The following is a 72,089-nucleotide window of genomic DNA, read 5'->3' as shown; positions in this document are numbered from 1 at the left end:
AAGCATTGCAAATCCTATTGACCAAGTCATAGTTGTCCAATATAGTAGTGGAGAGTGTTTGGGAGGATTTAGCCTATGGACAATCGATAAACACTTCCATTGAATATGAATCTGAACAATTTTACACACACCTCATTGCATCAAATATTTATTGGGTATTCTTTTCTTGAATGAATATGGCTTTGAACCCAATCTTTACCATAAAGGACCTCTTGATTTGTGTTTTTAAAAATTGAAATCGATTGAGAATGTTTTGAAACATGAGTTGAAGAAATTAGAAGTTAGGAAAATTAACCGATTGCATGTTTTATTCGGATGAAAAAGTGGTTGGATTGATTTGACTTGTGAATGCATGAAGAGTTGTTAATTTATCTTAGGCCAAGTTCTTTAAAATATTTCATGACTTGTTTATTTGTGTTGTTTTATTTTGCTCGGGACTAGAAAAATATTAAGTTTGGGGGAGTTTGACAGCCGGTATCCAATACCCAAGAAGTAGAGTTAATTAAAATGTTTACTTCAATATAGAACATACCGTTTCCAGAACTCTTCTGGGCAAGATATTCCCTGCAGTTACGCCTCCAATGTCCAGGCTTCTTGCAGTGATGACAGATGTCAACAGTCTTGTCAGCCTTCACTGGTGTGGCTGCCACAACGAGACCCGGAGTCTGCCTCTTCAAGGGCACATTCTTCTTGGGACGTTGGAAAGAACGCTTCTTTCCCTTCCCAGGTGGACCAGTCTTCGTACCAGATGAAGACCCCACAAAAAGAACCGGCTTCTCTTTCTTGATAGTGGACTCAAAAGTCACAAGCATATTCACCAACTCCTCAATGGTCGGCTCCATCTTGTTCATGTTGAAGTTCACCACAAAAGGATCAAATGAGCTAGGCAATGACAACAGCAACACGTCGGTGGTCATCTCCAAAGGCAATATCAAATCCATGCCAACGAGCTTGTCCACGAGCCCAATCATCTTCAAGCCATGCTCATGGACCGAGGCCCCATCTCGCATGCGCATAGTGATCAGCTCCTTGACGGTAGCATGCCTAAGAGGCCGAGTCTGCTCACCAAAGAGCTCCTTGAGGTGCATATGAATGTCAGCAGCATTCTTTGCATCCTCAAAACGCCTCTGCAGCTCATCGATCATAGAAGCCTGGATATAACACTTGGCCTTCAAGTCATGGTCACACCAATCCTTGTAGGTCTGCAATTCCACAGGAGTGGAGTCAGTCGGAGCCTTATCAGGGGGCGACTCAGTCAGTGTATATGCAATATTTTCCGAGTTCAAGACGATTTTCAGATTTCTTAGCCAAGTGATGTAATTAGGTCCGGTTAATACGTGTTTTTCGAGTATGGCAGAAAGCGGATTGCGAATTGAAGAAATTGTCAAATTTTGTACTGAAAAGTAAAACAGATAAATGTTAATGACTATTTTAAAATATTTAGTAAGATATAAAGTATGGACTTTTACTTTATAAATTTTCGCTCCCACTGTTTTGACATTTTCACTACCCTCTAGTGAAAACGGGAAACTCCTTTCCTCAGTAGGTACGTAAGGTCCAATTAGCAAATTATGATCCCGAATAATATCAATCAATCATAATCCCTAAAAGGTAGTTTCCAATTGCATCACAATGCAACCCTCTACGTAAACTTTTGTCTCACGTTTGATTAGGACCCAATAATATGACGTCGTTCATCTTCACGTGTCAAGCCTTACCCATCGATGTTGAACCTTAATGGACGGTCGTCATGAGTTCCCCCAATAATATGAGCCGAAATCATGGGAGTTCCACGTAGTTCACATCACCATGTCAATGGATGTCACAGCTTTCCGGCACCCAGGGCCCCCCAATAAAATGAGCCGAGCCCCGAGTACGGGTAGCGTTCATCATGCACCCATTGTCGATAGAAGACATGGAAATTATAAACAAATTTATAATTCTCATTTTTGGGCTTGATATTAATTTTGAATCTTATTCAAAATGAGGGTTTTTTAATTTTGAAAGGTCTCATCATTAATTTTATTTAAAAGCTCGTCATGTTTGATCGTATGTTTGCCGGATTAATGCAACTTTGTTATTATCATAATAATAACGCACATACTCATTATTTATAACATATCATGCATATATTATAAACAGTAAACAAACAAGGATGATCAATCGCCCCAATACTAATGGCCCGTGTGAGCTAAACACGGGCCTAGGTCCAATCCTAGGGTAATGCAAGGGATGCAAATGCAACTATTACATTAGCTTCCAATATTTACATGTCTTCGATCTTCATAATCATCATGGCCACCATCTTCCAATCTTGATCATCCACTATACTAATATTTACAAATAAATATCCATGGCAAATAGGGATACATCTCATGGGTGTGGGAACGGGCCATAAACCAAGCCCACTTTAAATTTGATAATTATTACAATCATTCAACACAAAAAATCCTAGCATACACCTAGCAAATTGGGCTTGGGCTTTTGATCATCCTTCATGCATAATATCACATATCATACAACATCAATTAATTATCACGATAATTAATTGATCCAATATTATATATCTTGAACCAATCACTAACCGCCACGATTATAAACTAAATTAACAAAGTATACAAACACCTTTGTCTACTTTTCAATTAATTTATTTATAACCGAATTTCTTGTAAATCACAATTTACTATAAATAATTAAAGTCCAACTTTAATTATTTATTTTATAAGAAAATATTTGCAACTTTTGTAATTTTAAACTTAAGGGCCCAAAAACTCATTTTTCACCAAAAACATTTTGGCCCATTTAAAATTCACAAATATGTTAGCCATCCAATGGCCCAATAACTCAAGGCCCATGACACTTTGATATTTCAAAACACCTTTTGAAAACCCTAGTCGTCATCGCCGTCGCCGGAGCTCCGTCGCCGGATTCCGGCCAACAACAATTTTTTTTTATTTTTAAAGGGGCTGTTCGGGCAGTCCCTCGGGCTGCTTTCGGGCAGCAAGTTGCTGTCCGAAATTTGCCCCGAAATGCCTTGATTTTTGTTGCAAATTTTCATCTCATGCGGTTAGAAATCGACCTCAATATAATATTATGTATATGCTACACAAACACTAGTACCCTTAGCTCTGATACCACATGAAAGGGATCGATTTTAGGGTGTTCAAATGCACAACGGAAGTTCAAAAATTCTTTTCTAGGCAAGAAAACCGAAATTTTAAGAAAAATTTGAACACTTTTGTACTAGTGTGTAACATATACTAAACACATTTGTCATACATAGGGTGTTGAGAAATTTTACCTATCAATCTCAAAGATTGATATAATGGCTCCAACCAAGTTGTAAACAACTTGGCTCTTCAAGGCAAGACAAATCTACAAGCTCTCCTTGTCCTTTCTTCAAAATCAAGCTCACCACTTGCTAGCTAGAACCCTTCTTACTTTGCACTAGAAAAATAAGAAAATTTTTCTTTGAGAAGTGAATTGTTTCTCCAACAATTGAAGAACAAAAGAGAGAAAATTTTTAGGAGAAATCCCCTTCCTTTTTTTTTCGGCCAACTCTATTGTGGGAGACAAGGGGGAAGACTTTTCTTGATTGTGGGAAAAGCTAAAGCTAGCATGTGCATGCCATGCCAATGTTTTTAATCAAAAGTAATCCTCAACTCTTCACCTCCCAAGCATGCAATTTGAGTGGGCTTGTAACAATTACAAGACCCATGGACTTTAATTTAATTGTCTCAAACATATTTGAGCCCAATTAAACTTTACTTGATTTTACTCAAGTCCACTAGTTAAATAATTATTTCCAATTGGGCTCTACAAGGCCCAATGTTATTTAATTAATTTAACACTTGAACTAATTTAATTATTTGAATTCTACTAGTCCCACTAGTGTTTAATTAATTTAACACTTGAATTAATTTAATTTAGTCCATAATAATGTTTATGAAAATCACAATTTCCAAATACATTATTCACTTGGCCTACTTTTAATCTAGGAACACTTCCACAAATTAAAAGTTATATTTCTCTCATAGAAGTCATACTTCTAATTTTTTCCTTACGCTTATATACTCATTTATAAGCCGTTGAACTATTTTACTTCTCAACGAGATCTAGAAAGCTAGTACTTGTGTGGCCCTCAATGGTTCATTGATACAACTAGCCGTGGGTTGGCATCTCCATGTGATTCGGACTAAACATGTCCTTATATGAGCATACCCTAATTGCTCCATTCTTACTTATCAACTCCTTGATAACAAGAACGTCAGAACTCAAGTCTGATAGTACCCAACCAACCATGTTAAACGCCTAGCAGCATCGCTTACATGATTCCCTAGGTATCAAATGATAGTGCCTGCAAGAACCATTCAATTATGGTTAGCGTACAGTACGGTCCCTTCAACTCATATATCCCGATCGATTCGACAACCATTGGTTTATCGAGAGTTGTCAATGAATCGATACTATGTGTCATGTCTTAGTTGCATCGATGGTGTAATCTATGAAACCTCTTTCATAATTACCACCATACTCTGATCAGAGATTTCAACCTACATACACATGAGAACACATAGGATATCCATACCCGAAGGTAAGCGGTGAATCCCCGACTACAATGCATCGACTCCTATATGTTTTTACAGAACACCCAACCTTGCCACCTGATGACCCCATGGGAGTCGGTAAACAAGTCAAAGTGTAATTCTAGCACATAGAGTCTCAATGTTGTCTCGGGTCATAAGGACTAATGGTGTACAACCATAAACTAGGACTTTTCCACTCGATAAGTGAGAACCACTTCAAAAGTCCTTTATGGAGGGTTGTTCAGTGCACTCTACCAGGAGCACCTATCTGCATGCTCGGACATCACAATATCCCCTACCAATGAAACATGGTACTCACATCGCAGATACTAGTCTCGAACTCGAGCGGCCTATATCCTTCTTAGTGGCGGCTGAATCGACTAGGAACTGTTTAGAATATACAGTATTCCAAATATGAGTTTCATGATACTCATCATATGAGCATCTCACATTCTTTCTACTATTTGTATATTCAAGGGCTTTATCTATGCAACTAGCATGGGTATACAGATAAAGATGTGCCAAAATAATAATTTCAAATATTATTAAAATAAAGATTGTTCATACATAGAGTTTCATTGTGAACACTCGGCCAACAATTGGCTCGACGGGCACCTACACTAACACGAAGAACTCTACAATGATTGGCTCAAACGAAATGAGACAAACTCCATACTGTCAAAAGAAAACACTGAGTTGAAGAGTAACTAGTCCCGTCTTGAAGTCTTACTGACTAGGAATGACCTTGAACTGTGTAAGGTCAAGGACGATCTTGAAAAAGCATAAAAAACACTTGCTAAATTCAACTCAAGCTCATCAAAACTTGATACAATGCTGACAATGGGAAAGGACAGCAGATCTGGGCTTGGGTATGTGGAAAGTATGTATGAACATGGTGAGTCGTCTAACTTCGGTTCAAGAACCACAGTCTTTGTGAAGGGTGTTGAAGACTATATTGAACCCTTACCAGAAAATCCACCGATAAAGACGACTCAAAGCTCAAAGTTGGTCAATGAACAGAAGCTAAATCATCCATTTCATCTCCCTCATCTCCAAAAGCTCACTCTTCAGCAAAGGTGTCGCAAGCCAAGAAACTTGCTTCAATCCCAAACTCCAAGCCAAGAATGCGTCATTTCATGTGCCACTACAGCAATAAGCCTGGGCACATCAAACCCTTCTGCTATAAACTCAGATATGACTACCTCAGGTGGCATACGAATCGGGTGTTGCAAAAGGTGTTGCCCAACACCTCGTCCAACACCGCAGTGAAAAGTTCTGTCACTATGAAAATTTGGTTACCAAAAACTGTTACACGATGCAATGTCATTTATACCTCGTTAAAAGCTAACATTGCAGGTGCATGTAACTTTGATAGTGGGTGTTCTCGTCACATGACTGGATCCAAAGAACATCTTGTTGATTATCTTGAAGTAAAAAGTTGTCGTGTAACCTATGGAGGTGGTGCCAAAGGGAAAATTGTAGGCAAGGGAACCCTAAATGTTGATGGACTTCCCGTACTTCACAATGTCCTACATGTTGAAGGATATAATTCGAACTTAATAAGCATAAGTCATGAAATGTCTCCTATTCATAATCTTAAAACGTGCTAAAAATTTTTTTTTCCCAAACCTCACATAGCATTTGGCCGAATCATAAATTATTTTTGACATCATTTTAAAATAAAACACCCAACTAATATTTGAAAATCCAAAGGAAAATATTTTAAAGCATAAAACCGTCAAACGTTTACCAACCTAAAACATTATTTGAAAAGTATAGCCCATACTATAACCTCTCAAAAACCACTCATAAATCAATTGTCGTAAAAATATCGTTAACATCACTTAAAATCATGAATCGTAACTATTGCGGAAAACTAGCATCGGTCCTCGGATTATGTTCACCTTCAGTCCAGCAAAGTCAACCATCAAGACCTCCATATACATTATTATCATAATCACCTGCATCAATCACACCTAGTGAGTCTAAAGACTCAACACATCATATTCTTGATAACAAGTATTACATATACAGATCACCTACGACAGTGAAAAATACTTGTACTTTAAAATATCGTTTTCATGAAGATGCATAAACTTAAAACATAACATTTTCGTAAACATTTTCATGATACATAAAACTTTAAATAAAAACGTTTTCATAATGATGCATCAACTTTAAACATAAACATTTTGATATAAACATATTCATATTCATATCAACATATTCGTATCCATATTCATATATGTATTCATATTCATGTTCGTGTTTGTTGAATTCAGATCGTGATTGTGACTCGTATTCTTAAACGTATTAGGTGATGGATCCATCTAGAGAAAACCACAGTACTAGGCTACGGGGGACACCAGCGACACTCTCATCGGCCAACTGGGCTCTGGCCAACGTATTAACATATTCGTACTCGTATTCGTATTTGTATTCGTATCAACGGAAACACGATCGTCGAGCTCTCACTGGGACCATAACCGTCACGATATTTCCAACATGTAGTAGTCACAATCCCTTCACGTCCTTCAACATTTCGTATTTCCATCACTTAATAAAAACATGGATATAATATCATTTTATTTTGAAACCAAGCATGTAACATATCTTTTAAATGTTCAATTTAAAACTTAATAATTTATGAACATTAAAAATCATGATTTAACATATTAAAATCATAAATATCCATAAACATTTTAAAATAAATATTTTCAACAGATTAAAATCCGTAAACATTTAAAATAAATGTTTTAACGTATAAAAAAATCATAAAAAGCCATAAACATTTCAAAATAAACATTTTAACATCATAAATGTTTAAAATAAATATTTAAATCATAAACATTTAAAATAAACGTTTTAACATATTAAATCATGAAACATTTAAACATATTAACATCTTAAAAATCCATAAACATTTAAAATTGACATATTAACGTATAAAAATTCCATAAACATCCAAAACTATTGAAAATAATCATATTAGCACATAAAACAGCAATTCAAGATACTGCCATGACGTTTACCAATTTGCTATGTGTAAAAAGACCGTTTTACCCCTAGACGTAAAATTTCACGTTATTGATTTTTTTCTTAATTCCATTGACTCTAACATGTCCCAAATAATTATTTAAGCTTACATGAACTTTCTCATATTTTTATTTATCATAAATCGATGATTTTTAAATTAATCTTTAAATGTGACGTATTAATGCATTTTAATCCCGAATTAAACCAAACATTAATATAAAATTCCCAAATTCAAAACTTAGACTTTTAATAATTATTTGAGCTTAAATATAATTTTTCATAATTTTATAGATCTTAAAACTAGACGTTTCAATTAATTCAATAATTAACGTTTCGTGCGGCGATAAAATCCCGGATAAATCCAAAACTATTTATTATGAACCCAAAATTTAAACATAGCATTTTTAAGATTTATTCTACTCTTCCAAGTCATGAGCCACGCCCGTGGACCCATGGATTCAATTTTAGTTTAATTAATCTCATTTTTGACACCTTATCGAACACACCGAGCCATCTCCTAATTTACTCGAACCACGCCCGAGCCACCTCAAGCCAAACCCGAGCCAACCCACCTAGGGACCCTACTGACCAAGCACAACCCATTAATCAGCCCTTAGAATGTAAGGCCCAAGAATTTGATTACCGTAATCTGAGATTAATCTGGGATGATTTCTTGATTAATCAAGGTAATTATAGACGAAAAGTATTAGACCGGAAAAGGTGAGAAAAGACGCAAAATATATGTGTAAGAAGGTGTGCTTCGCGCACATGCGCGACGTGATGCGCGAGCCATGCGCGGAACGGACAGAAGACCCCGGCGCATATGCGCGACGTGAACGGCGCATATGCGCGAGCAGGGCAGAAAGGTTGGCGCACATGCGCGGCAGAAGGCGCGCATATGCGCGAGTAAGGGGAGGCACGAGACAGTAGGTCTCGCGCATATGCGCGACTTATGTGCGCGCATATGCGCGAGTAGTCCAGTAGCTGGATAAGGCTTCCGGCGCATATGCGCGGACTTTGAGCGCGTATATGCGCGGGTCATGCAGAACAAGAACATGCTACGTTTCTATCATGTAAGAGTTATGTATATATATAAACATACAAACGTAATTCAGGAGGAATAAGGAAGAAAGAAATGAGAAAAGGGTCGAGGAAGTTTGCCAAAAATCCTTACGCCTTTTGTGAAAGATCCGGCCGTCCGAATTGTAATCCGACTTCAGTACTGAGTTCCTATCAACGCAGGCTACAATTGGACATTGGATATGGACAGAGTTGACTTCAATACTTCGTCTTCGTCGGATTGAGAAGATAAAGGTATAAATTAATGTTGAGTTGGGATTGCACAACTCGAGTGAGGTTTGGCTCGAGTTTCCCTAAATCACATACTTTACCTTATTGTATTGATTTGATTGATGTACTTGTTCTCTTGATTTATAGACAACAGGTATTAGGCGAGTAATCTTGTGACAGAAGTGCCTGGTAGTGGTGGGATCGCCACGGGCACGTTGCACGATGTCACAAGATAGTGTATTGGCGATAGTGCCAAAGTCAGTCATCGGATGTTTGGCTATCGATGTGGATAGAATTATAGCTTGTTCTATTATTGATGATCGATATTATATCGATGTGGATAGAATCGGAGCTTCTTCTATTACTGGTGATCGGTACCGTATCGATGTGGATAGAATCATAACTTCTTCTATTACTGATGGTCGATATCATATCGATGTGGATATAATCGGAGTTCTTTCTATTACTGGTGATCGATACTATACCGATGTGGATAGAATACGAGCTTCTTCTATTACTGGTGATAGATACCATATCGATGTGGATAGAATTGGTATTTCTTCTATTACTGGTGATCGATACCCTATCGACGTGGATAGAACTGGAGTCTTTTCTATTACTGTTGGTCGATATGGGAATGCTAACTTCTGGAAACCGGGATCCCTAGACTAGGATTGAGTCTAGTCTTAAATGTGGAGTCATGAGTCTAATTGACAGTTTATATTGAGTTATGTTGATCATGTTCCTGAATATGGTACATGATGAGTTATGTTCCTGATGATGGTACATGTTTAGAATATGATTTATTCTTGATATGGATTTATATTCTTATTTGAATACATGTTAAACATATCTGTTATATGCTTTTATATTGTTTTATTATTGCATGTATACATGATTTATACTGAGAATGTAATTCTCACTGGAGTTATCCGACTATTGTCTTGTTTGTATGTGTGCATGGCAACAGGTGGGATAGGATCTCAGGGTCAAGAAGAGAAAGAGGCTGGACTAGATAGCGTGGAGATCCGGGCTTCGAAGCAACCTAGGATTCAGCACTGATATATAGTTGAACCTAGTTGAATTCTTGTAGATAATACCAGATTTATATCTTTATGTTTCGTATGTAATCTGAATTGAATTACATTACGTTTTCGCTTTGTATTTTAAAAAAAAATTAGACCCTATTTATTATAATTATTTGAATTATTCCTAAAGACGATTAAGGATTGAATTAGCGTCCGAGTCCCCACATAGAACCAAGTTACAGCCCCTGCACCTAGGACCCGTATGCATGCTTGTGTGCGTGTGTTAGTATCCTAGGTGTATTAGGTTCCCTAGTTGCCTAGGGCTTATCAAGCCATCTAACCACTACCACCCATGACCCTTAATGACCCTGGACCACGCCCAGACCTGAGCCACCCCCAGCCCGAGCACCTCAGCCACGCGCGAAGCTCTGCACCAAGACAGCAGCCTGCACGCTATGGAGTTCCCTCACGCTTTACTCATTATTCTTGAGCCAGCAGCAAGCCCAGCCACTCCAGCCCCTGACCATCATCCTTAGACCCTAAGGACCTAGCTTATCCCAGCCCAAGCCCTCTGGCCGAGCCCCTTAACCATCTGCGCGAGCTACTGAACTTGCGCGCCCCTCCATGGCTTCCTCACGTCTTCTTGAATCCAGCAGCCAACCAAGCCGCCACAGCTCCTGCCCAGGCCCTTAAGCACCCTCCTAGGACCCTAAAGAGTTGACCTAGCCCAGCCCAGAGCCCCCAGGCCGAGCCCCTTAACCCTGCACCTGCTGTACACCTGCGCAGCCCCTTAATCCCTCTCGGGGCTAGGACTCCTACCCAGCCCTGGTCTCGAGTCCTAGCATGGCTAGGACTCTCTCCCTAACTCATACCTAACCCTAGCCCAACCCTGGTCCCAGCCGTGACTCAAGCCAAGCAACATACCCCATAACCGAGCCCCTTGATTAACATGACAGAAAGTTTGTTCCATCTTGGTTCATGAATGTGTGCAGCATATCTCTAGTGTTCTAGGACTCCTTAAACTTGTGTAAAACCATCCTTTAACAATCCCTAATCATGGCAGCCCCTTAACAACCCAATATACATGTTTTTGAATCATAAATCATGCTTTAAAAATCACATATGCTAGAAAAACAAAAATATAACAAAGTGTCCCTTGATTTTCATGCAAAACAATTTTAAATAATTACTACTGGTGTGATGGATGAGTAAAATGGAGAATATGGCGTGCCTTTGCAGTTTTAAATACACGAAAAATCGTTGACGATTGCGAAGAACGGTGACGAACGACCTTGGCTAGAAATTCCTTGCAAGCTTCGAATTTTCCTCTTGAATATGGTGTGTGTGTGTGCCGTGTAGATTGAGGAGAATTGGTGAGGTGTGTGGCGTGAATTCAAAGATTAATGGGGAGTGTTTAACATATTAAATAGTTTAATCAAACACTAATCCAAGCTTAAGCCCATTAAGAATGTAATTAGGCCCATTAATGCTTGATTAAAGTTTAATTAAAATATAAAAAAAAATTTGTTTAAATAAGTTTGTGAATTTATTAGCCGGGTTGGCAAAACGTTCGCGTTTTTTTTGAAAATCCAACACCGATAAAAATTACGCCCCGACGTATAAAATCACCTCTAAACCCCATCTTTTTAAAAATAAGAAAAAGCATCACACTTAATTTAAATAATTAAAAACAATTATTTAATAAAAATATTTTCTAATTTTCAGCCATCGGTCTCCGTTCCTCGATCGCAACTCGAATAACCCTTAAAATACATTTTAATGCAATCATGTAAAAAAATATATTTTAAACATGTTATTATGAACAACACAATTAATTTATACAATTAAAACAAGTAATTAAAATACAAGGGAGCTTAATAATTGCATGCATGTGGTTCGCGTGGACCTTTTAAATTTTCGGGGCGTTACAAGTCAACTCTGTGATGATGATTTACATGTTCGGTTCAACAAAAATAATTGTGAAGTCTTTAATGATGAAAATGTATGTGTTATGTCAGGAACTCGATCTGCTGATAACTGCTATCTTGTGGGAGAAGGTGATGATTGCCGAAGTTCCAAGGTAAACAATTTGGATCTATGGCATCAAAAACTGTGTCATGTGAGCTTCAAGACCTTGAAGAATCTGTGTAAGTTTGAAACTGTTAGAGGTATGCCAAATTTATGTTCAGATAATGCATATATTTGTGGACCATGTCAGAAAGGAAAACAAACTCGTGTTGCGCACCCGGTGTTACAAAACTTTGTGACAACACGCTGCCTTGAACTCTTGCACATGGATCTAATGGGGCTAATGGAAGTTAAGAGCTTGGGTGGTAAGAAATACTTGTTTGTTTGTGTTTATGATTTTTCACGTTTCACTTGGGTAAGTTTCCTTAGGGCTTATCAGTGTCTTTAATTTGAGAACTAGAACGACTATTGAATCAATTAATGTTGTGTTTGATGATTGTGCGGATCTGACAGGGAAATCTAAAGAGGATAATACTGAAGGACTACTGGATTTAAGTGAGCCATCGACCAACACTGGTGTTGAGACTGGTGTTGAGTCCAGTGAGGCAACACCGTGCACAACACCACCCCTGAGCAGAACAGAAGCCATGGAAAATGAAGATCTTGATGATGTGACAATCGACAGTGAGAGAGATATCCCTAGCAAAATCAAGAAAAAGCACCCATCATCACAAATCATTGGTGAAATACATGATGATATGCAAACAAGGAAAAAAGAGAAGGTTGACTACCGAAATATGATAGGATTAGTCTGCATGAGCTCTACATTTTCTTTGGCGAGTCACTCATGCTTTGTGTCTCTAACTGAACCTAAAAATGTTAATGATGCACTAAAGGATGAATTTTGGGTCAAAGCTATGCATGAAGAACTTGAACAATTTGTGCGCAGTGATGTCTGGGATTTAGTTCCTAGACCCTCCAATATCAATGTTATTTGATCAAAATGGATTTTCAAAAGTAAAACTAGATGAATTTGGTAACATTATTCTAAATAAAGCTCAGCTGGTAGCTCAAGGGTACACGCAGGTTGAGGGGGTGGATTTTGATGAAATCTTTGCTCTTGTAGCCCGAATTGAGTCTGTCCGACTGTTACTTGCCATAGCATGTTACATGCTGAATCAAATTGTATCAAATAGATGTAAAAAGTGCTTTTTTAAATGGAACTTTGAAAGAAGAAGCATATGTGAGTCAACCAAGAGGATTTGAAGACCCACACCACATGGACCACGTCTACAAACTAAAGAAGGCACTGTATGGACTGAAACAGGCTCCACGAGCATGGTATGATAAGTTGGCTGATTATTTGATCAATTTGGGCTTCAAATGAGGTGAAGTTGATAAAACCATTTTTCATTCAAAAGCTCAAACATGATATTTTGATATGTCAAGTGTATGTAGATGACACTATTTTCGGTGCCTCATCTCAAACACTTGTTAATAACTTTGTTGATCGCATGTCATCACAGTTCGAAATGATCATGGTAGGTGAATTAAACTTCTTCCTTGGTTTACAAGTAAAACAACTGCATGATGGTATCTTTCTATGTCAATCCAAGTATGCCAAGAATTTGATTAAAAGGTTTTCAAATGACAATTCTAAGCATATGAAAACTCCCATGGAGTCAAGTGAAAGAATTTCTAAAGACGATGTTGCCAACGGTGTTGACAATTCACAGCATTATCGGTAGTCTTTTGTACTTAACTGCGACTCGCCTTGATATCATGTTCAGTGTGTGTCTGTGTGCTAGGTACCAAGCAAACCCAAAACTATCACACCTAAAAGCTATGAAACGTATACTGAGATACATTGCAGGTACACTAGAACTAGGTTTATGGTACACTCAAGATGATATGAATCTGGACGGGCATGACGTGCTAAATCTTGCGATTCGAAGCTTTAAAGAATTTGGCATGCATAGCAATGAAGTTGGAAGATATTTCAATGTTATTCGAGGGCTCAATTATGAAGATGAAGCAAAAATAAGACTCCTGACCCGAGAGCTCCGCGCTAGGGCGGCAAAAAAGTCGCGCACGAGCGCGTGTCCTCGCGCCCGAGCGGTAAAACATTACCGCCCGAGCGCGAACAGTCCAGAAGACCCAGCGCCCGAGCGGTAGAATCTCGCGCCCGAGCACGCCCTGCTGCGAGGAAAATATTCCTTTCCTTAATTTAGAGTCCAAGATTATTAGGAAACTAGATTTTGATATCTTTAAGATTTATAAACAATATATACTAGAAAATTATCATTGTAAAGGTACTTTTGAATGAATTAATCATATTGGTGAGTTTTTCTCTCAATTTCAAAGCTTAGGCTTTGAATACACCTTTGTGTGTTTTTAAAATCAAACTTATCAAAGTTTAAAACTTTTGGCGTTTGTCGATTGTTCTTCACTCGGATTGTCAAAGACGAGTTCTTTGAAGGTTCGCTTGAATTTCGATTGTTTATCCTTCGTTAATATTTGTTGCTAAATTCCTTAATTTAGAGGTGAATATTACAACCTTACTTGTTAAAAATGATCAGGACAACACAACCGTTTCTTTGTTTCATCGAATCGAGGGCGTGACTCCGTTTTTGAGCGCGTTTGCTTTTCGTGGTTTGAAGAATCGCATAATTTGGTATCAGAGCTTTAGGTTCATTTTGATTCAAGTAAGTTTATCCTTTTTATTTTCATTTCAGTATTTATCCTTGTTTGTTATCAGATCTGTTTTATCCGTTCGTTCTTGTCTTTCGTGAATCACTGATTCTCGAAATTTCTGAATATTTTTTTTTCATGCTTCACAAAGAATCCATCTTGTGCAAGAGGAGAAAAAAAATACAAAAATTTCGAAATTTTGCCATAGATTGGTTTTGCTATTTGGTTCTATTCTCTTGTGGGAGCCATATTGAAGTGTCTCTCACAATCAAAAAAAAAATAATATTATTGTGCTATTATTTAACATTGTATCTTGTTACTTTTTTTGAGTCATATTCAAGCGACTCTCACAATCAAAAAAAAATATTTCAAATTTCTTGTTTTACGCAGTCCGTGTAAGTCAGTTTGCAAGTGTCGTGAAGTTTGAACTTGTGGGTTTGATGCACACAAGCTACAGAGCCTGAAACTGTACCTACGAGAGAACTCTCGAAATCGAGTGACATACTTGAGGGCGAGTGTTTATTTCTTGGAGTGACGTGCAAGGTTTTGTAGTGAGGACAAAAAAAAAGGAGAAAAAAAAAAGAGTCGAGTGAATTTTCATTGGAGTGACCCGTGAGGATTCGTGGTGAGGAAATTTTATCTTTTATTGTTTGATACTAACCTTTTCTTGCAGGTATAATGATTGACGAACGTCAATTTCAAACAATGTTAGGAGGGTTGGATAGATATGGGAGAAGGAGTTTAAGCCTCTACGAAAAAAATATAGGAGGTGTGAAGAAGAGGAAATACATGATAGGCAATATGATGAGGATAGGCGATGTAGAAGATTTGGAGAGAATAGATCGATGTATTTGCATCGATGATGATAATAGGGGATGTTAGGACAGTAGTAGGTATAGAAACCGGGGAGAGAAAATCATTGCTAGTCCAATGGAGCAGTCGGGACGTGAAACTACAAGATATGAACATCAAGGTACATTTAAAAATTCAATTTCTAGTACTTGTGATGTTATATGTTGTTGGTGTTTTGAGGTCGGGCATGATATCAGTCAATGTCCACGTGATGAGATGACCATAATAAAATCGCCAGTTGAGCTTAATTCTCAAATGGAAGTTGATGTTGTGGGTGAGCTTGAATCTCGAGTGGAGGATGAGGTGGTAGTTGAGCCTGAATTTGGGGTGGTATTTGAGAAAGTTGTTGATGATAGTATTCACTAGTTGATGAGTCGAATGATGTTAAACAATGTATAGTGGAAGCTTGAATCATTAGGTGGAAGAGCAATTATTTTACATCCACTTCTTAAGGGACAAAATATTTCATTAGTTCAATTGACTCCATATGTTCTTGAGGATCAATTGAAAGTTATTCATGAATTGAGTGGAAAGAAATGTGAAATGGCCGAAAGAAAGAGTGAACAAAAGAGTGAGATGGTCATAGAAAATAAAAAAGAGAGAAAAGATGAAAAAGAAAAAGAGGCCAAAGAAAAAGAAAAGAAAAATGAATTAAAGGCCCAAAAGAATGTAAAGAGTGAGTTGAGAGTTATTTATTTTTGTATAAACCCTTTCATGTACCTTTGTACAAAGTGGTTTATTTTCATTGTGATGATATAGCCGGTTCAATCCCGAGCATTGTTATTTCTCCTTTGCAGGATTCTGATGAAGTCATGATGAGGAGACGAGCAAATGTTGATGGTGTGAGAATGCAATGGGATGAACCATATGAATTCAAGAGCAATAGCGATGAGGTAAGGTTAGTTGCCAACGTAATATCTGAGAGGTATGATTCGCTTCTTTACCTCAAATCATTGTTGTTTTGTTTTCATGAATTGGGAGAACAGGTTGAAAATGTGATATTTAGGAGGTATGATTGTGATTTAACCTTGTTGCCTAAGTGTCATAGATTTGAGAATGATGACATATTGAATATATCAAATTTAAATGTTAGTCATTGTGATTTTTCAAGAGTTGTCAAATTGATAAGTTTTTGTCATGACAATGAATTGTATACATTATGTTCAAATCTTTGTGATGAGTTAAATGTTTACATGGGTAGTACATCTAGGGTGTTCTATTTCCATGATTTATATTTGATTGGTGATGGTTGTGAAACATGTATTGAACATAAGAATTTTTATATTCATAATGAGTACAATTTTAAGGAGAATAAATTCTTCATTCTATATTCATTGCATGATTTACGTACTAGTGATGCATATAGCGGTGTTTTTATCTTTGATAAAATGCATGATCATATGTAGTTGGTTGCATATGAAGAGGTATGTTGAGTGGGATTGTGAAACATGCCTTGCATATAAAAGATTGACATTTTGGCTAGATTTTTATATCGTGCATGAACTATGTCTTATTCCTAGTGAGCTATGGTCGTACACGTGTATGGATTTCATTTTTGTGTTAACTAGGTCTAAGAAGGGGAGAAATCTGATTTTTTTTATACTTAATGATACCTTGTTATTATTATTTGGTGTCATTTGTTACTTGGTATGTGGTGAAGTTGATGAGTTTATAGGAAAGACAACGATGATGTTGGGGTTTCCAATGCTGATGGAGCGAGCAAACGATAGCGCCTACTACCTAGTGTTGAAGGGTAAGCATGTTGATAATTTAATTCTTTTTATTACTACTTGCTTCGTTTTTGTGTAGGTAGCCAAGATTTCAGGACAAATCTTTTTGAAGAAGGGGAGTATGATATGAATCTTGCCGGGCATGACGTGCTAAATCTTGCGATTCGAAGCTTCAAAGAATTTGGCATGCATAGCAATGAAGTTGGAAGATATTTCAATGTTATTCGAGTGCTCAATTATGAAGAGGAAGCCAAAACAACACTCCTGACCCGAGAGCTCCTCGCTAGGGCGGTAAAAAAGTCGCGCCCGAGCGGTAAAACATTACCGTCCGAGGGCGAATAGTCCAGAAGACCCCGCGCCCGAGCGGTAGAATATCGCGCCCGAGCGCGCCCTGTTGCGAGGAAAATATTCCTTTCCTTAATTTAGAGTCCAAGATTATTAGGAAACTAGATTTTGATATCTTTGAGATTTGTAAACAATATATACTCGAAAATTATCATTGTAAAGGTACTTTTGAATGAATTAATCATATTGGTGAGGTTTTCCTCTCAATTTCAAAGCTTGGTTTTGTATACACCTTTGTGTGTTTCTCAAATCAAACTTATCAAAGTTTAAAACTTTGTGGCGATTGTCGATTGTTCTTCACTCGGATTGTCGAAGATGAGTTCTTTGAAGGTTCGCTTGAATCTCGATTGTTTATCCTTCGTTAATATTTGTTGCTAAATTCTTTAATTTAGAGGTGAATATTACAACCTTACTTGTTCAAAAAGATCGGGACAACACAACCGTTTCTTTGTTTCATCGAATCGAGGGCGTGACTCCGTTTTTTAGCACCTTTAACTTTTCGTTGTTTGGAGAATCGCATCACAAGAGACTAACACAGATCTGGTAGGCTTTTCTGCTGCTGACTGGGTTGGAGATCTAGATGATAGGAAGAGCACTTCAGGTGGTTGTTTCTATCTAGGTAATAACCTAGTGTCATGGTCTAGTAAGAAACAAAATTGTGTATCTCTGTCTACTGCTGAATCTGAATATGTAGCAGCAGCTAGTTGTTGCTCACTAACTTGTCTGGATGAATCAAATGGTTGAAGATTATGGTTTTCATAGCGATGAAATGGTTGTTTATTGTGACAATTCAAGTGCTATAGATATTTCTAAGAATCCTGTTCAACACTCTCGAACAAAACACAAAGACATAAGGCATCATTTTACTCGAGATTTGGTTGAAAAAGGCATCATTCGACTAGAATTTGTTAGGACTGAGAATCAATTGGCTGATATATTCATGAAACCTTTGGATTTTGAGAGATTTTCCAATCTTCTGAAGTCTCTCAGCATGTGCTTTCAATAATCACACACATGTTGTCACTGGTGTTGCCAACACCAGTAACAACAACATTTTCCCATGTCTATTTTTAGGATGCTAGGCATATTGCATAATCATAACCAAATTAATTTATCTGTGTAAAGTTTGAACTGTGAAGGCAACATCTGAAAGGTACTCTCTGAGTGTTTGTACTTCCAAACAAATGTTGAGGAATAAATTGTGCTCAATCCAAGCCATCGAGTAACTGAGGATATTCGTGGAAATCATGATTTGGTCTGATGAGAAAAAGTGACTTGGAAAATGCGAAGCATTAAGGAGAAAAACAGAAAAGAGGTAAATAACAAAAAAAATTGTTTAGAATAAAATGGAAAAAGCTACCTAGAGGAGTCTATTGAAGACCGTTCTTCTAGTGTGGGAGCTACCACTTCTAAGTTAAAATAGTAATGGAAAAAGTTACCTAGGGGAGTCCATTGAAGACCGTTCTTCTAGTGTAGGAGCTACCATTTTCCTGATTCAAAAATTTTATGAAAGTTTGAATAAAACTCAGTAGTGTTGCCAAGAGGTGTTGCCAACACCATGTTCAGACACAACACAATCTATACACTACCTGACATTTTGATAATTCATCATATTGGAGGCATATTTTAGGACATGCGTATTGTTTTTTCGTGAATCCATCATGTGCAGTGACATATCAGTATCTGACTTATGACAGTTGATGAAAATCCTGATTACCTAAATTTTGAATCTATGTGTCCCTACATGTGTTAGTGGGTTATAATCGACGTGGATTTTTCATTGGATTAAGTTTTGAGATGTTCCTAGAATTGAATAGACACAAAGTACCGTTTGAAAGAAGGTCAGAATAGCAATTGTGTAAATGGGTAAATTTCTAATTGTTACCGTTGGTCCTAGAAGAGTCTGTCATTTTTTTCTGTTACTATGCGGCGTTTCCCAATAAAAAATCTTACCGTTGTAGCTAGGGTTTTTATACTCATCATTATTATTGTCTTGCGAATTACCGTTCCTTGCCTTTCTTGATTCTTCGAAAAAACTCTTCAACTCCTTCGCTGTGAATCCTGTTTTTCTTTTTGATTTATAATTTTACTTTCTCTCGGTGAAAATGGCACATAACCTAATTTGATCCGTAGATATTCGCAGTGAAATGGCTGCGAGTCGTGATGTCCCTCCCTCTGCCTCAACACCACCAGCAACACCATCAACAGTCCCTTCTGATGATAATCCTCTACATATTGTGGTTGCTGATCCAGAGCCCGTCCCACTGGAGGAAATTGCTCCAGGAGAACCTGAAAATCCTTGGGATGCAGACAATCCACCTAATTATGAGGCTTATCGATGGGCCTTTCCTCCAAAACCTCCAATTTATCGAAGACGCTCAAAGCGACAGGCAGGATACAATCCCGATTTTTCTGCTCCTAAGAAACCACGCATTGCCACCTATTTCACGCTTGATCCGGATTTTTCATCAGGAGACGACTCCAATGATGAAAACTTTGAATTGGTTGCACGAAAGCGGCCTACGCCCACTACAAAGGCTTCAGCCTCCTCATCCACCTCTGCTGTCCCATCGGAGGAATCTCATGATCCTCCCGAAGAGGTATGTTTTTCATCTGAAGATGAACACTCTCTTGCTGATTTTCTGAATAGCTTGCGCGACACCAAAAAGGGAAAGAACGTGGAACCCGAAACTTCCGAGAAGGTACCATCCGAATCTGAGTCTATGTCTGCTGCAGACCCCTCTAATGATAACTTAGAACAATTCGCGGAGGCTGTGGAAAGTGTAGATGCAACTGAGCACGGTGTTGAGCCAGGTGTTGGCAACACTGACTCGGAGGACTATAACCTTTCTATCTCCTTCTCTACAAAATTCTATACTGAGTCTGTTGTGGCCCAATGGTTCCTGTATGCACACCGAGACTTCATTGAGGAACGAAATATTGATTTTGATGCATACGGGAAATACAACTTGATCACTTTTCCCCAGGCCAGGCGTTTGAGTTCAACCGTAAATTCAGTCCTGCCCTATGCTCGGAAACCAATCCTGGAATTCTACTGTAATCTGACCTCCAGTGTTGGAGATGGTGGTTCTGCAAAGTATGGGAGGGTTTTTGTCCGAGACACTATCTACGATTTCTCTCCCTACATCATCAATAAGTTCTACAACACAAGACTGCTGTGCGCAACTGGACTCCCTCGTCCAACACAATTGTGGTCACAAGACCACAAGCGATTACCCTGTTTACCATTGGCATGGGCCGTAACTTTAATTTTGGAAAACCGGTGTTCACCACTGTTCTTCAATTTTCAGAAGGAGAAATGAAATCCACAAAGCTCCCCTTTCCCTCTTTGATTTTTGGAATCTTGGAGTCTCAGGGATTTGTTAAAGACCCTGAGGAACAGTTGATAGACATTGGGGAATCTCTCAAAATCTCCCCTGCCTACTTTAAAGGAAACAAAATTTTCGATCTCCCTTGGTCAGCTGTAGGTAAAGCCCCGATGGGTGGGAACAATGCTCCTTCATCTGCTGCTGGTGTTGCCCGTGGTGTTGGCAACATTGCACCCTCTTCATCATCCGCCCCTGAAGGATTTATCTTGCTTACCACTTCCGAGGTCCACGCACAAATTATGTTTGGACTCCAACAAATTCAGAAGGAACATGACACTATTACCTCTGCCCTTCAGCAGATTACAGAGGCGAAGACAACCATTGCCTATCACGAAAATCTGATCGCCGACTATCGACTGCTTCTTGAGGTTGGCTTGCATTCTGGTCAAAAAGGGGGAGATGATCACGGCGATGGAAATGGAGATACTGGAGATGGAGATACTGCTGTTGAAAATGCTGGAGATACTGCTGGGGATGACACTGCTGCTGTGGACTGATTGAGTTTTTATATCTTTCTTTTCTTTTCTTGCTCTTATGTTTTCTCTCTCATTGCTCTAGTGCTTAATTCCTAGTGGTTTCTGTCTTGCTCCCTTGTGATTGAGTAATGCAGTTTGATTTCTCTCGTTTGTGTGTTGTGTGATTGTGTTGACACCACCGTCAACAATACCAATTTTGTAACTCAGGGGGGAGCTATACGCTAAAAACTCAGGGGGAGATTATTTTTAGAAGTTTTGTCCAGAAATACAAAAAAGGGGAGATCGAAAGAAATATTATATTCCTATTTAATCTACACTTCATTTAAATGAGATATTACGATTTTGCATTTCTAGACTATTCAAAAGTGATTATATGATAAGATATATTCCATATATTTGAATTGAAGACTTATCTCTAAGATTTGATATCTTAGCCTAACATAGAGATCAATTCCTAAAAAACCGTTTACTTTCCTCGATTGTAGGATCTTGAGAACCTATGGAAAGAGATTGAGAAAAGGAAAAGAAATATATAAAAACGGAATAAGGAGAGAAGAAGGAGATCAATCACTACTGAGGAAAAGAGCATCGCTGCAGAACTCTCCTTGGAGTCGAAGGTTTCGGTGCAAAGTCATATGTGTGATTGACTCACGTCACAACCATGTTGCTGAATTTTGTCTTCAACACTCAAGAACAACACTGACGCAGAGTGTTGTTCGAAAAGTGGTTTTCGATTAGTTTCAAGCAATACGTTGTTACATTATGCATCTGGTTTTATATGATTAGTTTCGATGCATTTTTAGATCCTTGGTGTGTCAAGGAATCTGGTTTTGTTATTTTTCACTAGGATTGGTTTGGTGTAAACGTCTTTACATATTTTACTAGTGAAATTTTTGTCATGAGACATCGCACAAGTATTCGTACTTGTGCATGATTGAAATTTTGGTCTCTGCTTAGTTATTGAAATTTTACTTGTTTATTTATCAAATAAATTTCCGCTGCAATGTTGTTCACTGGTGTTGATAACACCTTAACACAACACCAAAAATTCTGATATATCAATTACTGAATATTTTCATTATAATATTTTAATTTTTTGTAGGTTTATTAGCAACAACACTTTCAAATTTATTTTAATTGCTAAATTAATTATGTGATATGTTTATTTGATGTTTTGGTAGTTTCCTACTTAAATGCATTAAAATGTGTTTTTTAATGGTTATTCGAGTTGCAATCGAGGAACTGAGACCGATGGCTGAAAAATAAAATATAATTTTATTAAATAATTGTTTTTAATTATTTAAAATAAGGGTGATGCTTTTTCTTATTTTTGAAAATAAGGAATTTTGAGGTGATTTTATACGCCGTGACGTAATTTTTATCGGTATACGATTTTCAACAAAAATGCGAACGCTTTGACAACTCGGGTAATAATTTCACAAACCTTCCTACACAAGATATTTTAAATATGTACTAATGGGCTTATTGGACCTATTGTACCTTGTTAATGGGCCTAAGCTATCAGTTAGTGAAACATCCCATAACTTTATTTCTTCAAATGTACTAGAATTTTTTTTTAAACCTCACTAAATCGGCCGAACCCTTACCATACATAAAAATGTTTTCATAAAATATTTTGCACCATTTTAAAAATAAACCAACCAACTAGTATTTGAAAATCGAGTGAAATAGTCAAAACATGAAAACATCTAATGTTTTACCAACCTAAAAAGCAATAAACATGAAAAGTATCATCCCCTCAAAAACCACTCAAAAGCATAAATAAATAGTCTTAAAAATCTTTAACGTAAATCATAAAGGTAAATCATAAGTGCGAAAAGTAGAAGCGCTGGTCCTCGGGTTATGTACACCTTCAGTCCAGTCAGGTCAACCATCAAGACCTCCATCAAACTCACCTGCATCCATCACACCTAGTGAGTCTAAGGACTCAACACACCATAATCTTTATAACAAGTAATGCGTATAAAACCACAAGCAACAGTGAAAATACTTTTATGTGAAAATAACATTTTTCATGACATGCATAACATAAACCTCAACCATTTTCCTTTATCCTCATTCATAACATGTATCCTTTTATCATGATCATAACATTTTTTCTTTTCCTTTGTTGAATTCTGATCGTTAATTGTGACTTTCCTCAATCCTCAAAAAATCGATGGATCCATCTACGTGTAACCACAGTACTGGGCGGCGGGAACACCATCAACACTCTCACCGGTCAACTGGCCTTGGCCTATCCTCATCGAATAGAAATATGATCGCCGGGCTCCCTCTGGGGCCTTCTCCCATAAATGCGCTCACTCTGGGGTCTTTTCCCTCACGATATTCCCATTCTTATCCTCATATCCTCAATAGTCACAATTTATTTCACTTCCTTCAACATTTTACATTTTCACCACTTTATAAAAATCATGCATAACATATCATTTTTGTTTTTGAAACCAAGCATGCAACATCTTTTGAATTCCAACCTTAAATCATCAAAATCCATATACATTTAAAAATCAAAATTTAACATGTAAAAATTCAAAAACATTTGAAATAATCATATTAGCATATAAAACAGCATTGAGAGCACTACCATGACGTTTACTAATTTTTAGGTTTAAAATGACCGTTTTACCCCTAGACATAAAATTTCTCGATTTTGACTTTTTCATTATTTCATTGGCTCTAACATGTCCCAAATAATTATTTAAGCCTAAAATAAAGTTTTCAGAATTTTATTTAGCTTAAATGACAGACTTTTTAATTAATATTTAAGTATTCGTTTTTAAGGCGTTTTAATCCCGAATAATTTCAGAACTTAGTATAAAATTCCGAAATTAAAAACTTAGACTTTTATTATTATTTTAGCCCTCGTGAACCACGACTCGACCCCCCCGTGAGCCGTGTTTCGAATTATTTTCCCAAAAAAACCCTAAGCCACGCCCTAGACCACCCATGAGCCAACTCTCGGTTTTGTCGAGCCACGCCCGAAGCCACCTTGAGCCAACCCCTTCCTAGCCCCCTTAGGAACCTCCTTGGACTCATGCTAACCCATAGGACCTGACCCTAGGTTGAAAACCAAATCACCCCAACCTGCACACAAGCTGGCCGAGACTCCATGCAACAAGGACTCTGCGTTTTTGGTTGTTAGGTTCTAGCCGACGCCCCAGCCCCTGAACCAACATGCTGTGCACCCACCTAGGACCCTAAGGACTCACCCTAGCCCCACCCTTGAACCCCAGACCGAGCCAACTTCTTTACACCAGACGCGCAACCTTGCACGATTGGCTTTGGGCTCTCAGGTAGGAGTCCTAGTTGGGTAGGACCCCTCCCAGCCCTCTTGACTCGGGTCCCAACCTGGTTAGGACCCAACCCTCTACTGAACCAGACCCTGGCCGAGCCCTGGCCCCAAGCCGTTACCCAACCAGCCCCCTATACATGAAACCCGATCACCAAAACCCCATGACAGAAAAATCGACTCAAGCTTTTGTTTCCTTCGATTATGTAGTGTTTAGGGTGTGTGTCTAGGACTCTAAATCATGCATAAACCATACTTGATCATAACTTAACATCATGGAAGCCCCTTAACACGTATAGAACAAGTTTTTTGGATCACAATTCATGAATTTAATACATGTATGTGCAATATTCCGAAAATAATTATAAGAACTTCATGTTTTTCATGCACACGATATTTAAAACGATAATACGATTTGTTAGGTGAGAGAAAGGAGATGTATGGCGTGTCTTTGCGTTTTAAATGCACGATTATCCGTTGACAACGAAGAACGACGACGAGAAGGGATTAGGCTTGTGATCCCTTGAAAATTTCGAACTTCCTCCCAAGCATTGTTGGTGTGTGTCATGTATAGTGTGGAGAGATTTGTGTGTGCCGTGAATCTGAATTTGGGGCGTGACTTGTGTAGGGTTTTGTGGGGTGTTTTAGCACTTTAAATATTAATTAACACACTAAACAAGCTTAGGCCCATTAGAAAAGTTAATTAGGCCCAAATAGCCCATTAGTGTTTAATTAAAATATTTTGATAAATAAACTTTGTGAATTTATCAGCCGGGTTGCCAAAACGTTCATAGTTTTGTTGAAAATCCAACACCGATAAAAACTACGTCTCGGCGTATAAAATCACCTCAAACTCCTATTTTCAAAACTATGAAAAAACATCAATCATATTTTAAATGATTAAAAACAATTATTTAATAAAAAATATTTTCTATTTCTCAACCATCGGTCTCCGTTCCTCGATCGCAACTCGAATAATCTTTAAAAATACATTTTTAATGCAATAATGTAGAAAAGTATATTTTAAACATGTCAATATGCACAGCATAATTAATTCATGCAATTAAAACATAATACAAGATAATTTAATAACTTGCGTGCATGTGGTTCGCGTGGACTTTTAAATTTTCAGGGCGTTACAATTAGTGTTTTGATTAGTATTTAAAATACTAAACCCTACCCCATAATTACATAAACTCACGCCCCACCCCTTTACACCTCTCAAACTCTTTTCTCCCAATAATACACCGCACACACAAGGAAAAACAAGAGAAAAGCTTCGAGTTCTTCAATGAAATTCAGCCAACGTCCCCTCGTCGTCGTTCTTCGATTTGTCAACGTTTATTCGTGTGTTAATTACGCAAATGCATGCCATATTATTTCCTCTACTCATCATCACACCATAATATGTATTTATTCATGAATTGTATGAAAATCAAGCGACACTTTTTATGTATTTTCGCTTTTGCACAACACATGAATTTTTGAAGCATGTTTTGATCAAAAAACTTGATGTATATGTTCATGAAGGGGCTGCCATGATTAGGGAACGTTTAAGGGGTGCTTTTACACGACTTATAGAGGCCTAGGAATCATGAAAACACTGCACACAATAATTGATTAAGCTGGAACCGAATTTGCATGATATTGGTGTCAAGGGCTCGGGTTAAGGGCTAAGCTTTGCATGGCTCGGCTTGGGCCATGGATGGGTCATGGTATGATTCATGGAATGAGTCCTAGCCATGCTAGGACTAGAGACAAGTGGCTAGGAAGGAGTCCTAGCAAGCTAGGACCTCACCGAGAGCCATCGAGAAGGGTTGCGCTTGTGCAGCAGCGCGCAGGGAAAAGGGCTCAGCCAGGGGGCTTCGAGCTGGGCTAGGTCAAGTCCTTAGGGTCCTAAGATGGTGCACAAGGGGCTGGGCTAGGGGCTGGTCCAGTGGCTAGAGTCCTAGGTGCGATTCGTAGAGGCCTATGTCAAGGGGAGTCTCGGCCGCAGCTGATCTTCCTATTGCATGGCTTTGGTTGGGGCTTTGGGTCGAGTCCTAGGGGTTCTAAGGGTCTAGTAGGGTTCCTAAAGGGGCTGGTTAGGGATCGGCTTGGGGTGGTTCGGGCATGGTTCATGGTAATCGTAAGATGGTTCAAGGTGTCTTAGTGTGGTTCGAAACATAGGTAACTAATGGCTAAAGTTTGAACATGGCTCAACGGGGGTTGAGTCATACTTCACGAGGGCCTAATAAATATTAAAAGTCTAAGTTTTAAGTTTGGTAATTTTATATTAAAGTTTGATTTAATTTGAGATTAAAACACATTAATATGTTTTAATTAAATAATAAATAAAAATCATCGATTTAAGCTAAATATAATACGGGAAAATTAATGTAAGCTTAAATAATTATTTGGGATGGTCTAGAGTCAACGGAATTAAGAAAATGTAAAAAACGTGAAATTTTATGTCTAGGGGTAAAACGGTAATTTTACATCCGAAAATTAGTAAACGTCATGACAGTGCTCCGAATGCTGTTTTATATTCTAATATGATTATTTTGCATGTTTATGGCATTTTATGATGAAGCGATAACGTTAAAAGACATGTTGCATGCTTGGTTTAAAAGAAAAACATTATAAGCATGTTTAATTTTTATAAGTGATGAAATTACGAAATGTTGAAGGAAGTGAAGTAATTGTGACTAATGCGATGATACGATTATACGATGATATGATAATACGTAGGTCTAGGCTCAGTTGATGGGTGAGAGTGTCGCTGATGTCCCCGCCGCCCAGTACTGTGGTTATATGTAGATAGATCCATCGCCCCAGTACGAATACGAATACGAATACGAAAGTCACAATTAACGATCTGAATTCAACGAAGATGAATACGTATATGAATATGATGAATATGAATAAGTTTACGATGATATGAAAATGTTTATGAAAAATGTTTATGTTTAAGTTTACACATCATTATGAAAACGTTATTTAACGTAAAAGTATTTCACTGTTGCATGTGATCTGTATACGTATTAGTTGTTATCAAGATTATTGTTTACTGAGTCTTTAGACTCATTAGGTGTGATTGTTGTAGGTGAATATGATAATAATGATAATGGAGGTCCTGAGAGTTGATCTGACTGGGCTGAAGGTGCACATAACCCGAGGACCAGCGCTAGTAGTTTTGCCGCAATTATGTTTATGATTTAGTATTTTAACTTTATGTTAAAGATATTTTTACGACTTTGATTATGCTTTTGAGTGGTTTTTGAGTGGTTGTTACTTTTAGCAATATTGCTAAGAAGGATTTGAAAACGTTTGACGATTTTACATTCTAAAACTATTTCGCTGATTTTCAAATATAATTGGTGTTTTTAATTTAAAAGGGTGTCAAAATATTTTATATATATATATGTATCTACCGAATTAAGAGTAGAAAAAAATTTCTAGTACTTTTTAAGAAAACAAGTAGTGGATGTTTCACTCACCCTCTATGATGTGATCTGGGTAAATTGAGTGAGCTGGTCCAGGGCAATCTACCGAATCTGATAAGAATTTTGTTGAGGAAAAAATGAGCAAGAGAATGTATCCTGGGAGGAGAATGTATCTTTGCGATATGGCTGCAGCTATATCCTGTAAACAAGAAGATGAACACGTGAATGAGCGCCGGAAGGTTGTCCAGTGTTGCCATTCTGATGCTTAAGTCAGCAGGTGAAGGTGAAGAAAACTGCTGTGTATGTTTGAGTGTATGTGAATATGTAAATACATAAATGTCCTTTTGAATACAACCAAACCTGTTATTTATAGGAAGGAAGATGATGATTTTTCCTTGTTTTCAGTGTAATATTACCGAGGTATCTCGGATAGAGAGTCATTACCCGTGAAATAGCCCGAGAGCTTGGGCCTCTGGTTGCCCGGATTAATGACGTTTTGAGACTCTCCTTACCATGATCCGGGTTGTTCACTTATCGTTCTGGGTCATGGATGATCCGGGCCCTTCCGGGGGTATCACCACTTTCTCCTCTAATAGTCGAGCTAGAGTCATACTCGCTGTCCTAATTAGTAACGCTTGGAATCCAACTGAGAGATAATCAATTCTGGTTATAAAAGCATCGGGGCCTCATGCCTCCCGGACATGAGCTAAGGCACCGGAACCTAATGTCTCCCGAGCTTAACATATTTATGTCATTTAGCATTCTCGGGCAGTAGGGCTTATGTTATGATGACGTATTCTCTAGAATCTGAACGGCCCAAAACGCTTCAAATTCTGAGAATGCGAATAGTCTGAGACACCTCTATTTTCGAGCTTTTCCTTTCATCTACCCTCACAATTTCAAAGATCCTTCCTGATCGTCCAATTCATCTTTAGATCAACGATCGAGATCATTTTCCTTCGCTTATATAAAACGATGAACCCCCCTCATTTGTCACTTTTTCAATTTCTAATTCTCTCCAATCTTCAATCACCTCTCTGGCTGTCCCTTGAAGGACAAGATAGAGCCTCACATATGTTTTTAGGCTCTTCATCATCTATTGCAGATATTACACAAGCATGCCATTCAATCTCATAGTGACTTTTGTGCATACCTTTCCTATTACTCTTTCGAAGTTGGGGATCAGATGAATTAAAATTATCAGGATTTCTCCCACTAGGATCACATGAACCATTGTGATCATGATTGTTCCCATTGGAATTAATCCTACTCGGATCAAATGAATCATTGTTATCAGGATTTCTCCAGTTAGAATCAAACAACTCATCTACTTGAGCTTTTGATATTTCATTTGGCAACAACTAATTATCTGAATTAGATAACTCAAATAAAGGTTCATTTCCTTATTTTACCTTTCTTAGGAAATTCATTCTCCAGAGATTTTACATTTCGTGATTCAATCTCAGTGATGCTTCTATCTTCTTGTTCACCAATGAACAGGTAACCCTTAGAATGCTCAGAGTTTATAACAAAAATACATTTCTTTCATCGAGGACCCAACTTTCCATATTTACTTGTTGAGTCATAAATATATGCAGCTGATCCCCAAGGTATAAGGTTACATAAGTCTGGTTTTCTACCAGTTCATAGTTCATATGGAGTGGAAGAAACTGACTTTGAAGGCACCTTGTTTAGTATATAGGCCGCAGTTAATAAAGCATCTCCCCTAAAAGGAAATAGGCAAATTAGCTTGCGCAATCATGGACCTTGTCATGTCTAACAATGTTCTATTCCTTCTTTCAACAACACCATTTTGCTGAGGTGTGTAAGGAATGATCAATAGTCTAAGTATTCTTTTTTGATTGCATAGATCCTTGAATTGATCAGACAGATATTCACGGCCTCTGTCAGTTCTCAAGGCATTTATTGTCTTATCCATTTGATTTTCGACTCCATTTGCATAACGTCTAAAACATTCCAATGCTTCAGATTTATGTGAAATCAAATAGACATGACCATAACGATTGAAATCATATATAAATGTCTTGGTAATATTTGTATTATTCTCGATTATGACCATTCAAATTAGGAATTTCATATCATCTAGGCCCCTCTAATTTCCCATATTATCATTTCAGACCCTTAAAATTTGAAAATTACCAATTGACCGCCTTAAAATTCGAAAATTGCAATTTAACTCTAGGAATTTCGAAATTGCCAATTAATCCCTTAAGCTTTCACAAATTGCAGAATGACCCCTTAAATTTTTGAATTTTGCGATTAAGCCCTATGAATTTCTAAGTTATCCAAATCTTTCCTCAAAATTTTTCGAAAATTGCAATCTAGTCCCTTAGGTTTTTGAAATTGCTAATTATCCCCTTTAGTTTTCAATGTTCTACGATTTGATCCACGTAATTTAGTGTTCGCAAGAATTCATTTCCTTAAACCCTAGAATTTGAACATGCAATTCTAAGTCATCAAGTTCCATGTATCACCACTCAATTCTAGCATTCATGCTTATTATTTAAAAAATAAGGCAATTTAAAAGGTTTGAATAGTCGGAATACTTGTAATAAGGGTCGTGTCTGGCTCCGCTTGCATCACGTAAGCCCTTCCAACCGTGTTTGCTTGAGCTTTGGGCAATCACCAGCTTTATGCCCCATTGCTCCGCACTTTAAGCACTTGTAGGTGCCCCACATGCAATTTCCATAATGATGGCGATCACACTCCTTGCACAGTGGCTTCTCAGTAGTCTTCGGGACATTCTCTTTAGGTGGTTGTCCTTGTGGTTTCGGCTGTCCCGGACCGCTTCGATGGTCCAGTATAAGGCTTCTTGTTATACTGACTGGCTTTATAGGCGTGATTCCTCTTGAGCTGCATCTCCCAATCAATATACTTCAGTGACTGCTCGGCACGAAAGCTATGGCAACAACAGTGGTAAAATAGATAGGATCAGTGAGCATCACATCACAAAGGATCATGGGCCTTCAATCCATCAATGAAGTGTCGTAATTTCTCCGCCGCATCATTGGCAATCAAGGGCAAAAAATGACAGCTCCTATCAAACTTTTACACAAACTCGGGAACAGATAAATCCCCCTGACAAAGACTCATAAACTCCATCTTAAGCCTAGAACGGACTTCCGAAGTGAAATATTTATCGTAGAATACCTTCTTGAAGTCATCCCATGTCAGTGTCGCTAAATTCACTTCTCGCTCTGCTCCCTCCCACCATAAAGAAGTGTCGCCTTCAGCAAATAGATGGTACAACGAATTCGATCAGCGTCCACTATATCTATGTAACGAAAAATAACCTTCAAAGATCGAATCCATGCCTCAGCAATGAATGTATTAGTAGTGCCAGAGAAATCCTTGGGGTTCATCCTCCCAAAACTCTCATATACTGCCTCCGGTTGAACCCTCGTTTCATTTCCAACATGCTGATCTAGTAACTGTGACATGCTCGCTAGTACACGAGCACTGTCATCCTGATTAGGAGGAGGCAGTGGAATCTCCTCCTCGCGTCCAACATCAATATTACTACAAAGAACTCGTCTAGGAGGCATCTATGTACAAATCGTCCCAACCATGTAACCAACATGCACTTAATATTTAAAATATTATGTACCTAGCCTCTATATCATGCATCATGAAAGCTTTAAAAGAATTGAAGCATATAAATATAAAGTATTAAAAACTTGCTTACTTGAGGCATGACTTCTTGAGATTTTTGGAGTGACTGTAAAACACCCTTTGGGGATCCTTCGCTCTGATACCAACTGAAACGTCGTCCACTTTTTTAACTTTAAAATTCTACTAAATATTTTTTGTTAAAAATTACTTCGAAAATAATTAATTAAATTCACTTTACATTTCCATAAATCAAAATAATTTAAAATTTAAAATCTCGAGTGCATAAAAAAAAATCCCTAAATCTTCAATTAACAAAATTCAACTCCAACCTTTAACATGATCATCCTACTTCCAAAATAAATCATAAAATCTCTAATAAAATCATTAACAAAAGTATTTAAATCTTTTAACTATCAATAAAATGCAGAAAAATAAAAGCCCTCGGAAGTGTACTGCCGGACTCGATCACTCAAGCATCAGCGCTTCTCACAATAACCTCATCACCTGCAGCATTCAAATCAAGTGAGTCTAATGACTCAGCACGTTATAAATATGAGTAGCAAATAATATATATACAATCACATTCATTAAAATCATACTTTTATTCAAAATAAATTTGTAAGCATAAATAGATCGTAAATCGTCAAATCATAAAACTTTCAATCATTTTTCATTTTGGGAGAAGTTTGATCCTTGAAAGTGACTAGTCTTTTATCGTCTGGTCGACTGATCAGTATTAGCTCACCATTGCGCATGGGACAGGCACTAGGCACTGGCGTAAACTGGAAATGCGATCGTTGGGCTCCCTCTGGTGCCTTGTCCTGTAAACGGGCTCCCTCTGGAACATTCTCCCTCACGATATTTCCAAAAATTATATATCGTATCCTTTTTGTCTCAGTCAATTCACATCCTTCAAAATATTTTTTTTTTCCTTTTTAAATAATAAAACATCATGACTTTCTAAAATAGCACTTTTAAAGTATAATTTTTACATTTTTACCATAAATCATAAAATATCATATTTTCATCAAAATCATCATAATATATCATTTAACATGCGTTATGACCCTTCGGGACGCTGCATCCCTTTTCGCACTACTTGGGTATAAAATGATCATTTTGTCCCTAAACGTAAAATTTCTCAATTTTGATTTTTTTTTTTTACTTTCATGAACTCTAGACCATCCCAAATAATTAATTTTTAATATTTTTAGTTAACAGTAAATTTAAGGCTTTAGATTTAATTTACTATTTACTAATTCGTGACGTGTTTAATTTTCTAAATTAATTAAAACTTTCATATTTTTATCCCCAAATTTTAAACATAAACTTTTTATCCTAAAAGACTCTCGTGAACCATGAACCGACCCCCCTGTGGAGCATGGTTCGAACCCTTTTCTTTTTTCCTAGCCATAATTCGAACCCTAGCTTTCATCTCGGGCCAAATCTCGATTTCCTTGAAACATGGCCGAGTCACCTCGAGCCTTCTCATGACGAGACCTCCTAGGGACCCTACTGTGCCCTCTTGACCAATCTAACCAACCCTTAGCCCACGCCACAAGTTCCATCATGAGCCGCGGCCGAAGACTTGCGCCTAGGAGTCTACCAAAACTAGGACTCTTCTACTCGAGTCACCACCGAACCCGATCTCTTCTGACCCTCACCGGACCACCCTCAAACCTAGCATGTACTACACTAGACAAGCTGACCAGCCCCTAGTCCATGCACAGCACTCGGCGCAAATGAACAAGAGTCACACAAGTTTTCCGCTCAACTTTGATCGAACCACCTTGGACCAGGCCGCACCAGCCTCTGTCCCGATCCTTGACCATCCTCCCTAGACCCTACTTGACCAACCCTAGATCTCCTTGACCTGAACTGCGAGCCATCCTAGCCGCAGCCTCCGTTGAGCGTGCATGGGGGGAGTACTAACTCATGAGGACTCTTCCCCAGCCGCTATACTCGAGCCCTAGCCTTTCTAGGACTCTTCCCAACCCTTGACCATGACCAGCACGACCCCTATCTGAGCCCTCGCCGAGCCGCATGGTGCCATGCTACCTAGCCGAATCGTTATTCACTTGGAAGCCCTAGAAAAACATAGGCGTGTGCTTCGTACCCAAGCTCGACTCTAATAGTCGTTTCCACCTTAAATCGTCCTTGTTCTATCCATAAAACATCCTATCTCGGTAGCGTACACGTTGGGAATCATAGCACGTTCATATACACATAAAAATCTTCAAAACATTAAAAATAATAGTCAAAACGAAAACTATTTTGAACTCCAATATTTTTCATGCAAAAATAAAGGAAGCATGTATAATTTGGATTGAATGATGCGTCAAAAAATTTAGAAACGTGCCTTTGTGTTTTAAAATGCTCGAATACACGATCGTTGGCATAGGGGCGCGAGGAAGAACGAACAGGCGATGAAGACTCCTAGTTTTCTTCCCTTGAAATTTTTGAATTTGAGTGTGTGTTGTGTGTGTAAATTTCGGCTGATATGAAGTCTCCAAAGCCTAGGTTTCTATTTCATATATTTTAATTTGCATGATAATGGATTTTGGTTTTGGGCTTTCAAGTTTAGGAGCAATTGAGCCTACTCATCCTAGGTAAATTAAGCTCAATAACAATTATTTAATTGAAAAATAGAAGATTATAAAAAATTATTTTTGAAAAATAATGCATTTTATATTTTCAAAGTCCCTCGTTTGCCCAAAACCGGATTCTCGGATAAAATCGTACTCGTCTCAAAATAATTTGAACTCTATCATTTTTAATCATATTAAGAAGTTTTGAAAATATTTATTGAAAAATATTTATTTTGTCTTGGTCGTCCTCGGTCTCCATTTCCCAGCCTATTATCGAATGTTTGGACATAATCCACAATTCTCATGAAATTATGTCATATAATCATTTAATCATGCAATCATACCTTTAAAAATACAATATGCATCATGCAAGCATTTAGAATCAATTAAATAAAAAATATGCAATTTAATTGTTTTCCATGCTTGCGGTTTACGTGGGTTGGCTTTTTGGACGTTACAAACCCTCCCCCCCTTAAATAAAATTTTGTCCTTGAAATTAAGACTTTCCGAATAATTCGGGATAGCAAATCTTCATCTCTGACTTAATTCTCCCAAGTGGCTTCTTCCTCCAAGCAATTCAGCCACTTTACTTTGACCATCTTTATCACCATGTTCCGCAACTTTCTCTCATGTCTACCCAATATTTGAGTAGACCTCTCTTCAGATGACAAGTTTGGTGTAAGTTGCAGTGGCTCAAAGTTCAGTACATATGAAGTGTTTGACATGTACTTGCGAAGCATCGATATGTGGAAGACATTGTGAACTCCTGCGAGATTAGGTGGAAACGCCACTCGATATACTAATGCTTCCAATTTTCGATTATCTCAAATGTTCGAATGAATCTTTGACTAAGTTTGTCTTTCTTGCCAAATTTCATAATATCCTCCATAGGTGCTATCTTTATAAACACGTGATCACCTACTGCAAACTCGAGATCTCGTCTTCCTTGGTCTGCGTAGCTCTTCTAAAGACTTTGAGCAGTTTTCATTCTATCTCGGATTTTGGTGACCATTTCAGCAGTGTGCTGAACTATCTCGGGTCCCAACGTAGCTCTCTCTCCTATCTCATCTCAAGGGATAAGCGATCTACATTTCTTTCCATAGAGTGCCTCGTATGGAGTCATTACTATGGATGACTGATAACTGTTATTGTAAGTGAACTTCACTAGAGGTAGTTTTGATTCCCTACTCCCTTGGAAATCAATCACGCATGCTCGGATCAGATCCTATAAAATTTGTATGACTCTTTTAGACTGCCCGACTGTCTGAGGATGAAACGCGGTACTGAATAGTAGCTTAGTCCCCAATGCTGTATGTAGACTCTTTTAGAACGATGAGGTGAAGCGTATGTCTCGTTCCGACAATATAGACATTGGAATACCTTGCGATCTAACTATCTCTCAAATGTATATCTCTGCATGGTGCGTCATGGAAAAAGTCGTCTTCACTGGTAGGAAGCCTGCTGATTTAGTAAGACGGTCCACAATCACCCAAATGGCATTAAGTTCTTTCACCGTCTATGGAAATCCTACCACGAAATCCATAATAATATTCTCCTACTTTCACTTGGGAATGGGGAGAGGTCCAAGCATCCCTGCTGGCCTTTGATGCTCTGCCTTCACTTGTTGACATGTTAAGCATTCAGATACAAAGCGCATAATGTCTCGTTTCATTTGCAGCACCAATATAAAAGTTGCAAGTCCTTTTACATCTTGATACTTCCGGGATGAACAGAATAAGGAGTAATGTGAGCTTCAGTCATTATGTCAACTCAAAGTGAATCACCGATAGGAACCCATAGTCGACCTCGATACTTAACAATGCTATCCTTGACTAATATAACATGCTGCCCTTTGCTTCATCTCGTTGTCTCCACTTCTGCAATTTCTCATCGTTAGACTGTCCGGCTCAGAGTGGAATGTACTGTCAACATAGCGAGATTAGGGGCATCTCTCCTAGAATAAACTTCAAGATCGAAGCGTTGGATATCCACTTGTAAAGGCTTCTGTACTGATAAATGTTCCAAGACTTGTCCCCTTTCTACTTAAAGCATTCATAGCTCCATTAGCCTTGCCGGAATGGTAGCTACTGTCACAGTCGTAGTCCTTAACAAGCTATAGGAACCATCTTTGTATCATAATAAAGTCCTTTTGGGTGAAGAAAAATTTAAGGCTTTTATGATCCATAAATATCTTGCATTTCTCACCATACAAATAGTGTCTCCAAATTTTCAAATCAAATACGACTGATGCAAGCTATAGGTCATGCGTTGGATAATTCTTTTCATGTATTTTCAATTTTCTAGACGCATATGCTATAACTAGATCATTTTGCATGAGAACGGCGCCCAATCAAAGTTTTAAAGCATCAGTAAGTACCACATATTCCCCTTGTTCTGTCGGCATAGCTAAAACTGGCGCTGTAGTGAGTGCTTGCTTCAACTGATCGAATCTATTTTGACACTCCGGTCCCCATACAAATTTCACATTTTTCTTCGTCAGTGACGTCAAGTGTACTGCAATGGATGAAAAACCCTTGATGAACTTGCAATAGTAGCCGGCCAAACTCAAGAAACTGCGTATTTCCGTCACACTTTTAGGCACAAGCCACTTCTTAACTGACTCGACCTTACATGCATGGGTCGACCTCTACTCCTTCCTATGACACGATGTGGATTAAAAATGATGCCCTCTCTAGCCAAAACTCGCACTTGCTAAACTTTGCATATAATTTCCGATCTCATAAAACTTGCAAGGTCTTTCTCAAGTGCTGATCATGCTCCTCACGGCTCTTGGAATAGATCAAAATATCGTCGATGAAAACAATAATGAAGTGATCGAGATACGGCTAAAACACGTGATTTATGAGTTCTGTGAAGATCGTTGGAGCATTAGTCAATCCGAACGACATCAAAAGAAACTCATAATGCCCATATAGCATTCTGAAAGCCATCTTATGTACATCTGACTCCTTGACCCTCAATTGATGATATCAAGAGCTAAGGTCTATCTTCGAAAATATCGAAACTCCTTGCAATTGATCAAATAAATTCTCAATTTGAGACAATGGATACTTATTCTTCACTGTCACTTTATTTGGCTCCCTATAGTCGATGAACAACCTCATAGTTCTATCCTTATTTTTTACTAATAACACTGGATTGCCCCATGGAGAAAAAGTAGGGCAAATAAATCCTTTGTCTAAAAGCTCTTGAAATTGATTTTTAATTCCTTCATTCCAGCAAGTGCTAATCGATATGGTGCCTTAGAGATCGGCATTGTACCGGACATCAACTCGATAGCGAATTCCACCTCTCACTCGGGTGGGATACCAGAAACATCGTCAGGGAATACGTCTTGAAAGTCCTTGACAACTTCAACATCCTTGATAGATCGACTGTCAGTGTCGGGTGTAGATACAATACTAACAAGGAAACTTTGGCAACCCTTTTGAATAAGCTTCTTCGCACGCATGCATGAAATAATATACGACATTTGATTGTTTTGCGCTGCCTCAAAGTAAAATGTTTTCCCATTTGATGGTCTAATAGATACGGACCTCCGCCGAAAATCAATAGTGGCCCCATTCAGCGTAAGATAATCATTGCCCAAAATAATATCGAACACAGGCATATGCAGTATTATAATGTCCGCTCGTATAATATTCTTTTGCAATTTAAGCTCCACACCCTTAACAATGCTACTAGAAACCATATGTTCGCCAGAATGCACTATATCTTTGAATCCCGACTCCACTTCCACTGGTAAGATTCCCAATATCTTCATCAATGAGTGTATAGCTCCAGAGTCTAGTAAAGCGTAAGTAGCTATTCTCGCTAGCAATATTAGTCTTGGTAATATTTGTATTATTCTCGATTAAGGCCATTCAAATTTGGAATTTCATATCATCTAGGCCCTTCTAATTTCCCATATTAGCATTTCAGCCCCTTAAATTTCTAAAATTACCAATTGGCCCTCTTTAAATTCGAAAATTGCAATTTAGTTCTAGGAATTTTGAAATTGCCAATTAATCACTTAAGATTTAGCAAATTGCTAAATGGGCCTCAATCCATCAAGGAAGTGTCGTAATTTATCTGCCGCATCATTCGCAATCAAGGGCACAAAATGACAACCCCTATCAAACTTTTGCACAAACTATGCAACAGATAAATCCTCCTAGAGGAAACTTATAAACTTCCTCTTAAGCCTAGAATGGATGTCAGAAGTGAAATATTTATCGTAGAATACCCTCTTGAAGTCCTGCCATGTCATTGTCGCTAAATTCACTTCTCGCTCCGCTCCCTCCCACCATAAGGAAGTGTCGCCCTTCAGCAGATAGATGATACAATGAATTTGGTCAGCGTTCACCATATCCATGTAACGAAAAATAACTTCCAAAGATCGAATCCATCTCTCAGCAATGAATGGATCCGTAGTGCCAGAGAAATCCTCGGGGTTCATCCTCCCAAAACGCTCATATACTGCCTCCGGTCGAGCCCTCGTAGCATTTCCAACATGCTGATCTAGTAACTGTGACATGCCCGCTAGTACACGAGCACCGTCATCCTGATTAGGACGAGGTAGTGGAATCTCCTCTTCACGTCCAACATCAATATTACTACGAGGAACTCGTTTACGAGGCATCTCTATACAAATTGTCCTAACCACGTAACCAACATGAACTTAGTATTTAAAATATCATGTACCTAGCCTCTATATCATGCATCATGAAAGCTTTAAAAGAATTTAAGCATATAAAATATAAAGTAGTAAAAACTTACTTACTTGAAGCGTGATTTCTTAAGCTTTTTGGATTGGCAATAACACACCCTTTTGGGGATCTTTCACTCTGATACCAATTGAAACATCTTCCAATTTTTTTAATTTAAAATTCTACAAAATATTTTTTTATAAACATTATTTCTAAAATAATTAATTAAAATCACTTAACATTTCCATAAATCAAAACAATTTAACATTTAAAATCTCGAGTGCATAAGAAATATCCATATATCGTCAATTAACAAAATTCAACTACAATCTTTAACATGATCATCCTACTTCCAAAATAAACTATAAAATCTCTAATAAAATCATTAACAAAAGTCTTTAAATCTTTTAACTATCAAGCTAATGCGGAAAAATAAAGGCCCTCGGGAGTGTACTGCCGGACTCGATCCACTCAAGCGTCAGCGCCTCCCTCAATAACATCATCACCTGCAACATTCAAACCTTGTGAGTTTAATGAATCATCACGTTCTAAATATGATTAGAAAATAATACATGTACAAGCACATGCATTAAAATCATACTTTAACTCAAAATAAATTTGTAAGTATAAGTAGATCATATATCGTCAAATCGTAAAACTTTCAATCGTTTTTCATTTTGGGTGAAGTTTGATCATTGAAATTGACTATTATTTTATCCTCTGGTCAACTGATCAGTCTTAGCTAACCATTGCGCATGGGGACGGGCAATAGGAACCGATGTAAAATGGAAATACGATCGTTGGGCTCCCTCAGGGGCCTTGTCCCGTAAACGGGCTCTCTCTAGGGCCTTCTCCCTCACGATATTTCCAAAAATCATATATCATTTACTTTTTGTCACAGTCAATTCACATCCTTCAAAATATTTTTTCTTTTCTTTTTAAATCATACAATATCATGACTTTCCAAATTAGCATTTTTATAGTAGAATTTTCACAATTTTACTATAAATCATAAAATATCAAATTTTCATCAAATTCATCGTAATATATCATTTAACATGCGTTATGACCCTTCGGGACGCTGCCTACCATTTTCGTACTTCCCAAGTATAAAATGACTGTTTTCCACTTAACATAAAATTTATCGATTTTGACTTTTTCTTACTTTCATTTGCTCTAGACCATCCCAAATTATTATTTAAGCTTAAATTTAATTTTTGTATTTTTATTTAACGTAAATTTGAGGCTTTCTATTTATTTCCTATTTACTTGTTCGTGAATCGTTTAATTCCCGAATTAATTCAATCTTTCATATTTTGTTCCTAAAATTTTACACATAGACTTTTTATAGAATTAATTCAATCTTTCATATTTTGTTCCTAAAATTTTACACATAGACTTTTTATACCTAAAAGATCCTCGTGAAACATGAACCGACCCCCCCGTGGACCATGGTTCTGTTAGAATAGATGCCCTGTAAGCCAACTGTTGGCTAGACTTAGATGTAATAAACAATCTTTATTTTAAAATAATTCATTATTTCATGGTTTTTAATTTCTTTATCTGTATACCCATGTAAACAACATAGATAAAGACCTTGATTATACTTTAATACAAATGAAACGTAATTCGATGTTGAAACTCATTTGTAAAAACTGTATGATCTAAATTCGTTCCTAGTCGATTCAGTCGCCTAAAACATGGATAAAGGTCGTTTGAGCTCGAGACTAGTATATGTTATGTTGTGTACCGCATTTCTTGGTAAGGGCATAGAGATGTCCAAACATGCAGATGGGTAGTCATATGATGATTATACCGAACAACCCTCCCTCGAACTTTCCAAGTGGTTATCATTCATCGAGACTGCAAGTCCGTGGTTATGATTATACACCATTAGTCTTTATGACCCGGGACAACACTAAGGCTTTATATGCTAGGCCTGTGCTTTGACTCGTTTACCGGCTCCAGGAGAGTCATCAGGTGGCGAGATTGGATACAATTGCGACACATGTAGGAGCTAGTGCATTGTAGTCAGGAATTCACCGCTCACCTACAGGTATGGATATCTTATGTGATCTGATGAAATAATAGTTCATGGAATCTCTGGCCATAGTATGAGATGTACGTTGGAGAAAGAGTTCTCCAATAGTAGATGTGATGCTAGTATTTATATGTGTCACATAGTTTTTGAATTCCTATGCAACCCTCGATGAACGAATGGTCGCATATTCGATCGGGATATATGAGATGAAGAGCCGTACTGTACGTTAATCATAACCGACTGGTTCTTGGAGGCACTATCAGTGATACCTAGGGAATGATATGGCGATGCTACTAGACGCTCTTACCATCATTCGATGGGTTTAATCAGAAATAATATTTATGACATTCTTATGATCAATTGTTGATACATAGAATGAGGCAAATTAGGGTAAGCTCGAATAAAGGATTATGTCATGAATCACAAGGAGTTGTGAACCCACAGTTAGCTGTATCCCTGAACCATTGAGGGTCACATAAGCACTGGATCATTTGTTTCCATTGAGAGAATAAATTCAAGAATTTGAATTTATATTATGATATAATAAATTCAAGGAGTTGAATTTATGATAATTAAGTTTTGAGAAAATAAATTCAAGGAGTTGAATTTATGAGATAGTAAATTTAAGAAGTTGAATTTATGAATTTATAAAATTTGGAGAGAATAAATTCAAGGAGTTGAATTTATAAAATTTGAGAATTTATTTTATTTAACTCAAAAGTTGAGTTTATTGAATATTAAATTTTTGAGGTGAAAAATTCAAGGAGTTGAATTTATAATTTAAATATTAAATTCAAATTTTGAATTTATAATGGATTTAAATTAAATGTAATAGGTGTATGTATTATGGGCTTGTAGAAGTGAAAGACCAACATACAAATTATTAAGGTTCTTAATTGGACTTTAAAAGATTAATTAATTAATTAAACTTGTTAGACTATAGTAGTTAATTGATTAAGCCCATTAAGTATTTAATTTAATTATTGAGCCATAAGCTTATATATATGTGTATTAGGTTTGGGGTTAAAAAATTCCACTCATAATTTTTGAAAACCATAGCCTCCACAAGCTAGGAATTTCGAAAATTCTCCTCTCCTCCTCTCATAATTTTCGGCCCCCACCTTTGTTTGTCAAAGTGTTTGGAGCCTTCTCTTGTTTGATTAATCTCAACAAAAAATCCTTCTATACTTTCTAGTACAAGTTGGAAGATGAACGACTAATCCAATCGTGGACCGGATTAGGAGATTGAATAAAGAAGATTTGAAAAAAGTGTAAGATTTACAACAAGAGCTACGTTCGCTTATAACGGCGTAGTTGGAGCCAAGTGAAAATTCAATAAGGTAAAAGTTTTAAACATCTTATGTATGTTTATTCATTAAAATCGTACGAGTGCTCAAAAATATCTTGAATGTCAAGATCTAACCATTTTTAAAACTTCCGCTGCATTTTGGGCAAGAGAAAACCGAGATCCTACAATGGTATCAGGGCCAGGTTATTTATATCGTATGGTTTTAAATTATATTGAATAATTTATTTCTAACCACACAAGAAAGTTTTTCAGAAAATTGAAGCACCATACAAAATTTTATTTTTTCAGAAATTCGATTTTTAATTTTTTTAAAAAAATTATACTGCCCGAAACTGCTCCGGGCAGTACACTGTGCGCGCAGGCGCGCACAGTGCTGTGCACGCAGTGTGCGCGCAGCAGGGGCGCAGCGGCTTCGCGCCGCGCACAGGGCTCCTGCGACTGCTCGAAAATTGGTTCAATTTTTTTTTTGAAATATTAATTTTTGAAAAATTAATAATTTTCTTGTAAAATAAATAATTAAAATATGATTTTAATTATTTATGGTAAAAATGAGTTTTTACAAGAAATCAATTATTATTGAATTAATTGGAAATTAAATAAAGATGATTATTAAATTTATTAAATTCTTTAATAATTGTAGTGGTTAGTAATAAAATTATTAGATACATGATTTATCAATTAATTAAATTTGTTTAATTAAATTGATATTAATATTTGATATTAAATGCATGAAGGATGATCGAGAGCCTTGACCAATGTATTAGGTGTATGTTAGGATATTTTACTAATTTATTCATTTTGTTAATATTTGATATTATTAAAGTGTGCCTGATTTATGGCACGTTTCCGCCCCATGAGATGTATCCCTTATATGCCATGTCTATTTAAATATAATTATTAGAAATAGTGGAAGATCAAGACTGGAAGATGGTGGATCCGAAGCACAAGATGAAGACATGTAAAATATTGGAAGCTAATGTAATAAGTTGCATTTGCATCCCTGCATTCACCTAGATTTTGGACCTGGATCCATGCCTGGCTCACATGGATCTAATAGTGTTGGTAATCGATTATCCTTATTTATTGTAGTATGTCATATTATGATATATATGATATATAGTAGTATGCATATATGTTTATTATTAATAATATAGTTGCATGAATCCGGCAAACATACAAGCATGTCATGCGATTTTAAATTAAAATGATGAGACAATTTTAAAATTAAAATCCCTCATTTTGAATAAGATTCAAAATTTATATCAAACCACAAAAATAAAAATTAAAAGAGTTTGATTTATTCTTGCCTTCCATTGACAGTGGTTGCATGTTGATCGCTACCAACGGATAGTGTCTGACTCATATTATTGAGGAGGCCTTGACATCGGAAAGCTGTGACTTCCACCGGACATATGATGTGAACTGAGTGGAACTCCCATGAATTCGGCTCATATTATTGAGGGAATTCATGGTGACCGTCCACTACAATTCAGTATTGATGTGTCAATTTGACTCGTGAAAATAAATTGCGTCATATTATTGGGTCCTTATTAAATGTGAGGCCAAAAACGCGGAGCTTGCATAGGGATGCAATTGGATTCTACATTTTAGAAATTATAATTGGTTGATATTATTCGGGATTATAATTGGTAATTGGACTCTACGTGCCCACTAAGGAAATACGATTTCCCCTTTTCATCAGAAGGTGGTGGAAATTTCAAAATAGTGGGAGAGAAATTTATAAAATAAAAATCCATATTTTATATCTTAGAATTATTTTAAAATAATCAGTAATCATTATTCTGTTTTCATATCAGTATATTTTTGATTTCGTCACTTATCAATTTCTGTTATTAACAAGCTAACCGAATCTAATTTTCAAGACTGGTTGAGAAATTGTTCTGAATTCGGAGAAAGTTGCAAACACACTAATGCCAGTCCTGCTGAACTGACAAAGCATGCAAGATGCTAGGACCATAGTATGCAAGCTAAAGTGTAACATGCTCGCTTCTATGTCAAATGAACTGTAGGGAAAGTTTGAGGAAATGTTGAATGATGCTGACATTTGAATACACGTACAAGAGTTGTATGGTGCATGAAACTCATACAGTGATGCACATCACTTTCAAGCAGCTCATGACTACATGCATACAAGATGGGGCTCTGGCCCATGAGCTTGTTGTACATATGACTAGACTTATTGAGAATGTAGTGGGCCTGTAATATGTGATTCCTAACGAGTTACTTGATTGCATCAATTTGTTGTCTTTCTCTTCCTCATTTGACGGGGTTATGGTGAACTTCAATTTGAATAAGATAGATAATAGCCTTGAAGAGCTAGTCAATATGCTTATGACTTATGAGATCAACATAAAAGAGGAAAATGTTGTTTTTTCTAATGGGACTCTCGTCATACGAAAAATGGCCCACAAAGTAAGGGAAAGAAATGTTCTGACCCTCACAAGAAAAACAAACCCAATAAGAGGCAAACTCTGAAGTACACATAAAAGGCCTACAAAGCCCGATAAGTCAGAACATATTTATTTCACTACAAGAAGTCCGGACATAAGAAATTATATGTGCCATAAATGTTCTGGAAATGATAAGTGTAAGGCCCGAGAGTATATCATTGCAATCCGAGATTATTTAATTGACAAATTGATGTGATCATGAAAGGACAAGCTTCGAGGAAGACATGGAAATCATGGGATACGTGTGGAGGCCAGAAGACCTTGCGCACATGCGTGGAGACGAGGCGCGCATATGCGCGAGCAGCCAAACGCCGAGACAAAGTCTTGCGCATATGCACGAGACGAGGTGCGCAAATGCGCGAGCAGGTGAAATCCTAAGCGCTGAGACAGTAAGTCTCGCGCATATGCGCGAACATTGGACGCACATATGCGCGAGAAGTGCTGTATGAAAAATGTGACACATGTCTTGCCATGCATATTAACATGTACATACCCTCCATCCACTTCAGAATTAAGCAGCAACAACCGAGACTCCATGCTTAGAATCCTCAAGCTTCTTCATATCTTAGAAATTTTATTGTGCAAGATCCGGCCATCCGATTTTCGATCCAAGCATAGTTCCGTGCTTCTCTCGTCAAGTGCTTCGAAGGGATGTAAGTTTTCTTATTTTCCTGCATGGTTCGAAAATTTGGTGTTGGAGAAATCATAATTTAATTGATATTATGTGTTCTTGAAATTATGGTCAGCATGTAATCGGAACCGGATCGAAGAACTGACAGTGTATGCAATTTTTATCATTTTTCAGCCTATGTTTAAATGGCGTTGTTAAGATTTTGGAATTATAGTTGTATTTGTTGATGATTATGAGTGGTTGATATTCATCTATTGTTGTTTGAGTTGCCGGGTATCTCGATATTGCGCCATTATGCCGTCGAAATGTAATTAGATTGAGATTGATCATACCATGTCTTGATTTGAGGTGTATATTGATATTGTGCCTCTCGAAAATGTCATTCCTAATTTGGTATTGAAGGCTTCGAACTCAAGAATTCAACTCCGAAACCGGTAGAAGAACGAACAAAGCAAGATTGAGATTGGTTGCGTCAAACCAAAAGCCGAGAAATGTAAGGTATAAATCAATGTTAAACCGGGATTTCCCAAAAACCACAAACTAAATTATTTTTGCTTTGATGTGTTTGAAATTCTTGAGATTAATATGCTTAGTCTATTGAGTTATAGAAAAGGCATGTATTATGAGTCTTTGGTAGAGATGCCAAGTCAATGAACGTTTGGTTTATATCGATGCGCTTAGGAGAAAGATCGACTCCTATTGTAGACACTCGATATAGTGTACCGAAGTCTGGGAATAAGGACGTATCACCATCTCGAATGGGAGAGTAGGTGGGAGACTTGTTACGTTCTTATTCAAATCGGGATCCCTAGATAAGAGTCGAGTCAAAGATTAAGAGTTAAAGATTTTGATTTAAAGCTTTAGATCGAGTTATGTTTTCTTAGACTATGATACATGTTGGTTGACAAATGTTTTATGCTTTTGTATATGCTTGTATGAAATGCATGTATACTTTGTTTATACTGAGAAATATGTTTCTCACCGGAGTTATCCGGCTGTTGTTGTGTTTGTATGTATGCATGAAAACAGGTGGGACAGGATCAAGGTCAAGAAGAACATGAAAGATCGAGATTAGAGTGGTGATCCGGGCTTAGATGTAGAACTGGTTGTTCAACAGTTGACATGTGGTTGATAAACACTAGTTTGTTTATGACTTTATTTTGAACAAGTTTTGTATCTTTGATCATGTTGTAGATATTAAACTTGATCTTGTAAATTGAATAAAATGGAGCATAACTTGTTGTAGTATTTTGGACACTTGTTATGAGGTTCTCAGTTTTTAAAAAAAATAAAAAAATTTCGACCTAACGCATTTAATTGATCGATTTTATCCCAATAATGATTGAAGAAAATGAGTTAGCGTCCGGGTCCCCACAACAGGTGGTATCAGCACTGTATGTTCCTTAGACTGATATAGAAGCGAGTGAGCGGGGTACATTGAGTTTTCTTTCTTGCTTCTGTGGTACTAGCATGCAATTTATTATATGTTGATTTACAAACGTGATATGCTAGTATGACAGCATGTTTTAATGCTTTAAGAAAGTACATGTTTACCTTATTATCTGATTTGATTGGAAACGTGTATTATTGGAGAATGAATCAGAACCGATTCTTGATCATAAGTATGATGATCAGAGGAGGACTGAGACAGATTTGCTAGATTTGATTACTAACCATTTTTGATAATCAGATATGCCTCCTTGAAGAGTCGCAGAACAGGGTAGTACTTCAAATAATCCGATGAATGTTACAGCGAGACCCATGGAAACACTGTTAAAGAGAGTTCAGTCATTCAGACCGCCGACTTTGAAAGGCACTGAGACGTCTATCGATTGCGAGAGCTGGCTTGATGATATTGAGATGTTGTTTGATTCACTTGACTATACAGATGAGCGTAGAGTCATACTGATTGGGCACCAGTTACATGAGGTTGCAAAAAGCTGGTGGCTCACAACCAAGAGAGCTTTGGAGCATCGAAGTACGGTGATTACTTGGATGATCTTTAAAGCCGAATTTTATCAAAGATTTTTTCCAGTATCATACAGAAAGGACAAGGGTGCAGAGTTTGCTAACCTGAAACAGGGTCATCTGAATATTGAAGAATACGTGGTCAAATTCTCTACCTTGCTAAGTTTTGCTCCTCATGTTGCTGATAATGATGAAGCGATGGCTGATCAGTTTATCAATGGATTGAATCCAGATATTTTTACACTGGTAAATACAGGGCGACCAAATAATTTTGCTGATGCCTTGAACAAAAAAAAAGGAGCTGAAGCGGGCTTGATCAAACAGCGAGGAACTTCGTATGTTGCTCAAACACAGAAACAACAACAACCTTCAGCCCAGTTCCACCAAACACCTCCCAGATTTGATGGTGGCGGTAGCAGCAGTGGGAAAAAGGATAATTTGAAAGACCGAGAGAAACAGTTTAAGAAATCTGGAAACAGCTCATCTAGCTCTAGTGGCTCACAACAGACTGGTTCTGGCCAGAATTATACAGGGGTCTATTGCAGAACATGTGGAGGAAGACATCTAAAAGAGCAATGCCAAGGAGTGTTTGGTAGTTGCAACATTTGTCGACAGCCGGGACATTTTGCCAAAGTCTGTCCACAGCGAGTTTCTCAACGATCCCTGGGAGCAGGATCATCTGGATCAGTGGCTCAGGCTGATAGACGATCATCTTTTGTTCACTCTTTCCAGCCACCACCTACTCAGTCACAGCCAAGACCAGGAGGAAGCCAGACTGTTAGCCAGCCTCCGAGACAGCAAGCCAGAGTGTTTGCATTGACCGAGGAACAGGCCCAGGAAGCACCTGATGATGTGGTTGCAGGTAACTGTTCTCTTTGTGGTTACCCTGCTTATGTATTGATAGATACAGATGCATCCCATACTTTTATCTCTGAGAGATTTGCATTGTTACATGATTTGCATGTTGAGTCTTTATCTACTGTAGTATCTGTCTTTTCACCTTTGGGGTGAGGTCTTATATTAGTGAATTCCTGTTTGACATTGTATGTTGCAGTATGATTGTAATGAGATATAGTTAGATTGTATTGTACTCGGGTTGTCTGATTTTGACTGCATTATTGTTATTGATAAGCTAACCAAGTACAGAGCTACCGTAGATTGTTTCCAGAAAATTGTAAGATTCAGACCTGAGATGGCGGATGGATGGAAATTTTACGGGAAAGGTTCTAGAGCTCGAATTCCTTTAGTATCTGCTTTGTCTATGACTCGATTATTACAGAAGGGAGCAGAGAGATTCCTTGTGTATTCAGTAGATGTACTAAAGTCGAGCCCTTCATTGGCAGATTTGCCAGTGGTATGTGAGTTTGCTGCTCGTCTTCCCAGATGAGATTCCGGGTTTGCCTCCAGTCCGAGAAATAGACTTCAGCATTGAACTGAGACCAGGTACAATACCTATTTCTTAAGCTCCATACATAATGGCACCAGTTGAACTGAAAGAATTGAAAGATCAGCTAGAGGATTTACTAGCCAAGGGTTACATCAGACCGAGTATTTCTCCTTGGGGTGCTCCAGTACTGTTTGTCAGAAAAAAAGACGGTTCAATGAGACTCGGCATTGATTATCAGCCATTGAACAAGGCTACGATAAAGATTAAATACCCTTTGCCTCGTATTGATGACCTATTTGATCAGTTAAAGGGTTCTTCTGTTTATTCCAAGATCGATCTGAGATCTAGATATCATCAGTTGAGAGTCAGAGATTCTGATATATCGAAGACAGCTTTCAGAACCAGGTATGGCCACTATGAATTTATAGTCATGTTGTTTGGTTTAACGAATGCTCCAGCTGTGTTTATGGGTTTGATGAACTGTATATTTCAGAAATATCTTGATGAATTTGTGATTATCTTTATTGACGATATTCTGATTTATTCGAAGAATCTGATTGATCATGCTGAGCATTTGAGAATTGTATTGAAGACTCTGAGAGCTGAAAAACTGTATGCAAAGCTATCGAAATGTGAGTTTTGGCTGAAACAATTTGTATTTCTGGGGCACATTATATCTGGAGATGGTATTTCTGTTGATCCTAGAAAAGTTGAGTCTGTGATCAGTTGGCCTAGACCGACATCAGTGCCAGAGATACGCAGTTTCTTGGGTTTAACAGGCTACTATCGTCGATTCATCAAATATTTCTCCAGTATTGCTAAGCCGATTACTCAGCTGACCCAGAAGAATGCCCTTTTTGTTTGGTCAGAGGCGTGTGAATCCAGTTTCCTGGAGTTGAAAAAGAGATTAACCGGTGCTCCGGTTTTGACTATTGCGTCAGGTACTGGTGATTTTGTTGTTCATTGTGATGCTTCTCACAGAGGACTAGGTTGTGTTTTGATGCAGCGAGGACATGTTATTGCTTATGCCTCGAGGCAATTAAAACCACATGAGACTCGCTACTAGATTCATGATTTTGAATTGGCTGCCATCGTATTTGCATTGAAAATCTGGCGACACTATCTATATGGTGAGAAATTTGAAATTTATTATGATCACAAAAGTTTGAAATATCTATTTTCACAGTCAGAACTAAATATGAGGCAACGTAGATGGCTTGATTTGTTGAAAGATTTTGATTGTGAAATCAAATACTACCTGGGGAAATCAAATGCAGCAGCTGATGCACTGAGTCGAAAGGTATGTTCTTTATCCCTATCGACGATTGGTGCCTCGAATTTGATTGAAGATTGCTGTCTTTCTGGATTATTATTTGAGACAGATTGTAAACATCTGAGACTTTGTACCATTCAAGTTGAACCAGAGCTGATTTTAAGAATAAAAAAACACAGAAAATCGATCAGAATATTCAAAATTTGATTGTGATGGTCAGATCAGGGCATCAATCAGAATATCAGGTTCGTGATGATGTGTTATATGTGAATAATCGTCTTGTTGTGCAAAATGTTTCATATTTGAGACAACAGATTTTGACAGAAGCACACTATAGTCGTTTTAGTATTCATCCTGGTGGCAGAAAGATGTACAATGATCTGAAGAAACAATATTGGTGGAAACAGATGAAATCAGACATCGCAGATTTTGTGTCCAGATGTTTGAATTGCCAAGAGGTGAAAGCAAAAAAGAAGAAACCCGGAGGTCTGCTACATAGCTTATCTATTACAGAATGGAAATGGGACAAAATTCTCTGGATTATGTTACGAAGCTACTACGATCCTCCCGAGGTTGTGATGCGATTTGGGTCGTTATTGACAGATTGACCAAATCAGCGTGTTTCATTCCATACCGAATGACGTACAGAGACAATCAGATGGCAGAAATTTATGTCAAAGAAGTGGTTAGATTGCATGGAGTGCCAAAGTCCATTGTATCATATCGTGACCCTCGATTTACTTCGCACTTTTGGCACAGTTTGCAACAAGCTCTAGGTATGAAATTACACTTGAGTACTGCATATCATCCTCAGACAGACGGACAATCAGAAAGAACTATACAGACATTGGAGGATATGCTTAGAGCTATAGTGCTTGACTTTGGCACTAGTTGGCAAGATTCCTTACCACTTTGTGAATTCTCATACAATAACAGTTATTAGACGAATATAGAGATGGCTCCGTTTGAAGCTTTGTACATCAAGAAGTGCAGATCCCCTCTCTACTAGGATGATATCTCCGAGGTACCTGAAATTGGACCTGACATGATTCGAGATATGATTGAAAAAGTAAAGCTGATTCAGCAGAGAATGAAGACAGCTCAGGATAGACAGGCCAAATATGCAGATATTTGACGTCGACCTTTAGAATTTGAGCAAGGAGACAGAATATTTCTGAAAATTTCTCCTTTCAGAGGCGTTGTCAGATTTGGCAAGCGAGGGAAGTTTTCTCCACGTTATATCGGTCCGTATGAGATTCTTGAGAAGATAGGTAATCGTGCCTATCGACTCGCTCTTCCTCCTTCTCTATCTGGAAATATCTTCCTGATGCTTCTCATATTCTTCAGCCTGATGAGGCAGAACTCGATAAAACTCTGAGTTATTTTGAAAAACCACTTCAGATTCTAGATCGTAAAGAAAACCAGCTCAGAACGAAGATTATTCCGCTAGTGAAAGTTCAGTGGAGTCGTCATGGAACTGAAGAAGTTACCTGGGAGACTGAATCAGACATGAGACAGAAATTTTCAGAGTTGTTCCACTAATGTGATTTTCTCATTTAGCTTCAGTTATATCTTTTTATCTTATGTAATTTGATTGCCTGCGATTTCGAGGACGAAATCATGTCTCAAAGGGGGAGAATTGTAAGCCCCGAGAGTATATCATTGCAATCCGAGATTATTTAATTGACGAATTGATGTGATCATGAAAGGACAAGCTTCGAGGAAGACATGGGAAAGCATGGGATACGTGTGGAGGCCAGAAGACCTCGCGCACATGCGCGGAGACGAGGGGCGCATATGCGCGAGCAGCAAAACGCCGAGACACAAAGTCTCGCGCATATGCGCGAGACGAGGCGCGCATATGCGCGAGCAGGTGAAATCCTAAGCGCCGAGGCAGTAAGTCTCGCGCATATGCGTGAACATTGGACGCGCATATGCGCGAGAAGTGCTGTATGAAAAATGTGACACAATGTCTTGCCATGCATATTAACATGTACATACCCTCCATCCACTTCAGAATTAAGCAGCAACAACCGAGACTCCATGCTTAGAATCCTCAAGCTTCTTCATCTCTTAGAAATTTGATTGTGCAAGATCCGGCCATCCGACTTTTCGATCCAAGCATAGTTCCGTGCTTCTCTCGTCAAGTGCTTCGAAGAGATGTAAGTTTTCTTATTTTCCTGCATGGTTCGAAAATTTGGTGTTGGAGAAATCATAATTTAATTGATATTATGTGTTCTTGAGATTATGGTAAGCTTATAATCGGAACCGGATCGAAGAACTGACGGTGTATGCAATTTTTATCATTTTTCAGCCTATGTTTAAATAGCGTTGTGAAGATTTTGGAATTATAGTTGTATTTGTTGATGATTATGAGTGGTTGATATTCATCTTTTGTTGTTTGAGTTGCCGGGTATCTCGATATTACGCCGTTATGCCGTCGAAATGTAATTAGATTGAGATTGATCATACCATGTCTTGATTTGAGGTGTATGTTGATATTGTGCCTCTCGAAAATTTCATTCCAAATTTGGTATTGAAGGCTTCGAACTCGAGAATTCAACTTCGAAACTAGTAGAAGAACGAACAAAGCAAGATTGATATTTGTTGCGTCAAACCAAAAACCGAGAAAAGAAAGGTATAAATCAATGTTAAACCAGGATAAATAACTCAAGTAAGATATGACTTGAGTTCCCAAAAACCACATACTAAATTGTTATTTCTTTGATGTGTTTCTCACCGGAGTTATCCGGCTGTTGTTGTGTTTGTATGTGTGCATGTCAACAGGTGGGACAGGATCAGGGTCAAAAAGAACATGAAAGATCGAGATTAGAGTGGTGATCCGGGCTTAGATGTAGAACTGGTTGTTCAAAACTTGACATGTGGTTGATAAACACTAGTTTGTTATGACTTTATTTTGAACAAGTTTTTTATCTTTGATCATGTTGTAGATATTGAACTTGATCTTGTAAATTGAATAAAATGGAGCATAACTTGTTGTAGTATTTTGGACACTTGTTATGAGGTGCTCAGTTTTAAAAAAAATCGACCTAGCGCATTTAATTGATCCATTTAATACCAATAATGATTGTAGAAAATGAGTTAGCGTCCGGGTCCCCACAATAAGTGAATGTCCAAGTAAACAGGATTTCAACAACAAACAAAATAAAGTTAGATGATCCAAATCCCACACAAATATGGCACGCTAGACTATGTCAAATTTCTCAAAGAAAGATGCACAAACTAGTGGGAGAAGGCATGTTTGACTAGTCAGACATAAATTTTCTACCTACTTGTAAGTCCTGTCTAAAAGTAAAAATGACAAAGACTCCATTCAATGGAAACGTGGAATGTGCGCATGGTCTACTGGATTTGATCCACTCAGACGTTTGTGGCCTGCTAAGTGTTAGCACAAAATATGGGCAATCCTACTTCATTAACCTTACTGATGACCATTCGAGGTATGGGTATGTTTATTTGATAAAACACAAATCTGAAGCATTTGAAAGGTTCAAAGAAATCAGATCTAAAATAGAAAACAACTAGAATGAGTATTAAGACAATTCGATCTGATCGAGGTGGAGAATACTTGAGTGCTGAATTTCTGGGTTTTCTAAAAGAGAATTAGATTCTCTCACAGTGGACTCCACCAGCAACACCACAATTAAATGGTGTTTCTGAACGTCATAATAGAACCTTGATGGACATGGTTCGAGCCACGGTGGGATTCACTGAATTGCCTACGTAGTTTTGGGTCTTTGCGCTTGAAACTGCGGCAATGTTGTTGAATAATGTCCATACAACGACAGTGGATAAAACACCATATGAGACATGAATGGAAAAAACTCTCAAATATTCTTACTTGAGAATATGGGGATGTCCTGCTTACGTGAAGCAAATAGTGGGAGACAAGTTGGATAGTAGATATACTTTGTAGGATATACAAATAATTCTGTTAGATATTATTTCTATCACCCCCAATGAAGAAAAAGTGTTCGTTTCAAGAAATGTCACCTTTTTAGAAAGGGAATTTCTATTAGATAGAAATGACAAGATGATAGAATTTGAAGACATTCAAGACACTCTCTGAACAGTAAAAGTTGAACCTAATCCTTAACAACCAGTAGTTAAAGTACAAGCTCCTAGAAGGTCTAATAGGGTTATTAGACCACCTTCAAGATATATGTTTCTTCATGAAAAATGCCATGATGAGGCTTGTGTTGGATGTGATCCAATGAATTTCAAAGAAGCAATATCTGATACTCATTCACCCAAATAGCCTGAAGCCATGTAGTCTAAAATGGACTCTATGTATTCAAACCAAGTCTGGACATTGGTGGATCCAACGGAGGAAATCATTCCCATAGGATGCAAATGGATCTACAAAAGAAAGCTTGGGTGGATGGTAAGGTATAGACCTTCAAGGCAAGACTGGTTGAAAAGGTTATACTCAAAGGCAATGAATTTACTATGTGAAAACTTTTTCACCAGTTGCTATGTTTAAATCCATTAGAATAATTGTAAAGGCCCGTATTTCGTATTCGTAATTTTGCGGAATTATTAAAAAAATTTCTAAATAAATAATTATCTTGTCCTATTTATTTAAAGTAAACATGTAAATAATTTTAATTTTAAAATAACAGCGGAAGCATATATTGTTTTCAACCAACAATTTAAAAATAATTAAACGTAAACATCAACTTAAAAATAATCCAACTTATTAAAACCGAGTTTGAATAATAAAAGGTGCATAAATTAAATCATGAGGTCCTCGGGATTACTACTGTTGTCCCAAGATCGCTCACTGGTCTCCGTCCGCGGTCCCGACCTCATCAATACCTACAACAATCAAGTCTAGTGAGTCTAAAGACTCAACATATATATATCGTGAATAACAAGTAAATATATCATAAAATCGTATGTAACGTAAAAATAACGTATCGTAAAGTGCATGGTGAAAATCGTATCGTGAATAATTATAACCACGTGCATATCTAAAAATCATACGTAAAGCTTTGCTCATTAGAGCTCTGTCATAACATATCATAATTTTCTGGTAGAGATAATGTTTCTAAGCTAGTGGCCCATAACATAGCTTAAGCGCCTGATCAGACTAAACCACAGTATACTGGGCGGTAGAGATCAATCACAGCCCTTGGACTGGACGTCCGTACCCATACATAATCATAAACCGGTCGTAAGTCACCGGGCAGAGAGATCCTCGGTTGCGCCTACCGACTTCCAAACCCATAAACATAAAGTGGCCACAAGACATATAGCATATATCTCAAAAATAAACGTTTTATATTTTTGCACGTAATATAATTATAATCTTATTTTTACCGGATGAGTTGGATCGTTCCCAGGCTTGCTGCGACTTACTTCTAATATGTGACACATGCAATAAATCTTATCTTGACAAAATTTTAACAATAGAACCAAAAACGAGACGATTCGGACCAACAACTTGATTTTTAACCATGGCTTCGTATCAACTCGAACCAACATTAAACCGACGTTTAACCATGATTACAAATACCCCAAACATACTGAAAAATATGCATTGTAACTGTAAAACACGAAAATAGGTGAAAGGAGTCCAAAAACATAAAACGCTCTTTCGAGAGTCATTTTGGCACCTTTCACCGTAAATTCTCGTACGACCTCTAAACTCGACCAAATCACAAACGGCCAAAAACATGACATTCCTAACCCATTAAGGTACTGTCCAGTCCAAGGCTATGGGCTAAAAGCCAACCAAGAACTCAAACAAGCATCAAAACCGAAGCTCACAGCTGCTGGAAAAAAAAAACAGCAGTAGCAGTTTACTTGTTTGTGGTGAAAATCCTGAAATAAATGACTATGGGCTTAAACCACCGCCCAAGGACTCTTACCAACATCCTAAGGCATGGCTTGGACCATGGCTAAGGGCTAAAAGCCAACAACAAACCAAGCAAACAATTAGGACACTCACAGCTCCCTACGGAGATCCTCACTTGCTGTGTAGTGTGCTGTAATGAATTATTTTACTGTCTTGTCTCGCTCCAAGGGCCATTTTATCGACCACTGGCTCGATCTAGACATGATAAAGTGTGGTATGAACCATGGGTATGGGCTGGGAGCCAACCATCATCCATACAACACACCAAAACCGAAGTGTACTCACACAGCACAAGAAGATAGCCGAATTGAACTTGTATTGTTTTGGTAAAATTTTTATGGATCTGTGAACCCAGCTTTAAAAAAATGATTTGATTACATCCTAGACATGTTAAGGAAGGGTTCTAACCATGGCTATGGTCCTAGGACAGCCAAGGTTCGAACTCCCCACTTAAACAACTCAATGACAGCAACCAAGGTTCATTTCTGCACATAAGAAGAACTTGCTGTCATTTCTTTGTTCTTGGGTGTATGAACCGAAACAATTGAGCCAAAAACACTCTAACACATCCTACTTAATGCCTAGAAGCAGCCATGGAATCCTGGAACCGAACATCATCCTGTAACCAACAAATTTACAGTAGCCGTGAAGCATCATAAAAAAAAACGAAAAGCTGTACAGCTTCCTTTCAAATGTTTTGCTGTCAAATTGTGTTGTGTCACTTGATATATGAACATATACTGATTTAAAATATCTACTATGACTTGATTGAAGAGCAAAGGAGTAATATATACATGCCTGGAATTTGTTTTGAAGAAAAAAAAATCAAAACGACAATACGACGCGACGGGATCGGAGTTGGCTTCCTTCTTGTTCAGCTGCTGTTATTCTCGATTATCTTGCTGCTGTTTTCTTCTGAAATTTGAAGGTGAGGTTGTGGGGATGTAGGTGAGAAGGGTGAATGATTTAATAGGTGTTAAAGGTGACATTATATGCCTTAAAATGAGAGTTACAAGTGAAGGAGTGGAAGGGATTTGAATTGTTTTCCTTATTCCTTTACTAACCGATTCTTGTTCTTATTCTTTTCTGCATGTTTCCGTTTCTTTGATAGCATGACAGATTAAGGAAGAATTAAGGTGTCTTTTGTATTTGAATTTACTTATAATTAGTGCATTAAAATTGGGAGATGAATACAATTAGGATTTACTTGAATGGGGAGTTACTAATCACATTAGAAATGGTTTAAGGCTTGACCGAATTTGTTACTCATTTGCATGGTATGTTTTTATTTAATCCTTGCATTTTAATTGATTAAAATGTTAAACCTCCATTATATATTTTAATGTATTAACAAATTAATTTAGTTTAGAATCTTACTTAGAATTTTGTATGGCATGCTTGACCTCCAAATTTAAATGTTGTTTTTAATTTCTCGAATATATTATACCTAGATTAATTCATCCTCAATTGTTTACACTTTTAATTTAAACTTTAATTAAATATTGAATCTAAAAGAATTTATTTAACCAACTTAGCTCTAATTAATTAAATAAATTCTAAAACATTTTATTTCTTTAAATTAAATTATTCATTGCCTTAAATTAAATTTAGGAATATTTTCTTATTACTAATCTTATCTCAAATCTCCAAACTCCGGTCCGACCTCGCGTATTTAACTGAAAAGATAAAACTAAACTTTTGCATTTAAAATAAATAGTTATGACTTGTCAAATATCAAAATGAATTAGACCATATATATATATATATAAATCATTTTTAAATTTAAATAGTAATAATTATGCAGGGCTTATACGTAGTCTGATTTTCGGGTCGTTTCAATAATACTAGCCATAGCAGCATGGTATGACTATGAGATATTGCAAATGGATGTAAAAACTGCATTCCTCAATGGAGACATCAAAGAAGAAATTTATATGTCTCAACTTGAGGGATACACATCAGTAGGAAGTGAGCATAAGGTATGATGCAAACTTCAAGATCAATATATGGTTTCAACCAACCGTCAAGGAGTTGGAACCTAAGATTTGATATCACTATCAAGGAATTTGGTTTTGCTAAAAATCCTGAGGAACCATGTGTGTATAAGAAAGTTAGTTGGAGTGCAAGTGACATTCCTAGTACTTTATATTGATGATATCCTGCTCATTGGGAATGATTTAGGATTATTGCAATCAACTAAAGTATGGTTAGAAAGTTAATTCTCCATGAAACACATGGGTAAAGCATCCTATGTATTATGAATACAAATCTATAGAGAGAGATCAAAGAGGATGTTGTGGCTCACCCAAGTAACTTATATCGATACCATCCTGAAGCGATTCTCTATGGAAGAGTCCAAGATAGGATACTTACTAATATGTCATGTTGTTACTCTATCTAAAGCAATGTACCCCAAGACTGATGAAGAGATAGAGATGATGACACATATTACATATGCGTCAGCCATTGGTAGTATCATGTATGGTATGATATCAACGTGTCCTGATGTTGTTTACACTATGAGTTGTACAAGCAGATATCAGGCGAACCCTGGTCCAATGCATTTGAAGATCGTGAAAGATATTCTTAAGTACTTGAAAAGGACTAAGAACTTGTTCATGGTCTATGGGGGTGGAGAATTAAAATTGGAAGGCTACACTGATTCTAGCTTCCAATGTGATGTAGATGATTCGAAATCGACATCTGGTTTTGTATTCATGCTAAATGGTGTGGCTGTCCCTTGGAAAGGTTCCAAGCAAGACACCGTTGGGGATTCCACCACTGAAGCTGAATACATTGCTGCATCTGCTGCAGCCAAAGAGGCAGTTTGTATGAGGAATTTTTTCCAAGAGTTGGGTATCATTCCTAATGGAGTTGATCCAGTCCTGGTGTACTGCGACAAAACTGGAACCGTTGCGCAAGCAAAGGAACCAAGGTCTCATTAGCGATCCAAACATGTACTGAGGAAGTTCTACATAATACGGGAGATTTTGTGAGGAGGAGACATATCAGTCGAAAGAGTCCCCTCTGCAGATAATGTTACTGATCCATTTACAAAACCCTTGCCAGGACCATTGTTTAAGTAGCATCGCGAATCAATGTGATTAAAGTTTATGGGTAGTTGGCTCTAGGGCAAGTGGGAGATTGTTAGAGTAGATTCCATGTAAGCCAATTGTTGGCTAGGGAATTTATTGACTCAGATATAATAAAAAATCTTTATTTTAATATAATTCATTATTTCATGGTTTTTTATTTTTTTATCCGTATAGTCATGTGAACAACATAGATAAAGACATTGATTATACTTTAATACAAATGAATCGTAATTCGATGTTGAAACTCATTTGTAAACACTGTATGATCTCAATTCGTTCCTAGTCGATTCAGCCGCCTAAAACATGGATAAAGGTAGCTTGAGCTCGAGACTAGCATCTGTGATGTTGTGTACCGCGTTTCTTGGAAAGGGCATAGAGATGTCCAAACATGCAGATGGGTAGTCATATGATGATTATATCGAACAACCCTCCATCGGACTTTCCAAGTGGTTATAATTCATCGAGACTATAAGTTCGTGGTTATGATTGTACACCATTAGTCTTTATGACCCGGGACAACACTAAGGCTTTATATGCTAGGGCTGTGCTTTGACTCATTTACCAGGCTCCAAGAGAGTCATCAGGTGGCGAGATTGGGTACAGTTGTGACACATGTAGGAGCCAGTGCATTGTAGTCGGGAATTCACCGCTCACCTACGGGTGTGGATATCATATGTGATCTGATGAAATAATAGTGCATGCAATCTCTCGCCAGAGTATGAGATATATGTTGGAAAAGGAGTTCTCCAATAGTAATGCGATGCCACTATTTATATGTGTCACATAGTTATCAAATTCTTATGCAACCCTCGATAAAACAATGGTTGCAGATTCGATCGGGATATATGAGATGAAGAGACCGTGCTGTACGTTAATCATAACCGACTGGTTCTTGCTTGCACTATCAGTGAATATTAAATTTTGGTGGTGATAAATTCAAGGAGTTGAATTTATAATTTAAATATTAAATTCAAATGTTGAATTTATAATTGATTTAAAGATGTATGTATTTTGGGCTTGTAGGAGTACAAGACCAACATAAAAATTATTAAGGTTCTTAATTGGACTTTAAAAGATTAATTAATTAAACTAGTTGGACTAGAGTAATTAATTGATTAAGCCCATTAAGTATTTAATTTAATTAATGGGCCCTAAGATTATATATATGTGTATTAGGTTTGGGGTTAAAAAATTCCACTCATAATTTTTGAAAACCCTAGCCTCCACAAACTAGGAATTTCGAAAATTCTCCTCTCCTCCTCTCATACTTTTCGACCTCCACCTTTGTTTGTCAAAGGGTTTGGAGCCTTCTCTTGTTTGATTAATTCTACACTTTCTAGTGAATGTTGGAAGAGAAACAAGTAATCCAATAGTGGACCGAATTAGGGGATAGAAGAAAGAATATTTGAAGAAAGTTTGTAGGATTTACAATAAGAGCTACGTTATCTTATACCGACGTAGTTGGAGCCAAGTGAAAATTCATTAAGGTAAAATTTTTAAACATCTTATGTATGTTTATTAGTTAAAACCATACGTGTGCTCCAAAATATCTTGAATGTCAAGATTTAAAAATTTGTAAAACTCCGCTGCGTTTTTTTTCAAGAGAAAATCGAGATCCTACAGGTTCGAAACATTTTCTTTTTTCCTAGACATAATTCAAACCCTAGCTTCCATCTCGAGCCAACTCTCGATTTCCTTGAACCAAGGCCGAGCCACCTCGAGCCATCTTAAACCAGAGCTCCTATGGACCATACTGTACCCTTTTGACCCATCTAACCAGCCCCTAGCCCACGCCACAAGTTCCAGCATGAGCCACGACCGAAGACTTGCTCCTAGGATTCTATCGAAACTAGGACTCTTCTACTTGAGCCACCACAAAACCTGAGCCCTCCTGACCCTCACTGTACAACTATCAGTTCTAGCCTACACCACCCTATCCAAGCTGACCAGCCCCTAGCCTTTGCACAACACTCGGCGCACTTGAAAAAAAGACCCGCACGAGTTTTCCCTCATCTTTGATCGCACCACCTTGCACCAAGCCGCACCAGCCTCTATCCCGATGCTTGACCATCCTCCCTATATCCTACTGGACCAACCCTGGACCACCCTGACCGAGCCGCGAGCCACCCTAGCCACAGCCTCCCTTGAGCATGCATGAAGGGAGTCCTAACTCATAAGGACTCTTTCCCAGCCGCTATAGTCGTGCCCCAGCCCTGTTAGGACTCTTCCCAGACCTTGACCATGACCATCACAACCCCTAGCTGGGCCCTGGCCGAGTCGCATGGTGCCATGCTACCTAGCCCATCGTTATTCACTTGGAAGCCCTAGAAAACCCTAGGTGTGTGCTTCCTAGAAAAACTCGCCTCCAGCCATCGTTTCCACCTTAAATCATCCTTGTTCTATCCATAAAACATCTTATGTCGGTATCGTACTCGTTGGGAATCGTAACACGTTCATATACACGTAAAAATTTTCAAAACTTTAAAAATAATTGTCAAAACAAAAAGCAATTTGAACTCCGATATTTTTCATACAAAAATAAACGAAGTATGAATAATATGGATTGAATGATGCGTCAAATAAATTTAGAAACATGCCTTTGCGTTTTAAAACGCTCGAATACGCGATCATCGCGTGGGGCGCCTAGAAGAACGAACGGGCGACGAAGACTCCTAGTTTTCTTCCCTTGAAATTTTCGTATTTGAGTGTGTGTTGTGTGTGTAAATTTTGGCTGGTATGAAGTCTCCAAACCCAAGGTTTTCTATTTTATAGATTTTAATTTGCATGATAATGGACTTGAATTTTGGGCTTTCAAGTTTAGGAGCAATTGGGCCTATTCATCCTAGATAAATTAGGCCCAATAACACCTATTTAATTTAAATTTAAAGTATATAAAAATTAGTTTTCAAAAATAATGCATTTGATATTTTTAAATCCCTCGTTTGCCCAAAATCGGCTTCCCGAATAAAATCGTTCTCGTCTCGTAAAATAATTTGAACTCTATCATTTTTAGAAAAATTTAATCATTTTTAATCATATTAAGAAGCCTTGAAAATATTTATTGAAAAATATTTATTTTATCTTGGTCGTCCTCGGTGTCATTTCTCCAACCTATTATCAAATGTTCGGACAAAATCTACAATACTCATGAAATTATGCCATATAATCATTTAATCATGCAATGATATCTTTAATCATACAATATGAATCATGCAAACATTTCGAATCAATTAAATAAAATAATTATGCAATTTAATTCATTTGCATGCATGCAGTTTACGTAGGTTAGCTTTTTGAACTTTACAGAATGTCTCGGATATGAATGAGTGTGCAGCTCCTGAATCAAGCAATGCATAGGTAGCTACACCTAAAATAAATATCCTTCCTGCGACAAATATACCATCAAACCCAATCGTGTCGATAACTTAAATAGCTATTATCATTAATTAACCAAAATTCTCTAAAATTTCAACTTTTAGCCCCAATAGTTCTCGAAAAGTAGACAATTTCACCCATATAAATTTTCGAAAATTGCATTCCAACCCTTAAAGTTTCGAATTCTTCATTTTTAATCCTTAAAATTTCAAAAATTTCATTTCTATCCCAATAAATTTTCGAATTCAATCAATTTCAGCCCTATCCCCTTCAAATTTACTGTTTTGGTCCCTAAAATTCAAGAAATTGCGAGAAAAAGCCCTGGTCTTCTATAATTCGCAAAAAAGCCCCTTCAAATTTACTTTTTTTGGTCCCTAAATTCCAGAATATACGAAGCATGCATAATATAAATTGAATGATGTGTCAAAGAAAATTAGAAACGTGTCTTTGCGTTTTAAAACGCTCGAATACGCAATCTTCGGCGTGGGGCGCGAGAAAGAACGAATGGGCGACAAAGATTCCTAGTTTTCTTCCCTTGGAATTTTTCAATTTGATTGTGCGTCGTGTATGTAAATTTTGGCTAGTATGAAGTCTCCAAAGCCTAGGTTTTCTATTTTATAGACTTTAATTTGGATGATAATGGGCTTTCAAGTTTAGGAGCAATTGGACCTACTATCATTAATTACCCAAAATTCTCGAAAATTTCAATTTTTTGCCCCAATAATTCTAGAAAGGTTCACAATTTCAACCAAATAAATTTTCCAAAATTGCATTCCAACCCCTAAAGATTCGAATTCTTTATTTTTAATACTTAAAATTCGAAAATTACATTTCTATCCCAATAAATTTTTGAATGCAATCAATTTCAGCCCTATCCCCTTCAAATTTACTGTTTTGGTCCTTAAAATTCCAAAAATTTCGAAACAACCCCTGGACTTCTAGAATTCGCAAAACAGCCCCCGAAATTTCAAAACTTTGCAATTTAGTCCCTGGATTTTAAAAATTCGAGATTTCTCCTTAGAACTTTCAGTGAACTCAATTTTAGTCCTTGGGCTACTTATAAATTACGGAATAGCCCTTGAAATCTCGGCCAAGTGCAATTAATCCCTTAATCTTTCAATTTTTGCATTTTGGCCTCTAAAATTTTCTAATTAAGCCAACTTTGCCATATCAATTCGGTCCCTTCAATTTGAAGACCTAAAATTCTTATTTTTGTTTAATTAATTACTTTTATTATTAAGGTTTATATTTTATGCCCAATATATATAATTCTCAATGTCATCCTTTTAATGTTAAACAACTAGGTTACAACTAATCAGAGTCGTGTTTGGATCTGATTTAACTTCCTTAGCATGCATAAAATAAGCTCTGCCAACAGTTGGTCCTTTCTTCTTTGGGAAGTCAATGGTCTTATGTCCTTCCTCCTTGCATATGAAGAACTTGTATGTTCGCCACATACACTTGCCAAAGTGTGAGCTATTATATTCTTTGCACAGTGGCCTCTCTTCAAGTTTTGTTGCTCCAGACCGTGGTGGCTTCTGTTGCCCCGATTTTCATCCACTATTGTTGGGCGTTTGGCTACACTTGAACTTTGGGAGGTCCCGTAAATTGCTTCTTTACAGGCAGAGAGTTCTGATGGTGCTGATGCCTATTGTGCTGCATCTCAAAATCAATATCCTTTAATGCTTTCTCAGCTTGGAAAGCACAAGCAGTGGCAGCTGCATAATCCACCGGTTGCATCAACATCACATCACGGCGTATAGTAGGTCGAAGATCATCCAAGAAGTACCTAAATTTCATAGCAGTATCCCTAGCAATGAGGGGCACAAAGTGACTACCCCTATCAAAATTCCTAACGAACTCAGCCACAGACATGTCTCCCTAATAGAGAGTCATAGACTCCCTCTTCAAAAGCCATCGAACTCAGCAGTAAAATACTTCACATAGAAGATGTTCTTGAATTGCACCCAAGTTAGGGTGGCTAGATTGACACCATGTTCAGCTGGTTTCCCCCAAAGTGAAGCATCATCTCGAAGTATATAAGTAGCACACCTAACTCGATCAGCATATCCCATATTCAGATAATGGAAGCGCACCTCAAGGGATCTAATCCAACTCTCAGCAGCAAATGGGTCGGTGGTGCCAGAAAACTCCTTCGGACCCAGCCTCTAGAACTGCTCATATACATCATGTCGTGGTCTCGAAGCCTGCTGCTCAATGAAGCGTGCCATACCCTCCATAACACATGTAGCAAGATCCCCATTGAGAGGTGGTACATTCTCTCTACGATCCTCATTTGTATCAGCTTGCCTATCAATACTAGGTGCGTGTATACGAGGCATTATATCTGAACGTTTTCCAAATTCTAAACGTAACCAACATGCATTTAAATCTACGTTTCTAACCATGTAGCATATAAAGATCCTTTTTCGAGCAATTTAAGCATAAATATCAATTAACTTCAAAAAGCATTTGAACATGTAACTTAAACATATAAACTTTGTAAATATGTAGGTATTATCATAAAAATCATTGAAAGCATTTAAACTTACAGATTGAGGCTTGACGACTAAGCTTTCCGGAAGTAGCGGTGGCACAACCCTTTATAGGAACATTGGTCTGATACCAACTGAAATGTCAACTACTCTTTTTTCTTAAAAAAATACTAGAAAAATCTCAGCGTAGAAACCAGGCGGCGGTGACATCAGCGACACTCTAACCTATCAACTAGCCTTTGGCCTTACATATCATCATATCATTTCTTATTTATCACAATCAAGTCACCTCCTTCAACCTTATATTCATCACTTATAAAAATCCATTTATATATATCATTTTTTTTTAAACAAAGCATGCAACATATCTTTTAGAATATATCGTTTTTCATCGTAAAATCCGATAAACTTTCAAAATAATCATTTTAAAATTCATTACAGCATTCAGGACACTGTCAGGACGTTTATCATTTTTCAAGTGTAAAATGTATGTTTTCCCTTAAACCCTAAATTTCTTAATTTACCCTTAGATCCTAAACGAAGACTCAAATCTATCCAAATTTAACATAACACATTATAAGACACTCATAAAAATTTCTTAAACGTAAACTTAAGCTCCTCAACTAATTTACCATTTCGTTGTAAAACTTGAACCTACGTCCCGGTTTTAACCCGAATCAACTCGAAACTTAACCAAACTTCACCAAACTTGAACCATAGCTTATTCACACCTAACCATACCCTATGCAACCCAAATCAAGTGATTTAGAACCCATAGAAACCACCTATAATAAGAGCATCTCCAACCCATCTCTATTTTGGAGGAAATCTCCAAAATAGAGTATGGGTTGGTGCTCTAACCCAACTCCAAATGCAATCTCTATTTTGGAGATTGCAATAGTGATCCTCCATTTTTGAAGGATCACTATTCATTTGAAGATCAATATGGAGATTCAATCAAATTACTGAAATGTCATCATAACAATTGCAAAATAGTCCTTTTGTATTTTTATGTATTTGTTTTGCTCCATTTTATATTATTATATTTCTAATTATTTATTTAATTAATTTTAATGTTAAATAATTTTTATACTTAGTTAATTTATTTTAATTGTTTTATTATTGACCATTTGTGGGAGGAGTACAGTACTTCGGAATATTAGTATTTTTAATGGTCAATTTATGTGTTGTTCTTTAAACCATATGTGTCGTTTATGCTTGTCGTGATTTATATTTTATGTTTATATTATGAATGTTGTATCTTGTCGTTTATGTTTGTCGTGTAAAAAAAATGTATTATTTTAAATAAATTGAGTTTAATACATGTTTTATTGTATTATGTTTATCGAATTAATTAAGTTCGGTTATATAATATATTATGTAATTATATAATTCTATGTGTGTGTTTTTGAAATGAAAAAAAAGAAATGGAGTATTTTGTAATATTTTTAGAGGATATGGGTTGGAGAAGATTTTTAAAAATAGAGACCACGGATCTCTATTTTGGAGGATAGAGGATGAAAAATAGAGGATATGGGTTGGAGATGGCCTAATGAAACCCAAATCAAGTGATTTAGAACCCATATAAACCACCTACTATGCAACCCAAATCAAGCGATTTAGAACCCATAGAAACCACCCAAATCAAACGATTTAGAACCCACACAAAATTTCGGGCATAGAGATGTCCAAAATTTTTTAAACTCTTAACATATAAAAATTCATCAACATCCATAATCATTGAAAATGATCATATCAGCATATAAAATAGCATTTAGGACACTGTCCATGACGTTTCCTAATTTCTAGGTGTAAAATGACCGTTTTACCCAAAGACGTAAAATTTCACGTTTTTGACTTTTTCTTAATTCCATTGACTCTAACATGTTCCAAATAATTATTTGAGCATACATGAATTTTCTCATATTTTTATTTAGCATAAATCGAGAACTTTTAAATTAATCTTTAAATGTGACGTATTAATGCGTTTTAATCCCGAATTGAACCAAACCTTAATATAAAATACCCAAATTAAAATCTTAGACTTATAATAATTATTTAATCTTAAACCTAATTTTTCATAATTTTATAAACCTTAAAGACTAGGCGTTTTCAATTATCTGGTTAATTAGCTTTTCGTGCGGCGATTAAATCCCGAGTAAATTCAAAACTTGTTATTTTGATCCCAAACTTTAAACATAACATTTTTAAGATTTATTCTACCCTATCAAGTCATGAGCCACCCCCGTGGTCCCATGGATTCAATTTTAGCCTTTTAATTTTTGTTTTTGACCCTATGTGGAACACACCGAGCCATCTTCCAACTTACTCGAGCCATACCCGAGACACCTTGAGCCAAAACCTAACCAACCCATCTAGGGACCTTCTTGACCAAGCCTAGCTCGTAAAACAAACACTGGCCCGACCAAAACACTTTTGCTCCTCAACTCAATTGCCTGCATGTGTGTGTACGTTAGTGTCCTAGGTGCATTAGGTTTCCTTGTCAACTAGGACACCTCCAACTCTTAACCACTTGACCCCTCACGACACTAACCCTCCCTGGACCACGTCCAGATAAAGCCCAGACCAAGCCAGCCCCAAAAATCCAGCAGCGAAGCTCCTGAACCAGTGGCAGCAACCATCACGCTACTTTGCTGCCATAACTCACGTTTCCCACATTTTTGCTGCTAGGGCCCCAACCACCGAGCCAACCCTTGAACCATCCCCTCAAGCACCCTCCTAGGACCTTAAGTACCTAACCTAGCCCAGCCCAAGCCCTCTGGCCGAGCTCCTTAACCATCTGCGCACAGCATACACCAGCGCTGCCCCATTGAAGCTCTCGGGAGGAGTCCTTGTTGGCAAGGACTCCTCCCAGCCCCTGATTTTCGAGTCCTAGCGTGGCTAGGACTCTACCCCTGACCCATAACAGACCCTGGCCATGCCCTGATCCCAACCGAACCAAAGCCAAGTCCTGCAACTCATAAAACCGAGCCCCTCAACCCCATGACAGGAAAGTGCTACCAGCTTTTGTGTTTCTGATTCGTGCAGCGTTTTGGGGTGTTTTAGGACCCCTTAAACTTGTGTATAACATGTCCTTAATACAGTCCTAATCATGGCAGACTCTTAGGTAGATGAAATTCATGGTTTTTGGATCAAAATACATGTTTTAAAAATCACAAAATATGCATATCCGAAAATATTCAAAGTTGCAATTTGTTTTCATGCAAATTCAAACATAAATACATAATATGGTGTAATGTAGAGTAAAAGGAGAATATGACGTGCATTTGCGTTTTAAACGCACGAAATAACGTTGACAAATCGAAGAACGACGGCGAGGAGACGACGGCTAGAAACCTTAGCAAAACTAGAAGCTTTTCCCCCTTGGATATTTGTTGTGTTCCGTGTATTTGAATTTGAGGGGAGAGTTTTGATTGAATTGGGGAGGTGGGGCGTGTAATGTAAAGGGTTTGGGGTAAGTTAATTGCATATTATATAGTTAATTAATCCTTAATTAAGCTTAGGCCCATTAAACATACAAATTAGGCCCATTAGCGCTTAATTAGAATGAATTAAAATATTAAAAATAATTTGCTTAAATAAGTTTGTGAATTTATTAGCCGAGTTGCCAGAAAGTTTATATTTTTTTTGAAAAACCAACACCGATAAAATTTACGTCCTGGCGTATAAAATCACCTCAAAACCCCATATTTTCAAAAATAAAAAAAATCATCACCCTTATTTTAAATAATCAAAAACAATTATTTAATAAAAACATTTTCTATTTTTCATCCCTCGGTCTCCGTTTCTCGATCGCAACTCGAATAACCTTTAAAAATACATTTTAATGCAATCATGTAGAAAAATATATTTTAAACATGCAAATATGCACAACGTAATTAATTCATGCAATTAAAAAATTTAATTAAAATACAAGAGAATTTAATAACTGAATGCATGTGGTTTGCGTGAACCTTTAAATTTTCGGGGCATTACAATCTTCCCCCTTAAATTGAATTTCGTCATCGAAATTCGCTTATCCTTGATAACTTAAAGTTTAGATTCAGTTCTAGTATCCCAAAAATCCACGCTTCCGCTGCGCTACTCTGATCAAACTTAAGTTCTAGAATGTCCTTACGTCTACTTGATCCCAATTAAATTTTCCTTCTAAATCCATGTTTTGCAATTTGCAACTTAAAAAGACCCATAATGCTTGGTGCTATGTTATTATAACCTCGAAGTTTAATTTTTCTTACAATTCGCAATATTAAAGATGGATGACCATACTTATCGTATATTACTTTCCTTATTTTATACCCAAAATATTCATCAACTTATCATATTTCAATCTTAAAATTCCAAACGCATCCGCTAACGCTTAGATTTTTAAGCCTAATATCGATTCATCCTTAAAAACCCTTGGTTCAAATTTCTTATAACGTTATAACCTAAGACCCAAGGTTCCAAATATTCTTAAAGGTCTAAATCATCGGAAACTCTTATCAATTAACCCATTAAATTCTCACTTATTGTTATACTAGTTCAAAAATTCCGTAATAATTGCAAAATAAATTCTTAATTTCCTCAAAAATCATCCTAATTGGTCCCTAAATTTCGAAATAAATCCTACGATAAACTATAAGTTCTTGGCATTCTTATTTCCTTCTACAGTTTCCCATAACTTAAATTTCGAAAATTTAAATTTATTTACCCAAAAATCAATTCTCATAACCAATCTCGCATTTCATCAAAATTTAAAAACCCCAATTTATACATTTCGATACTCCCGAAGTCGTTACAAATCCTCGAATCATTATTACTCATGAGTAATTCCCAAAAATTAATTCAACTAGTAACTACGAATCATAAATATTTTCTTAGAAAATCTACATGCCCCAAAAGCATTCATAATATTCACGATTAACTTATGGCCCAAATTGTAGAACGTCAATACTAAAACCCAAAATCTACATAGTCCAATTCCACCACGTGGCCAACATGCGTTGAAATCATATAATTTTTCATTTCATATCGTATCACGTATAAAAATTCTATAGCATATAAATCATATATCCTCATAGAGCTATTAAACATTTGACGTAAACATATGATTCATATAGTTATGCAGGTAACATCGTAAAATCGTATAAAGCATGTAAACTTACAACTTGAGGCTTGACGACTGATCTTTCTGGCGCTGATGGTGGCACAACCCTTTACAGAACCATTGCTCTGATACCAACTGAAACGTCTGCTTAATCATTTTGTTAAAAAGTACTAGAATTTTTTTTTAACTCTCAACTTTCGGCCTACACATATACATAAAAATACTTTTGCACTCTTTTAAAATAACCCTCCAACTAATATTTGAAAATCCAAAGGGAAATAGTCAAAACAATAAATCGTAAAACGTTTTACCAAACCTAAAGAACAATAAATGTTGAAAAGTGTAGCCCATACTAAACCTCTCAAAATCTATCAAAAAGCATAAATAAAATGCCGTAAAAATCTTAAACTTAAAATCAAAACTTAAATGCGGAAAATAGAAGTGCTGGTCCTCGGGTTATGTGCACCAACAGTCCAGCAAGTCACCCATCAACACCTCCAATATCATAGTTATTAATATCACCTGCATCATACACACCTAGTGAGTCTAAAGACTCAACACATCATATCCTTGATAATAAGTAATACGTAATACATTTAACATATAACAGTGAAAAATTACTTGTACTTAAAATATCATTTTCATAATAATGCATAAACTTTAAACTTTAAACATTTTCATAAACATATCATATAAACATATCATATCCATATCCATATCCATATTCGTATGCATATTCATATTCATATTCATGTTCGTGTTTGTTGAATTCAGATCGTGATTGTGAGTCGTATTCTTAATCGTATTGGGCGATGGATCCATCAAGAGAAAACCACAGTACTGGGCGGCGGGGGACACCAGCGACACTCTCACCAGTCAACTGGGCCCTGGCCAACGTATTAACATATTCGTATTCGTATCCGTATCCAAGGAAACACGATTGTCGGGCTCCCACTGGGACCATAACCCTCACGATATCTCCAACATGTAGTAGTCACAATCCTTCATATCCTTCAACATGTCGTATTTCTTTCACTTAATAAAAACATGCATATAATATCATTTTATTTTGAAACCAAGCATGCAACATATATTTTAAATGTCCAATTTAAATCATAAAAATAATAGACAATTAAAAATCATAATTTAACATATAAAAATTCATCAACATCCATAATCATTGAAAATGATCATATCAGCATATAAAATAGCATTTAGGACACTGCCATGACGTTTACTAATTTCTAGGTGTAAAATGACCGTTTTACCCAAAGAAGTAAAATTTCACGTTTTTGACTTTTTCTTAATTCCATTGACTCTAACATGTTCCAAATAATTATTTGAGCATACAAGAATTTTCTCATATTTTTATTTAGCATAAATCGAGAACTTTTAAATTAATCTTTAAATGTGACGTATTAATGCGTTTTAATCCCGAATTAAACCAAACCTTAATATAAAATACCCAAATTAAAATCTTAGACTTATAATAATTATTTAATCTTAAACCTAATTTTTCATAATTTTATAAACCTTAAAACTAGGCGTTTTCAATTATCTGGTTAATTAGCTTTTCGTGCGGCGATTAAATCCCGAGTAAATTCAAAACTTGTTATTTTGATCCCAAACTTTAAACATAATATTTTTAAGATTTATTCTACCCTATCAAGTCATGAACCACCCCCGTGGATCCAGGGATTCAATTTCAGCCTTTTAATTTTCGTTTTTGACCCTATGTCGAACACACCGAGCCATCTTCCAATTTACTCGAGCAACGCCCGAGCCACCTTGATCCAAAACCTAGCCAACCCATCTAGGGAATCCTCCTTACCAAACCCAACCCGTAAAACAAGCCCTGGCCCGACCAAAACACTTCTGCCCCTCAACCCAATTTCCTGCATGTGTGTGTACGTTAGTGTCCTAGGTGCATTAGGTTTCCTTGTCAACTAGGACACCTCCAACTCTTAACCACTTGACCCCTCACGAGACTAACCCTCCCT

Source organism: Primulina tabacum, chromosome 9, assembly GCF_025594145.1.
Source record: "Primulina tabacum isolate GXHZ01 chromosome 9, ASM2559414v2, whole genome shotgun sequence".
In the NCBI taxonomy this organism is placed as follows: Eukaryota; Viridiplantae; Streptophyta; class Magnoliopsida; order Lamiales; family Gesneriaceae; genus Primulina; species Primulina tabacum.
This window is presented reverse-complemented; position numbering follows the sequence as displayed.